Source organism: Lepeophtheirus salmonis, chromosome 4 (genome assembly GCF_016086655.4).
Source record: "Lepeophtheirus salmonis chromosome 4, UVic_Lsal_1.4, whole genome shotgun sequence".
NCBI classification, from domain to species: Eukaryota; Metazoa; Arthropoda; class Copepoda; order Siphonostomatoida; family Caligidae; genus Lepeophtheirus; species Lepeophtheirus salmonis.
The window spans coordinates 19,220,998-19,293,086 of record NC_052134.2 but is presented as its reverse complement, the minus strand read 5'-3'; the positions used below and the strand labels follow the sequence as shown (position 1 = coordinate 19,293,086).

The 72,089-nt window shown below is 29.2% G+C and overlaps 1 protein-coding gene across 4 annotated transcripts; it reads left to right on the top strand.

Moving 5' to 3' along the window:
- Positions 1-19,495: 19,495 nt before the first annotated feature.
- Positions 19,496-62,213, top strand: LOC121116966 (rhodopsin). Of its 4 annotated transcripts, none has more exons than XM_071887695.1 (7): positions 19,496-19,576; positions 19,636-19,877; positions 47,832-47,991; positions 50,258-50,450; positions 52,845-52,971; positions 60,953-61,192; positions 61,254-62,213. In XM_071887695.1, the coding sequence occupies exons 2-7, from the start codon at positions 19,653-19,655 to the stop codon at positions 61,368-61,370; spliced, it is 1,062 nt and encodes a 353-aa protein (XP_071743796.1). In that variant the 5' UTR covers positions 19,496-19,576; positions 19,636-19,652; the 3' UTR covers positions 61,371-62,213. The 4 variants fall into 4 exon arrangements, with proteins under 4 accessions (XP_071743796.1, XP_071743795.1, XP_071743794.1 ...); XM_071887694.1 differs by having other exon boundaries at positions 19,508-19,576; positions 52,845-52,983; XM_040711285.2 differs by lacking the exon at positions 19,496-19,576 and adding an exon at positions 53,807-53,821 and having other exon boundaries at positions 19,595-19,877.
- The last annotated feature ends 9,876 nt before the right edge of the window (positions 62,214-72,089 follow it).

Below are 72,089 nucleotides of genomic sequence, written 5' to 3'. Positions count from 1 at the left end.
AAAGTATTCCAACTTAATTCTAAATTCTATTACTAGTGGCGGAAGTATTAGAAAAAAATGTTATCTGGAGTGTAAAAATCAAATATACACATAGATGGACAACATATCATAGGGGGTACTGGGAAAGTAGTAATACAACAAATAATAAATAATATTCGTAGAAAAATAATTCAATATTACTGAAGGGTTATCAAACTTCCATTTAAATGCTATAATGATAATTTTCATGATATCAGTATCCAGGGCATTTAAAATTGTAATTAATGATACTCTAAGTAGTTTTTTGCATACGAAAATTAGTACTTAAAATTAATTTGTAGAGAAAAAAGCGTGCAAGGAGAGGGGAGGGGGAAAATACTTATGTTACCATTGTTTAAAATACTGATGTTATTATCAGCTGCCTGCTTTATTATGATTTTTGAGGGTATAACGAAAGTATTTGTTAGCAAAATGTTTAATGAAGAAATACTACGTATAATTGATTTATACGTTTTTTATCCGTTACAGTAGATTTGAAAACGTCACACTCCATGAAATTCATTATGAACCATATTCTCAAAATAATAACTAATGATTCGGCAAAGTAGAAAATTTCGATTTATATTTTAAGCTCCAAGTTTAAAAAGAAGGCTTAAATTAAATATAATCTACATACTAAAAAATAAACCATCATTCAATTATGTTAAATATGCAAAATTAAACAATTGTAGTCATATAACTAATAACAACAATAAATTAATATTGAAATAATAGATTGAGCCAAATAATATTTTCATGTTCTGACATGAATTCAGTTAAAAATGTCATAACTTTAAGATGCTAAACACAAACCAGACGTGGAGTTAAATCAAAAAGATCATCACCATTTTTTCCTAATACGGAAGTTGCTATATACAATTGTGCACAGGGTAGATATATCTCAACGGAGGAGATCTAAATAATTATTAATAATAAAGTCAATGTCAAAATCATAAAATTAGACAATAAATATACTAATAAAAAAAATGTTAAAATAAATCCATCTTAAAGATTTAGAGCAAAAGCTAATTATGTAGTAATGTTCAGTGATATTACTCCTTATTAAGAGCATCAAAAAAGATATTTTCCCCGTTATTTATGCTTACATAACAACATACTATTATCATGAAGGATACAAACAATTGCTAATTATAATGGTACACCCAATGCAACTACCCTTATTGTTGTGACCATTTAAGCAGTTGTTTTTGCTTTTTATGAGTTTTTTGAACACCATTTCTTGGAGCTTATCAAGCATAGCTAATCCTTAAGTAATAAAAAAGTCATATTTATTGACAATGTAATATTTGAAACCTAATTATTTGACTATCAAACTATTTGAGAACCATCCAAGGCTACTACCACCGTTGTTGTGACAATCGAAGGAATTGTTTTGCCATTTAATGAGTTGTGTTTCATAATTCTTGATATATATGAATCATACTTTATGGTTAGATTAAAAAAAAAGAAAGAAGAATACTTACTGTTAGATAGTACAAAATTCAGAGTTCCATTTCGAAATTAGTAAATATTTTATACTTTTTACTGATAACTTGATTGTAGTTTGGGGTGGATGACTCAAAACATGCTGAAAATTATCTCAACTTCACAATTTACATTGGGGATATTTCTCGTTACCCATATCCTCCATTAATTTAGTGATGGCTCCTCGGGCAGAGATAGGTTTATCCGAGTATTTCTCCATAAATTTTTTGAATGTAGATGATTTGCAATGGTTAATGGTATATACATGCTATAAACATCTTTGTGAGATTAGAGTTAAAGTCTGACTTAATGTATTCATAAATAACTTGATTAACTTAGGAGTGAGGTACTTTATAAAGGAAGATCTATAATAACTAAGTGTGTTTACTATATTTTCATATAATAAGTCTCGTAAAAGCCCGTGTAGCACAATGGCCACCCCAACCTATAATATTTAAAGAGAGGAGGAAAGTTTATTTTATGAATAAAGTCTTCAAAGACTACAAAGGTAACTGATAATTGAAGTATTAAAAAATCACTTATGATAGTTGAACTGCTGTTCATGAGTAACGTCCCTCCTATGACATAGAACGCCCGCACCTATTTATATGAAATAAAAACAAATTAGTTTTCCCAACGTGGATTAAAGAATAAATGTTTTAAAAGAATAACGTTTCGAGTGAAAATATAGAAATAAAATCGTAAATTGTGGAAAATAACGCAGTTTCTGTTAAGTTGACCCCTTTTTGGACAAAAAGCCCCAACATAATTGTAGATCATACAACTACAAGCACAATTTCATCTCGAAGGTGTGATAGCTCAAAATACCAAATTATTCCAGGTTATATCGAGATTGTCCGTGGAAGTAATTGATCACTTCGACGAATCGGAGTTCGACTGAAGCGGAGATGCACCTTATGATAATATTAAAAGTATATTATCTAAAATGTATGCTCCATTGAAGGAATCTCGAATGGATAAATATATAGAATTATTACAAGCTAAAGCAGGACCTGAAGAATCTTATGTACAAAGAAAATTGACTTTCTTATCCAACACGAATCCACGTAAAGATCGCAACAATGAGTGGAGTTCCACAAGAATACAAACCAATATCAAAATCTCGATTAGGAAAATAATATATTAATAGTTTTGATACGGTCTGCAAATCGTTAGATTCCCAGACACATGAATTACCAACAGTTCAGTTCAACTCTCAAAAGACACCTGCTACAATAAATTAATCACTTCGACATCAATCAAGAAAAAAGAAATCATGAGCTGAGTGAGAACTTTTTTCTAAGCTGGAATGTCATTTGGACTAAAAAATACAGGAGCGATGTTTCAAAGATACATTGACTCAATAATGCAAGGGAAGATCTTTCATTACTGAAGATTAACAAGTGTGTGCATTTGGAAAAGAGACTTTATAATATTTGGGATACAATATAAACAAGTTTGGAATTACCCGATCAGATTAATCTAAGAAGGCACTCGAAACATTTAAATCACCAACAACAGATAAAAATATCAGAAAGTTAATAGGATTAATTAATGAAAAAGATCGATTCGTACCAAATTGTGCAAAAATAATTGGACTTCTTTATGAAAAAATGAAATTGGATCGGGTTTTGTGGACCTCGGATGACTAATTATACTTCAATGAAATAAAACAACTTCTTTTCCAATCGGTCCGACTAACTTTCCCCGTAACAAGAGCTAAGATTATAATTACAACTGATGCATCTGAATGGGTTATTGGAGGAGTTATGTAACAAGAATTTGATAATGATATTCTTCCCTTGCATTTTATAGCAGGAAATTAAACGGAGCTGAAAAAACTACTCAACTTTTGACCGTGAGCTACTATCTATTTATCAAATAATAAAAAATTACAGTCACATGATTTAAGGTAGCGAGGTTGATGTACTAACAGATCACAAGCCGATTATGAATGCATTGAGAGCAAAAAATCGAAATTGGACAAACAGGCAAACTCCATATTTCTCTGTAATTTCAGAATTCATCTTCAACTTCAGTTACAAAAAAGGTTCTGAAAATTTTATAGCCGCCCTTTTTATCACGTCTTATAAATTCTAAAAAAGTTTGAAAGACGAGTTTTATCGGTAAATAATAAAGAAAAAGCCAAATCAATAAATAAAGCCGCCGGGCATGTTGGAGAATACGCCACAATCGCACGCATTAAAAAAACTTTATATTAGAACATGGAGCAATAAAAATGACTAAAAGGATCATCGAAGCGTGTTATCAATGTCGGAAGACAAAAAAAATAACAGGCCATCAACATGTTCCCTTTAACCCCCTAGTTACCCCATCAGCTAAACTTAAGAACATATCAGTGGATATTGTTGGGGCATTTGAAGAATCAAGTGAAAGAAACAAATACTTGCTTACCTGCATTGATTCATAAACAAAATGGGTATGTGCTGAACCAATACCTAAGCAAATTTCACAAGAAGTGGTTAAAGCTTCGATGAAGTGTTGGGTGTCAAATTTTGGAATATCTGACACTATTCATTCTGATAGAGGTCGACAATTTGTGGGTATTAGATGGTCTAATTTCATCCAACATTTTGGGATTGAACATAAAACTACTCCGTCCTACAGACCACTAGCTAATTGATTACTGGAGAGAAGGAATATAAAACTAAGGGACTTTATTAGTGCAAACAATGGTAAATGGAATGGAAATCTTCCATTATGCTTGCGACAGATGAGAAGCAATCAAATGACCGATAGTTAGTTTACCCCAGCAGAAATGGTATATGGAGAAAATATACGAAAGCCCGGAGAAGCCATTGGAGAATCTCGTATAGATTCAACATCATATTAATTTCGAGAAAATATTGAAGCTATACCGTATCCTGGAACTAATCATCATAACCACAGCAAAGTTTGGACTGCGAAGAAAATACTTAATTATATGAGTTGGGGTTAGGTATGATAGAATTGGAAAAATAGTTATTTAGGTCCATATACGATTCTGGCTAGAGATAACTTAACTTTCAAAGTGGAAATAAAAAGATTTCCAGAAATAACCCATATCAACCGACAGAAACCTGCGTAGAGTTCATCAGAATAAAAATAATTTTTATTTTCCGTGTGTCACATGGTTATGTTTAATTTATAATTTTGTGCATTTTTTGTTTTTATCGTTTATTGTTGCTTGTTTTTGTTTTTCGAAAAAGGGGGAGCGTAGTAGCTATGTTTAGACATGGTAGGTGGTACCCCTGATCGGAAGAGGGGCCAGAGGGAGTGAGGTAGTTAATTAAGGAAGATCTATAATAAATAAGTGAGTTTACTTTATTTTTATATACTAAGTCTCGTAAAGGACCGAGTACCACATGTATGTAAATTTTTTGATGTTAAACGAATGGGACATATTTTGTAGTTGCAACCTAAGCCCCTTTTTTTATTTTCCAAAAAAAAGTTATCAATATATCTTTTTTGTTTAGAAAAAAGACCATTAAGGAATATAGAGTACGTTTAGACATAAATGACGAGAGTAACACTGAGTATTCCTTCATACGTTATAAGTCCTTATTGGACTCATATAAAAATTAAAGATCGAAATCGTGCGTAATCCCTACCAATTTATTTCCAAATATACGGAGGGGCATTTGTACTGATTTCGTTCATGTCATAACTTTTTCAGCAAATCTAAGGTATCATAATGAGTCGTGATGAAAATGGTGTACATTTTGTGCATGTTAAAAAAAAAGAAACCGAAAATTAATATTAAAAATACTTTTTAAATCAAGAATACACGTTCAACAAGTAACATAAGTACAGAACTCAACCACAACTAAAAAAACAAGATTGATAGAACGCCCAGAAGGAATGTCCAGTTCAGTTCAATGTTCGGAACTCAAATCAAGATGAATTCTTAGCATGTAAGATAACATATTCTATAAATATTAAATCTATTAGATTTACAATATTACGGATTTTTTATAAGGCAAAAATTAACCATTATCTTAAACACTGTAATAATAGTTGTCTTTAACTTTTTTTAAATTTTAATCATTGAAAAGTTATGAATAGTTAAGAAAGTATATATTGGTAAAGCCATGGAATTAATAATAATAGTGTGATTAATAAAGATCATATATTCACTTATATAGTCAAAAACATTAAACATAACCCTTTATTGTAAAATTGAGTAAAAGTACAGAAAATACATGGATATTGAATATTTATATATAAAGAATGTTCATAATAACAAAACCTCAAAAGATGTTACTCATCACTACTAAACTTTTCTGGAATCTCTCTCTATATTTTTTATCTAATGATTAACCAAGAATGAAAATATCTAACCAAATTCGAGGCTAAGTCACAATCCAAAGAATTTCCACTAGAAAATGCAAGGAAAAAGCTGTATATCTTTCTTCAGATACAATAATTACCTTCCTAATTTCCCAAATCGTATTTCATTGCCAAAAGTAAGTAAACTTGCTATAAGTGCTGTAGAACTTACTAATACATTATTTGAAGCACGGATTTCAGTGCTGGAATTCCTTTACAGAGGAATCCCGAAAAAAATATGGGCTTTCATGTGGTTTAAAGGTACACCCACGAAGCCCAAAAACTCAGCATTATGCCTTAATAAATATAATAGTACCACTTCACATTCCATGAAAGCATGTAGAAATGAATTGTATATCCAGTTGGCCAGGTCTGAGTTTTCGTTTTTTCGAAAATGAAAAACCGCTCGTGTTTTTTTATCGTATTTTTTTCACGTAGATTTCAAAAAGATAGGATAATCTTAAGCTACATCAATTTCACTTTGAAAATTAGAGAATTTATGTTTTTGTTTTCTATATTTTTCGTACTGGCTTTCTTTATGAAATTTTTAGATATTCATATTAAGTGTATGTATATTTATTTTCCTTGATGTGAAGAGTTCAAATATAAAGAAATTTTAATCATTAACTTAACATTAAGTTAAATAAGTTTACCATTTGATTATATTTGATGTAGATATATAAGTCGTAATTATGGGTTAATAAATTGTAGTTTAATTTAACTTTTAAATATTTTATAAATCCATAGCCAAAACCTATTTTAACATAATTTACATAGACTTTGTATTTGTTAATACACATAATATTAGAGTCATGAATGAATATAACAATATGTTAACGTAACTTATTGACACAAATAAGATTAGAAGAATGTAGGAGAAGTTGATAAAAGAGATGAGATACGAGTTTGAGAAGAGGAGCCAATATCCGGTATCTTCTTTAACGGAAGCAATGGGCAGTGAAAAGTCATTTATGAGAAAAATCAAGCAAAATCACTATATTGTTGTTAGTGAGCCTGGGAGTTCAACTTTATATTAAAGAAAGCTAACAAGATATACTGCAAAAATTGTAAATTTTATATTTAAATTGTTAAAGGAGAGTGGTTTCGATAAAACAGGCATGACGACTGAAGGGGACTCAACAATGGTATGAATACTGGAGTTAGTTGAAAATTTGAAATACAGTTTGGGAGAAAACAGGTGTAGTAAGTGTTAAGTCTACATACTAATGAACTTCCCTTTCGCCGTCTAATTCTTGAACTTGAGATAACCATGGCAGTAGAACGAATGCTGGCGACCAACATAGAGAGTGGACCAAATGGTAAACCATGTCAGGATCAGAAAAACGCCTTCTATAAATAGTGGGGCTTCTAGATTCATAGATGTCATCAATTAGTCAGAATGAGTGCCATAGCAATCTCTTACTTGCTCCTATACAAATTCTGAGTTGAAAAGGTTTATCCAAAGTGTTGAAATGGCCATGCCACATAAAAAAAAAATTTGTGACAGGGTTGTTCAAATTATCACTGCAGTTTCTTCACTGTATTTATCACAAAAAATAGAGATGGGGGCAATTAGGTTTCAAGAAGCCAGCAGGAGACAGATGGCAAATAATTACTTCAATCAAGACCTCCATAACCTTCTATATTTAAATAAATTATAGAAAAATATACTGAAATAATCTCTGTAATTGATTCAGATATATGTAATTTAGATATTTTCATCAGGTAATCAAGCAAAATTTTTGTAAATAAACTATTTTGGATTGTGATATTTCTTTTTAGATATTTAGAATCATAATAAACAAACTAATAAGATATATCATCAACAGATATGGATTATAAGGTTAATAATTAAAAGTACATGTTTCTTAGTATTCTACAAACAAAACATTATTAAAATTATTGCTTATTTGTAATTTTTTAAATTGCACAATTAATTAGCTTAGAATAATTTAATGATTAAAATGTCTTTATATTTGAATTTTTCACATATTGAACAATATATTTGCATTCTATTAATATGAATATCTATTAATTACACATAGAAAGAAAGCTCTGGAAAAATATATAAAAAATTATTTTTTCTAATTTTCAAAGTGAAATTGATGTAGCTCAGGGGTATCCTATTTTTTTAAAAACTATATATTTAAAATCTACTTGAAAAAAGGCAATAAACAAATTCAAATTCAAAATCCGGGGGGCCCGGATTTTGAATTAGACAAAAAAATAAACAAAAATGGTACGACCCAGCCTACTATCCACTCACAATCCTTGCAAAAATATACAAAATAAAATACACGCTGTTAAAACTTGGAACTAGGCCGTAAATTAATATTCTTCTCTGGTAGTTTTTTTCTTTCTTTCTGATAGCTCGCCATATTATTCTTTGAGAAACCCCACAAGAACGCAAAAATGTACACAATGTAGGATTCGATAGATCTGTTCCAATTATGATGTAGCTATTGGAGATCAATTGATAGTCACTCCTTTTCTGGGTTCTAGGACAGATCAATATTTTTGACAATACAAGCTTAAACTGAACAACTAATTGACTTCTTGGTCTCTTGAGTGCCGTAATATATTTCCAATGGAATAAAATCCCGGAGCTGCTACTCATCCTTCTCGAATGCCCATCACGTCACTCTTGGTAGTGCAGTTGCAAGATATAATACAGCGGTAATGAAACGGGTCTGTAGACATAATTTCCTCCATTGAAGTAATCTAAACTTGATAAAAGCAAATAAATTTTCTTTATATTCGAATCTGATACTCCATTTATCTTCCATTTTATACATAGAATATAGATTTTTCACTAGATCAAGGAAGCCTCAATTTCTGAGTTTTCTACTGACACTTCTTCACTCATCAATACATAAATAAAACTAAGAATGTTGATGGTATTGCATAAAGCCTAAATTACGGCAATAATTTTGGAGTAGTTGGTAAGTAGATGAATGTACCAAAAATATAAACCAATAAATGGTTTATGTTGATACCAGGGGCCTCGCTAGCTTGTATCATTTATGTGATATAATTACTTGTATAAATAGACTTAGTCTATATATAATCTAGGAGAAAGTTCCCGCGATTCCGGTATAAATAGAGGGAGGATATAAATATATATATATATAAAAGATGAATAAAATAGACAGAGAGAGAGATGTAAAAAGAGAGGAGAGAAGAGAAGAGGGGAGAGATAGAGAGATAAAGGTAGATATAAAAGGATAAGGAGGTTGTATTTTGGTAAAAATCCGTCTCTTAATCCCCTCAAAGTTCTAAAACATTTTATGGGAATAATACTTGGATATCTTATACGTCGAACTGCTAAATTTCGAACTGATATGTTCTACTGTTTATCGACTATAGTTTGTATCTTAAGTATTGTTGTTATCCTGATTCTGAAATAACTAACAAGTTTCTACAAGTTGACTATAATTTTATGTACATAGTGGTAAGATGGAGGCTCAACAAGTTTGACCTTGCTTTTATTATGTTTATCCCATTGGCGCTCAGTTCTAAACAAAATATCGAACATTGTGGTTGTAGCAAAGTTTAGGATAATTTTACTAAAAATAGAAAAAGACAGAAGGGCAAATGCAATGATTGTGACAAAATTTTAATGCCTAAGGGATCAAATACAACTGGACTTATTGAACATGTGAAGATAAAAAATGAAATCTACTTGGGGGATGACGAAAAATCTCTTAAGAAAAAAAATATAAGAAAAAATATTTCAACCAAATAAAAAAAAAAACTAAAGAGGATCTAAATGAAAAAATCTAAAAAAATTGCTAAGATTTATACTCATAATAAAAAGTCATTGTATTAATTATCTGGAAAATTTGCAATACTGTGCAAAAAAGCCAGTTATATTCTATGAGATAGCCACTCTGAAATTTGAAAATTTTTCTATTGAAAAGACCAAATACCTTACCAATCCTGTCAAAAAAGACATTTCAGAATAAATAACATTGAGCAATTGTGATTTTTAATTTTTGATTGGCCTTGGCATTCATTTTTATGAAGCTAAGAATCACTATTATAAATGTTTATTATATATTATTTTTTTTTTTTTTGTGGGGGGTTAAAAAAACCTGTTAGTCAGGCTCAATTCCCCAAAAAAGGGTCGGTCAGCGACGCCACCACTGGTTGATGCTCCAATAATGGAACAAGCTATATTAGTGATCCTGAGAAAATAAATAATAAAACTCCTCAAAAATCAAACCTATAATTGAGATTTTCTTCAATATTATCAACATTTCGTGAAACAATTGGATTTTGTGCAAAAAACGAAGACAAATAGTACTTAAGGGTATCTTTTTGATTGTTATGGTCTAAAGAGGTTTAATATTTGCTTACTTTTTATATTCATTAGTCCTTAAAAGGGAAATTAATTTTAAATTCAAAGATTTTTTTTTATTAATTTATTCATTTAGAGAAGTTACATACAAAATATAAAAATAAATATTCTAGTTTAAAATTAATTCTCTAAACCAGAGTCAAGCATCTTGAAAAATATTCATATATGATGTTAGTAAACATTCCATTTTCAACAAAATGTTTTTCTATAAAATTAGACAAAATATAAATAAACAAAACAAAACCACAAAATAGCTAAAAAATTAATTAAAAAAAAAAGAGAGCAGTAGTACATAATATTTAATTAAAAGGATAAAATAATAATTAATAGCTTCTAAACTTCTTGTAATTGAGTATTAAACGGTGCAAGAATTTTAAGTTTGTACCTGACAATGAGTGTCAGTGGTGTAAGTAGTGTAATACATGAAGACTGATACGCCTCAGAATCCTCACGGAGAAGGTAAAATATTGGGATACGGCTGATATCAGAATAGATCTGATTTCTTGGAATATGATATGCTCCACTACTTCCGACTCTCTGCAATCATGCCTTCACAGGTTGATAAGGCAAACTCCATAGCTTTTGTATACTTGTAGCTTGATTAGGCAAACTTTTGTTTTTGTAGAAGCACAAAGGATAGATCAAATAAAATTAAAGGTCTTAAAAAGTTATCTGTTATTCCAGCTATGTTCACCGTAATAAAATCTCTCGAAATCTAGAGTACAGGGATTATTAAAACAAACAAAAACCCAAGATATTTGAAATAGGGCAGTAAATTTCTTTCCATCCCGGATTTCAGATATGGAGCTCGTGATTCCCTCCCTCCATGTCTTAGGTAAATCCATACAATTTAAATAGCCATAACAGATTTTATCAGTCTGTTCTTCAGATTTGGAGGGTAAAATTATTCTTTAATGCAGCGGAATTGGAGGGAGATGGATTATGTCATCTTTTTCAAGAGAAAGAAAAACTTTCCACCATGGAAAAAATATTTCAAAGTCGAGATCATAAACAGTAATCACATTCTTAGATAACGCTCTCCATTACAATTTTTTTTTTGATCTAAGAGGTTTTTAAAGAAAAACTTTCATTACTAGTAATGTCAATATTAGAAGAAGATAAAAGATTGGTGGCCCATTCCCAAGTATCCGCTGGACAGCTCCCCAAGAATGAGAGAATTAATTAATTTTACGACAACTTTTTTTTAAATCTATTGGCTCACTTTCCAAATCACCTAATGCAGCCTACCATCAAATAGAAGAGCTCTTATTCGGTTGAAAAACTTTATAGTAAGGAGTTTATTTATGTCACTCAAAATATGTCTATTTAAAATGGTATCTAAGGCCTTGCAGAAGTCAATTACAAATATTGTACCAAAGCTCCCCTTACTTTCTACATTATCAACTCCAGTTTGAATATTTCTTGATATATCAAAAATAATCCTACCCTTCAGGAATCATTTCTATTCAATACGAAGCTTGTAATATATAATTGGGTCAATTTTAGGCGTACGAATACCAGAAAAGACTATTTAGCTTCCATTAAGAAAAAAATGGTACCCAGTTGTTAACATCCGGAGACAAACCTTTCTTGGAAATGAAGACTACCCTGTCTTTCGTCAAAGACTTTAAAAAGTACCCATATATTTCCATGGAGTTTCTTATCTCAATCAGCTAAGGAACAACGCCATAAACACAGTGACTGAAAATTTATCAATAAACAACATCAATCCCCAAAGCTTTCCTATCTCTAAAGTTCTTTTTGATAAAAGAAGTTATCACTTATTTAGTAAATAGAGTGCTTACCTGATTTTGGTCGAGGAAAATTAACTCTTTCACCACCAACAGTCTTTTGGAAGTGCAACTGAAAAAGATTCAATATCTCCTGAGAGTCTGTAATAATATTGCCTTCCTTGATATTTTCTTTATAACAGAATTAGGAAACGTTGTTTAGAATGAAGGTTTTCAATATTTTACATCTGTAATTTTAAGTGTTAATTTTTTCTATAAATTCCAATTCAGCCATTTTTGAGAATTGAAATAAGTTTATAGTATCTGAAGTAATAGTACTTACAAATGAAGCGCCTTTCCCCAGCATTTCCTCAATATCTTTTTGAAACGATATTTCTCTCTTTCATTCTTATTAAAAAAACTCTAAAGTAATAGATTTAACTGTATAAAACAGAAGAGGAAGAAGTTTGTATTTATTTTAATGAAGGGTTCAATTGATTAATAAAACGTGTTTAAAGTTTGTTGATAAAATGTTTGTTTTCTTGTGTGGGGACTGAAAGCGTTTTTAGGTGTCTAGAATCGAAAAACAATTTTAATAAGCTTATGATCTGAATCAAGATGAGGTTGGTAAAAAGTATTTGTAATTTTGGATTACATAGATAAAGATGCAAGGGCCAGATCGATTTTGGGAAGTGACGACGATTCGTATTATATAAGTCAATTTTTAAATTTCTTAAAATCAATAGAAGATAAAAGTCAAACATTTATAACAGATTGATAAAATGTAGGATATTTAACATTATGCCCATACGCGGTAATTACATAAAACCACCACTTTTTGTTGGAATACAAATTTTATGTTAATCACCGACCCCTGATAATTTTTAAAGAGATTTAAATTCTTCGATTGATTTCGAAATTAGTGAAATTATTCCTTTATCCATACCAGAGCCAGTGAAAAAAAAAATGATAATTATGAGGAATACAAAGAGGCAGTTCAAAATGCAAGATGCTGAATTAGGAGCCATAACATCTTGAAGGCATATAATTTCGGGTATATGAGGAGAAATACATTTTTTTGTCTCCTTGTGTTTAAGGAAATAATCTTCCCCATGCCCATACTGATTTCCTTACACCTAGAGATCACTTGAATATAAAAATGTTCAATTTTGGTCTACTTTTTAAACAACATGAATATGATAAACGATTAAAATTGGTAAAATTAATTCCTTTGAAGTTTATTAGGCCCTTGATCTTTATGCAAAGATAAGCCTAAACTTGAAAAATTTCTTTTTTGAAACAGACCTTGTCCGTGCTAACAGAATAAGGCCAGGATTTGTAGGAGGTTTTGGAGGTTTACATAGTTGTATTGCAACTCCTGTATCAACTCATTACCAATAGTATTAAAAGGAATGTTGCTACCTACTGAAATTTCCACATTAATATCTTCACCTTATGTTTTTCCAGTGGAGTTTAGATTAACCTCCATCATTATTCCTACTTGGGATAATCTGAACCTCTTCAAATTCACGTGTTTCTTCTGTTATTTTATCAATAAATTCCTTAGTTTTCTCCGTATTGTCCTCACATGTGACCATTTTAAAAGTGCTTAAATCCTTTTCACGATTTATTGCACTTGGATTAACCCCATCCACCGATAATAAATCCATCGTTGCCATTTGTATTTTATGTTTTTCCTTCTTGTCATTTTTCGCTTCTGAGTTCATCTGAACTTTCCCTCCTCCAAATGAAATCTCTGTTGCCTATTCACCTGCCATATATCCACCAATAGATATATCTTCGACATCGGGGATCCATCTGGGGGCCTTGGTTCACTGATTTCATGAATTAGTTTACTTCAAAACATTTCATATTCATGAATCATAACTCTACTATTATTATAATGATGTTTCGTGTGACCTATATTTAAATAATTTTTAAATTTTAGTGTGGATCCCCTAAATTTGAGCTTAAGAAGGCATCCCTGAAAACCAATTAGCTGTAGAATTTTGGGTGGATCTGCAAAAATTTTTACAATATGAAGTCCATTTCTCTACATATTTTTGTATTCATTTTATTTATTTTCAGCTAATTCATTGATTGTTTTTTGTTTTTGGGTAATGATCAACTTGAGGAATCTTTTGTTTCTTCCTCGTCTGGTAGTCTAACGAGTGGGAGCCCAACCATCTTCAAAATTCACATTCTCCGAGTAAACACTGATATACAATTTATTTCTTTATGAAGAAATGTCTAAATAGGGTGTTAGATAACCTATTTTAACGAAAAAAATACACTTTTGTGCAGTCCTCAGAAATTCAAAATGGTTGAAATAGATTTCTCACTTTATAACAAACACACTAATTTAAAAATATACGATGTAACTGCACTTAATGCACTTAAAAATAATTAAAACCAGTCTATTTATTTTATAATAAAAAACAAACTGCATATGCTTTGATGTATTTAATAACATATATTATTAATAAAATAAAGATCTTGCTGACGAAGAAAAAATAAAACTAATACTGAAACCATTAAGGTCGACAGTTAAAAAATGGTCTTAGATAAATAAGAACGAACAGTAACAGCATAGTAGGGGAAATAAACTAAATTTTATAATTAAAAAATGAAGTGAAAATACTTTATTTGGCAAAACTGCTATCAAGTAATCAGGTTTTTATAACACCATCATTTTAGTAAAGCAAAAAAACATTTTCACTCACGTCACGAATTATATCATAATCTAAAGTGTAGCCATGTTGAAGATCTTAGAGTAGACGTATTTTTTTAATAAAATCAATTGAAATAAACGGAAGCGACATCGTGTTAAGGTTTTAGAGAGGCTGTATTTTTTATTAAATTAAATGGAAGATTTTCCAGAAAACCGTGAAAAAACTTCATTTAAGATCTTTTTTTATATGAAAAACTTAACACTTGCATTGAATAATGTTAACACCAACGACAAATAGTGTTATAGGAATTAAAACAAATACCAATGTAATACGTATATAATATCTGATGAATTGTCTAGATTAGTACAATCAATTTTGTTTTTCATCGGTTAAGAAAAGAGGAAAGTAGGATAATTGGAGACAAAAATATATGATCCTTGCAAATGTAATTAATTTAATTTATTGGTTACATTATGAAAATAAGATTATAAAATTATATACTATTGAAACTAAACGCTAAAATTTGAGTTTTAGAATTAAAATTTAATTTTTAAATAAATTTATTATTTTAAAAAAGAATATGTCGTTCATTGAACATATGTTCCATGGAAACCCGTTCAATTTTTGTCTTCCGTTCACAAGCCTGACTAATTTACATAAAATGTAACTTTAAAGGATCATAACCTTAAATGGTCTCTTGAGTGTTACATAGCCTTTGAGTCATCAAATTTGAGGAGTATTCACAAATATGTAATGGCATATGTCTCTATAATATTTTCACAAATTGAACAACAACAAAAAAGTAATAATAATAAGGGACACCATCTTTCTTATTGCATCAGCTTTTGCTTGATCCATGGAAATACCTTCTGAGTCTGCTATCAATACAGCTACATACTTTTACTAAAATTCCGAATTAAAACTTTTTTTAGATAATTTAATTCCTTTTTATCTTTCCTTTCGGAGAAAAGGTTGTGTGATACAATAAAGGTAAAAACAAGTGAGCGGAATTTTTATTTTATACTACTTAATATATGAGTGATTTCTGTACCCCATTTTTTTCAAAAAGTTACAGGAGATGATTGGGTTTTGTTCTTGTCTTGAAACTAAAAATTTATGACAACTCTTTCAAATCTGGTGAGGATTGGATAATATCTTGCGTTAGTACATTTGGATTAAGCATATTTGATTATTTTCATTTGATAGTATAACTTAATCATATATATATTGTTTAACAAATTTGAATAATTTATACTTTCTATAAATATTGACTTTAATCACATAGAGTTAGATACCATCTTTTATAATCCGATTGATTTTTAGGTGGTTTGACTAGCGACCACGACAATTATCGACAACTTGTAGGATTTTTGAAAAAATTATTTATTCTTGATGTGCCCTATTAGCCATTGCATAGCTTCACTCCCCTCTCTACGGCATCATTTAAAACAAATGGGTTTTCCAAGAGGTTTTTGTGTTTTTAAAAATCAGATATAATGTTTAATATTTCAAATAATGCCCAATTATCTGTATCAATGACCTTTGACATGTTATTTATGTAAGAGTAGAAAATTTGGTTTTCAAACCCAGTTCCAGTTACCCAGTAAGCATTTTATTGTGTTTTCTATTTCAAAAGTTTTGTTCCTTATCGTCATTTTTGCCACTACACAGATTAAATCACAAAACGATGTTATTGGAACTAATTCTGCAGTCAAATTCCACATATGCTACCCTATTGCTTTAATACCAACTCCTGACAAAATAAGTTGTACATTTTTATATTCAAGGATAATATGAATAATATTAAATGCTTTATTGGATCAGAAGGTGAACATTTGGCAATTATCCACCAAGGAATTAAACAAAATGTACACATTGTTTAATTTTTCCTAAAATACTATTTTTTGAGAAGAATAATTTGTTTGACCAGATTGTGTATCATTTTGATTGAGTATTGCATTGTTTGCCTTCCACTGAGCATTGTGAAGAGCTCTACGTCTTTGATTTTTATTTAAATTTCAGAAGTGCTTGAACTTGATGGACAAATGTGAGCTAAATTAACTTTTTATTGTTTTTAATCCTCATTATGAATAATCAAACTCCACGACTAGCATGCAGATTGAAACTATTTTATTTTCTTGTGTTTCCATTTGGGTTGATATTCAAAATATTGAAAGACCATTCGTTTTTCATATTTTAATACTTTTTTAAATATTATTTTAATTTTGTAAGTTAAGAAACTTCAAGATTTTTTGATACTTCAACTTTTAATGCATTCTAAGAATATGTAACAATCTTTCTCCAATATGACTGTCTCTCTCTTCAACAATTGTTAAACATATTTATAACCTACAGATAGTTTCCCAGTGTTCAATAATGTAGTGTCAAAAACAATTGCCTGAATATTTTCTAAATATTTACAATCACTTAATAGATTAAAAGTAATCTTTGTAATTATCTGCGCGAGTCAGTTGATTGTTTCATATTGTAGTGCAGGAGTATTAAGCGATTTTACTCCTTTAAATCCCCAAAAAGGGATGCGTATTCCTTCTTCCTAGAAATACTGATTTTCAAGAGCTTCCATGCGTTTTCCTTTGAAGCTCCAATTTAAACCCTTTAAAGTTTAATATTCAAACTGGCACAGCTCTTTTTCTTTTAATTTAAAATTCTCAGACACCTTGCTGATATTTTGTTTAAATAAAATAGTATCAAACATACGAAATGAGGCTAAACAAAGGTAAATCATCTTTTTGTCTTAATATCTTCTATAAATAATAAATACTCATGATTATTATAATTTTCTTTCTGTAAACTTTCCATTCAAACAGTTTAGTGTAATTTCCTTGCCATTGCAGGGGAAGAATTGCATGGTTTCTTTTAGTTTTCATGAAAAACGTAAAATCTTTTTTTTAAGGTAATCTTCTGTCAATAAGAATTATCAAACCATTTTTGTATCCATTACTATGGAAATGTATAATTTTTCTTGGAATTATTTTTTATGGAAATCATCAGTTTTCTTGCTTTATCATAAAAACGTATTCACTGATTTTTAACTATTTCGACTACTGAAGTGAAGTTATTAAATTTAAGACTTTTAATGTTAGATAAATAACGTACCAAACTCTGTTATAGCCTGGTAATTTTGGTCTCTTAGAATGAAAATACTCTTTACTAGGATACTCCAATAAAATTTAATGTTGCCTAGCAATTCGTGTCTCCAGTTTGATTTAACTAATTATTATGCTGATATATTTATTACTACACTGCAAAAAAAATTGAACGAGGACACTCTGTTGAAATTATAGTCGACCATCCTTCATCAAATGTCTTCATCTAACACGAACATGTAATCTGAGTCACACCTGCCTTCCCTTGTAACTTCTTCTTTTACTTACGGAAATTCAAATTCGAGGTTGAGTGACTTCTTTAAATAACACTACCTTCGTTAATCAATGCGAGGCAAAGTGTCGTATTCTCTTGAATATTTTTTCCCTTTAGGTGAAAATTACATAGACACTATTAAGTATATCAAAGACGTTCTTGACAACATTGCTCGATTATAAGAAATCTATTACGTCGTTTATGGTAGACTGTAATAAACTCTAAACATTATCTTTATAAAAATCAACAACCCAATTGATGCCGTATTGTACAACTCCTGAAAATGAAAATTCCAACTGAAATAAAACAATCTTTGAAAAAAGAATTGAAACAAAAAAGGAGCTAAATTTCTCTCAATTAAAATTAGGAAAATATTTTTCTATTCAGGTTTCTTGTCAGTAAGTTTTCGTCATCGTTATTTATCTTTTAAAAAACAAAGAAGTTAAATATATTAATATTAAACGGCGACACACAAAAAGTCGACCGACAAAACGTCGACCGGATGATTATGTATTTCAAAATACGAACAACAGTTTCCATGACATTTTACTCCAGACATTTCCCATCTGAGATATTTAACCCACCACTGCTACATACACCAATAGTTAGGAACCATCACAAACCCCCATTCATACACCAATTTTGGGCAAATTTCGGGTACCACTGCCCCTCAAAATGAGATAAAACCCACCATTGTTAATAAAGTTACTTGTAAGGCTCCTCTCAACAAACCAATTGATCCCGCGAAAATTAAAAAATTATATATTTAAGAATATATTTAATATTCTTATTTATTCTATTATTTTCTTACACGTATAAAATATACGTTCACCCCCTATATAAATAATAGTAATGGCCCCTCAACATCCCCCATTTATGCCCCGAAAGTTGTGATATTTTCATGCTTTCCCCAGTATCAAAGAGGTATTAAATCCACCAACGTCAGATAAGTTACCTTCAAAACCTTTTAAAACCTCAATTTATATCCAGGAAGTTGGGACGGCTTTTGGGTACGCCGGGTTCTTATATAAGTTGAACTCCGAAACAGTTTCAAATTTGTTGGGCCTTTTCGAAGCTCAAACGGGGGTAAATATAAGTCATGGTGGTAGGTTTCATCCCATTTTTGAGGCCAGGACGTACCCGAAAACAGCGCTAACAATCGGCGTGTGTAAGGGGGTTGGTATTTTATATAGGAGTGGTGGTGGCAGTATATTTCAGGCTAGAAATGTCTGAATGGGATAAATTGCAACACCATTTAGAGGAGCCCCTTATTTTATATTCTACGGTCGACCCTTTGTCTATTTAATGTCTTGTCCTTTTGACTTTTTGTTGGTCGACGTTCTGTCGGTCGACATTTTGATGGTTAATATTATGTCCAAGCACCTTTATTATCCGCTGTATCTCCGTTTCCATATAAAGGGAACATTGGAGGCTCACTAACTAAGAGAAACGGGCATCTCGATATATTAGTTAGTGTGTATGTATGTAGTCATCATGCAATAAATGTGAATAATGTCGCAGAGAGAAAGAGAGAGTTGGAGAGAAATAGGAGGAGAGAGTAGACGGTCGTAGAAAATAAAAAACAAATTCATTAATACGAGGTAAATGCAAAAATATATAGAACTAACTGAGTAGTAATTCGCTCAACAGTTACTTTCAGATTGTGTGTCTAATAACATGTCTCTAGCCAAAGGAGATGATGAGACAGAATTCTTTAACACATCCTCATCTATTACACTTGGACCTAATACAGTTGATGATGATATTTGGTCCAGGGCCTACGCTCCCAAAGAGGTAGATCCTATGGTATATAATATTTCGTGCTGCTATCTCGGGATCATTGGAGTTGTTGGAATACTCGGAAATGGTTATAGTATTACTCTATATATTAGTAGAAAAAAGGTTAGTGGACATTATTTCAAAAAAAGTGGCACTATTTGGTCCTTATTATAAAAAAAATTTGAACAAACAAAAATCCAGAAATTAGAAATATTCCACAATTCTAATGTATTAATTCAGAAACGATTTGTTTTTATAAATTATGAGCTCCATTCTTTTATAATTCCGGGATCGTTTGAGAAACTAAAAAAACGTTAGCTATAGTATTGGCTTCATTTGATTCATGATATTTAATTTGACTCTTGCCAAAGTAAACATTAAAATTTAGCTTATCTATTTATTTTACTGTAATGAAGAATTTTTGTAAGCTTCAGCTTTGAGGTGTAAAAGAATGATTCGTTAGAATTAAAAATAAGAGGTAATATAGGTATTTTTTCTGGGGAAAGTTTATTTTTGATAAAAATTTGATGAGATTTAAAGAAAAAAGAACGTGATAATACCTCCAGAAAAAGTATACAAAAGTTGTCCCGATCTAAATTATTCTATTTACTTGGCTTTTTTCAGTCTTATATAACATACTGCCTTACATAATCTCATAATGAGATATCATATAATAGCGGAATTTAATTAATAATAAAAAGCTCTTTAGAAAGAGCAAATCAATATTTCATTCATTGATATTATTTTTTTATCAATAAAAATATTGAATAAGAGATATATATTTAGTTTCTTATGTAATTATTTTAATTTTAATCATCGAATACAGAGTGATAAACTTAAATTCGAACTAAGTTGAAATTATTCTAGCAGCCCAACAAATTGAAACAGAAAAAAAAAAAATTGTAATACACAAATCTATACAAAAACAACATATAAAGGCTCTTTTGAAGCTTAGAGTACATATTGCTCTCTAACACTTTCTAGAAGTAAAAGTCCAAAGTATTTAAGTTAAGAGAGAGAGAGTCTGGTGTCTTGTGGTCAAAAATCTAGATTTTCCTCCATAAAGACGTTTTTTGTATTTTTAGCTGCGCGTACAGGAGCTGGTGTTTGCTGGAACAACTTTTCTCCTATTATTGAACCTCATCTAAAGTATCTAAAAAAACCGTATTGTGACTCGGCGCTGACACGCTCTTTATCTAGAAGAACAACAGTGATACAACATTTTGTTATTTTCAATATCACCCAAAGTCATAATAAAGGGTAGAAATTAGATAGTATAGACACCTAGAGAATCTCACCTTTATCATAAATCAAGAATCAATATTTCGGAGTGTTATAGATTCTATCAACAGTCCCTTTTTTATTGTTGCTAAAGAATATGATTTTGTTTTTTTATCGTTTCAAGAGGTTTCAACAGTTTCTTTGATTGCTGTAGCTGGACTAATTTCATCAAGTCAATAAGAATATGCCCCTTTAGTAAATTTATAAACCTTAACTTTCAGATCAGCCATGACAACCCTTCTCATTTCCTCCTGGCTGAAATTGTTCTTCTTGGACACTGGGGTTCCTCGTTTTAGTCTTTCTTACGTTGTTTATGAACCTAGCAGTTAGATTTCTCCATTCCTTTTTAAACAAAAGATTCCTTTTAGACTATTTTGATAACTTCTAGTAGTGGTAAATGTACTAAATGGCACTCCTAGTATAGAATATAGCCAAGTAAGTGGCCACTATAGTATAGTGAGTGTAAGCCAATTGACAAATCACATATTTTTGTTCCGTTGTTAAAAAAAATTCGTGTCATCCTTGTAAATAGTAATGAATAATGGATATATACCCATATCTACCCTACCTAATATATATAGTAGTATATGTATTTGACGTTGTGGACAAATATATACGTAAAATATCCTTTGTTTTTGTCTACAGTTACATATGAACACCGTATTAACTAAATTGCACCAAAAAAAAATGCTGTTATGTGTTAATAATTCCATTATTCGACATTCTTTTGTCGTGTTGGGAATTTCCATAATGCTTCTAAGAAAAAAAGAGGATAAATACCATATTTTAAAAACTTTAACTTTAAATCTTATTAATTTGATCATATTTAGTTACCCTAAAAAATTATTCATTATTCGAAACATTATTGTCAATTTTATAGCTAAATTATTTTTAACTACTAAGTATAGTATGTTGGGTAGATGAAGAGTACATAACATTTTATTCTGAATTTTTTTCCTTTCCGACAATTCTGTCCAAATTAAACATCTTATTTTAAAAATATAAGTTGGTCATAAATTGAGTAAACGAATTGATAGATTTTAAATATGCTGAGGGTATTAAGAAAAAACGATTTTTTCTTGTTTGATAGTACAAGAAAAAACAAGAAAGGATAGAGCATAAGAAGGAAATTTAATTTTTAAAACTCAACCTGATAATAATCTTGAATTTCATTGCAATTCAGCAGGTGAAGAGAGTGTAGATTTAAATGATAATTTAAGTCGACGTCAGCTTCAAAGTGAAGCTGAATATTTAATGAAAAATGATAAAGTTAGTGATAAAGGTGAACAAACTCTGAAAGGCACTGAAGCATCCACAGTTACTAAAAAAAACAATTTAATGCCTGAACCTCTAAAGTATTATAGAAAAAATTATGCCACTTTCAATCCACCGATGTGCCAGACAAATTAAACACCGAACATCTTGAAAGCAATATTTCAGAATTAAATCCATATGAAAAATTCAAACTTATAATCTCTGAGATTTGCAAATCATAGATAGAATAGACCAAAGAAACAATAATTATGGAATTCAAATTCGATCAAAGAAGTGGTAATGTCCAATTTTTGCATGAATGGTAGATGTTAGCATTCAAAATACATGGCATTGCCATCGAAAAAGAGAAAAAAATTTACAATTAGAGTTTGGAAAGAGTAATTCAATAGCCTTGATCATACAAGCTCCTCCCAGAGATTCCATAGGTCGACGTAAACTACTAAAGTTTTCCGACATCGAAACAAAATTTGACAATAGGGGTAATTTTGTTGAGCCACTTGGGAAACAAGGTTGGAAACATAGACGAAAAGATTGCAAATCCAAGCGTTCATATAAGTATTGCCAATTCAATGCCGCATTATATATGAAATGATTAAAAAAATACCACACTAAAAATGTATTTAAATATGTAATATGTTTACAGGATAAAAAACTTAAGAGTAATTAAAAATAAAATCAATTTTTTAAATATCTATATACCGTATCTGCCCAAGATACTAAATATTGTAGGTACTTTATCTGTAGTATAAGCATGACCTATATATAAATAAAACTATTTTTGAATATTTTACATACATATTACTTATCTAAAGTACAAAACTGAGTTTAAAATTTTTTGGGAATTAAAGGGTTAATAAAGTAAAGTCTGTTTGTTTGTCATTTGTCTGTGGATAGTTCATTTTTAGCAACAAGCGTGGCTTAAGCTTAGTACAGCATTATAAAAATAGAACACTAATAGAAAAAATAAAGAATGGGACTTAGAATGAGGTATAACAGGCGTCTGTAGTTTGCTGTATAGCTGTCAATGCCACTTTTCCAATGAATAAACAGAATTCACAGATTATGAAAGTAAAAATGATTGGTGGATTTGCTCTTTTTTTTCATTTGTTCTATCTGAAATATATCTTTATAATGTTATCATCTATCTTTAAAAACATATTTCTTGCCTATCATTTGTGTAACATAATTTGAAATATATATACTAAAATAAATCTATGTATGTATACAAGTATATTCAATATGACTATAATATTTCCTTCCTCTAATGCTATTTAAAATGTAGAAAGTTCTCTTCTTTATTGCAGTAATTCCTATCCTTCCATTTAAAATCATATAATTGGTGATTAATCATAAAAATGCTTAGTTCAGAATTCCCATATGTCTAACTTCCGCCCTTTTCCTCGTCTTCTCTTAGATACATCTACAACTCAGGGAGGGATGTTAAAAAAAGCCAAGAGGATTAAATATATTTCAGATTTTAATGCGTGAGCATGTTTTAGCTTACAAAGATTTGCTTAAGCCAAATAATACAACAGTAATTATTTTTTTGTCAAGATTTTATCATTATTCTTTCATTTTGGAGGAAAGAACATCCACATATTGAGTAACTTCGTGTTAATGTGCTTATTAAAAACGTAGAGTAACACGGAGGATTTTTTGAGTAATTATTTTCGATTTTAATTAAGTAAATTTGTATTATGAAAACAAATTTTGTCTATCATATTGTCTGTTTGTTGGAACCTAATAACTACGATTTTTAGTTTAATTTAAGTTGAAAGATAAATATATTTGACTTTCTTTGAGAAAAACAATAATAAGCTTTTCTTTCTGAAATTACTTTATTTTGTTCATTATTTTTGCTGTTGTTTTTTATTTTATTTTTTTTCAAATTTTTTAATTAGCATTTTATTTTTTAAACTACCAGTAGCCTACTTAAATTTCATATCCTTAGCCAACCTTATAGAGCCAACTAAGTTTCTGTGTTGTAATAGTAATCGTAGTGATTGCTCTTTTTGATGGGTATAAATCGAAGATTTTTGATTTTTTCAATATTTAGATTTTTGTGTTTTGTCTAAAAATTTATATTCTAATTCAAAGTAACGAAAAGACTGTTTTCCGGATTTTTAATTAAAAAAATAAATGATTTTATCCATACAGCATCTCTAAAAGTTAGACCTGTAATTGTTATTAAAAAATCACGTGGTCATAGTCTTTTTCCGATCAAGCAGTATTGAAAGCTTTTAAATAAAGAATTTACATTTTTTCATTGATTATTTTTTTTTAATTGTACACATGAAGTTTTTGAGGTAAGAAATATTCATATACAACAACGGTAAATTTTTTATTTTGTTTAGTTATATCTTTTCAATGAAAATAGTTTATTTTGTAGATTATCAGAATGACTTTTTTTTCATTCAGTACTCTTTTTTTACGTAACAAGCCAAATTATATGTTCTTCATTAAAGACACTCATCATGTGCGTTTCCTATTAGTAATAACTCATCTCTACCTTTGGATTAAATCAAAAGAAATAGTTTTTTAAAAGGTCAGATCAAAAAAAAAAAAGTTGAAAGAAAATAATTCTTAATGTGATACAACATTTAAATGAATTAGGTATTATATTCTTGCATTTTATCTAGTACAAGCTCTATGATATGAGTTAAAAAAATTTTTTTCTTTTGTCGTGGAAACAATTTTCATTAATTTCAAACTTATCAGCAAGACTTTTTCCTTAATTTTATCGAATTCTGTTAACATAACAATAACTTTCTCTAGAAAATCAAGGATCCAGTCTTTGAAAACTTGAAAGACGTATATTGTATAATAAAAATATATTCATATTCTAATAACTGCACTCATTTAAAATAACAATTTGTGTTGCTATTCATTTATCAGAGATATTCCTATCTTATATGATATATTTTTCCTACTTTTAACTCAAAATGTAGATATAAAAGAGGCTTATGATAAAGAAAAGCGTTATATTTATTAACTATGATAACATAGAAATGTTGATTTTATCAATGCCAAGTCTTACACCCTCTTAATGACACTACTATTCAAATTGAATATAATTTAATATTTCATGTGGGATATGTAAATATAATAATGTAAAAAATAAAGTGTTATCACACCATGATTTTGTATACACGAGCTATTGTCATAAAAGTTAAATATGTTCAAAATAAGAAGGAAAATATTCTAACTTGATTATTTATGGCAAGAGATATTTGGATTCCAAATTCACCAAGGAACTACGGGAGGAAAATTCATGAAGGAAAACTACCAATCCTCACAAGGGAGTAGAGTGGACTCTTTCCTTGGCTATGATATATCAGAATTGAAACAATGAAGAGACCCATTGACGATGAGTAGATTATTTTAATATTACAAATATCATTAATAATTATTTAAAAGTTTATTTGATTTGTACAAAGGGCGGTATTATATTAAGATATTTGTTATTATTATTTAGTATGCGCGGATTCCAATGAGGGCTCCGTCCCTTTTCCAAATATTGAGGACAACAAATTCGTGAATTGATTCCATTTTTTCCAACTGGTGCAAGATTGAACAGGCTGTCTACAAAAAAAAAAATCAGCTCCATAAGTGCATTTGCTCAAGAGAGTGCACCAAAGTGGTGGGATAGATAACTTGTGAACCAAATATATATAGAGAGAGTTATATACGAGTTATTTTTCATCATTGAAAAAGTTTTTGTTAAACATAGTAAATAATAAACAAAAAATCTTAATTTTTGAAAGCATTATCCTTAAATTATGCATACTCTATATATACAATGTTTTTGTGTTTGAGTGTATGTATAATATAATACTAGACTTAAGAAATAAAAAACCTCTCTTTCATTTAATATATATATATATATATGTCTAAAGGATTCGCTTTGAATATTTTTGCCTTGTTCGCATTCGCCTTGTACATTTTAGCCTTCACCTTGAAACGATTTCCCCTTGAGACGTTCTCGCCTTGAGACGTATTCGTCTTGTGATGTTGTAGTCTTGAGACGTTTTTGCCTAGTACTGTTTTACCTTACGATATTGTCGTCCTGATACTTTTTTGCCTTGGATAATAATAGAGGAAATGCTATTTTTTCTTATTTATATAGGTTTGTTAGATGAATTTTTACCGTTGTATTCACAATTCTTCAAAGCTTTATTATAATATGTAGGTTTCAAAGCATGGGAAAGGAATCACGGAATGTTACTGCTACTGTCTGTTGCAAAGAATAGTTGGCTTTCATAGGGGGAGTCCATTTCTCCATGAAAATGCCATGGAGAGATATTGAAATCTTTACTTATATCTAGAGTTATCGATCAAGATGACTTCCAAATTGCATAATATGAGTATGTAGGAAAGTGTAAAATATATAGAGCAACAGTCCAAAATCCCTTTCCATTGTATAATACGATAAATTGTTACATATTTAATCTTTACTTCTCTAATAAAAGAAACCGCATTGAACCATTATAAGTAAATCTATCCATATTAACAATCTCATAAAATATATAAGTTAGGATAAGATTCAGAATAATTTATTAGTTCCAGTTTATTTATATTAAACTGTCAATGTATAGGATAGTATAAAAACAGTAGTCAATTATATAAGAGTTTCTATCAAATGCCTTTGAAACTCTATTCCAAGAGGATTTGTCTAAATAATCATATGATACATGTATGAAATTTATTCGATTGGTATGCTCACATCAAATTTCTAAAGACATACACCCTGTATCGATGATATCCTCCTGTTAGTTAGAGAATAGCTAGAACAAGGACTTTTATATTTATGTCTGAATTAATTGAAAACTTGACTGGAACATCTAGGATATCTCTAAGATTTATCATTTTTTTTATTTTAAACATTAACTTATTGTATCAAACATTCGTTAATATCTTGTAATCTTATGGTCTGACACTTAGCAGTTATTAGGAACCTTATATTAGTATTTGTGTTTTGAGCCTATGTCTGAACCCAAATAATATGTATTTATTATTATTAGCTGTTATAAGAAAAATTGTCGTTACTACATAAATTTTAAAAAAGTGAGGGGAATTCCTACACATATTCCACCATTGTGAATATAACAGTAATAAATTAAATTAACAAACCTATATAACTAAGAAGAAATTTTTTCTCTATTATTATCCAAGGCAAAACAGAAGAAAGCAAAAGCGTCGCAAGGCGAAAACGTGTCAAGACGAGAATTTCTCAAGGCGAACGGGGCACAAGGTGAAAACGTCTCAACGCGAATACGGACAAGGCAAAAATGTATCAGGTCAATCGTCCTAGAAACATATTTATATATGTATAATTAAACGAAGTAAAATAATTTTTGGTTTGTGAAAGTAGGAATAACAAACAATTAAAAAAATGGATCAAATGGACCCTGTTGGTATTTTGAGTGTTAAATATATTGGAAAAAGAAAATGCCTTATTTTTGGAAGGATCATAGACGTCATAACATCAGATTTTGTACAAAATTAATATGGAACTATTTCGTTTATTCGTATTCGTTATAACGTTTCGAATGGTAGAGAGAAACTTGATCATTTAAAAGGAATATTCAACTTGAATGACGCTACAAGGGATCGATTTTACCTTCTTTCAGAACCAATCTGTGAGAATGGACTGGACGGCAATCTTAGATAAGGACTAACATAGCACCATTGTTTTGAGTCTCTAGGTTAGGTTCTATCAAAAGACAGGCTGTTTTTTTTTAAATCCTTATTCATATCCTACATGTAGATATTTACAAAAAATTAAATAATATAAGAAAAATTGATAGGAGGAATTGCGTTATATTAATCCAAATAAACATTTTAACTTAAAACTAGGCCCCCTAGCTAAGACCTACATCTAAAAACTGTTAACTATCCCAATGAACACGAAATTATGTAAAACAATCACACAATAAACAATTCAATACAAAATAATCCACTCATTGGTCTCCCTCGATGAAGCGTTCATAACTCCGAAATTTTTTTTATACTAGTCATATATATAGTTGAATTTGATAGTTTGTATTTGACAATGTCAATAGAATGGTAACCAGGACTCACTCCCCTTTATGGGTATTTTCAAAGAAAACACAACATATCCGACTGCAGAGGACAAAACTATTGCTTTAAGTTTTCTCTAAGAACTAGTTCATCACATTCCAATTTATTGGCAATAACAACTTTGGCTCTGGATGTTTACTGTCAACTCTCTTTCCAGTACGTTTCCATCTTCAATTATTCCCTAAACTAAAATAAAAAAGGCTGACAAGCAGTGGCAGAGTGGTGCGGGCTACAAGACTTATGTTCTTGTCTACTATCCTTTTGATAAGGTTCCCAATTAGGGAAATGATTAAAACACCAAGGCACGAAATTTCTGAAAAAAAAGCTGCAAGAATCCAAAATGTTATATTTTAAGTATTTATAATTAATCGCTTAAAAACGTCAAAAAATATTCTGAAGAGGACACCAAATCGAACAAAAATGTTAATAGTTATTAGTTTACCATTTTATTCCATCTTAATCTGAAAAAGGTTTTTATTCTTGTAAAACTTGGCTCAGTTAAGATTATACTTTATTTATTTAAGAGCAGGATACAAATTAATAATTTTGAAAATGCCAGAATATACCTTACTACAAGGAATATCAAGAGGTCTTCGCACTAAAATTACACTCATTTTCATTGCTGCAATGCATGTGTATTATACTTTATAAATTTAAGAAAGTCAAAAGTGTTTCTTTTTGTAATGAATAACTTTTGGATCAGCTCTAACATATGGACTACACTCTACATCGGTTCACCTTGATCAATACATTTTTTAAGTAAAATTTTAAATAGTCTTCGTTTTTATCGAGGTTGAGTTTGTCCAAAGATTAAAGTTACCAATTATTCCACATTTCTGATTAACTCTTCACATTTCACATCAATGTTGCGACACATCTGTAAAGAAACACTGTTTTAAATCAAATATGTGTAAACTTTCAAGTTTAGTCAAATCGAAAAATATCAAATCTGTTCGGCACGATTTGATTCCATGATTTACAACTCGATTCAAAAATGAGATAATTTTCAAATTTGTAAAAACCCGAGTTGATCTATTTTATATTTCAGTAATGTTAATTTTTGTCATTAAACCTCGTCAAATATTTTGAGGTTTGTGGTGCTATCATTGAATGATTTTCTAATCAATCACATTTTCTAATATAATTCTCCTCCTTAGAAATTAAATCAGTTAATCTTTGAGTAACAAATTTCACAATATTAGAGTTATTAAAATATAAATTAAAAAAAAGGGTACTGGGCAGTCATAGCTACTTTATTTTTGTTTTTCTGATTTGTGGACTCGAGTCTGTAATATTCGACTCAATTCCAAACAACAGATATGGGTGTTCTGCTAATTAGTGAACTAATAAAAATTGATTGAATTAGTGGTTAGAAGAATACCAAAATTGTATCGACAGAAAAACTAACTTTCATACTTTGAACTGTCAGTACTTTGAGTTAGTCAAATAAAAAAATCTAGTTTATATTAGATTGCATTTGTTATTGATAGTTGATTGATTTGATTTCTAAGAGAAAAGTTAGCTTAATAGTTCTAAGAAAAAAAAAAATAACTGCCAAAATATGCAAACATTTTTCATTTGACCATCAATACTTTGAGTCAGATAAGTAGCATTCATGTATCAAATACAAATTAACTGAATGGCGTATTGATATCACAAACTATTTATCATTATTAATACGTCAAAGCTAGTTGTTTTACTTAATTTTAGATAAAATAGTTTAGGAGACTTTGTAATTTTGTATGTATTATATCTCAGTAACTGTGCTAACTGAAGTGCAAAATATATATAGACAATTTGTTAAAACTGTTTCCTCCTCCTTTGAACCACCTTTTCAAAATTGAATATAATTGAGCTAGCATATGTTGTATAATAATCAATGTCATTCAATATCTTTCATGATAGCTGTATGTACTTTTGTATTAAAAATCATTTCCTTTTAATGTTACTTTTTTGATGATATATGAATGAAACATATAAACTTAGCATATTGTATTATGCAATAAAAAGTAAATTAGTTTTTTAAATTACATGACTCTCCTTGAAAATATTTTCGATATTTCCTGTTCAGATATGTCAGAAAATAAAAAGTAGAAATATAATTTTACTTTTTACTTCTGGTTTCAGAAAATATTTTGACTTATTTATCTCACGCAAAACCACTTCCAAAACATGAAATACCTAAGAAGATGTTCAAGCGCGTGGCAGAACTAGCTTTTTTATCTGCCGCTCTCAACTTCTTATGAATTGAAAAAAAAGACAATAACTTACAGTAGATTTTTGATGTTTTGGAATGATAAAGCCATGAATATTCTTTTCATAAAACATGCAGATGACAATTTTTACAACAAACTACAGCGTTTTTTTATTTTTTTCTATCAATAGAACAATAGTGAATATATTATTAAATGTAAGAGTACCCGGCTTTTTGTACATGCAACCTGAATATTTTTTGTTTTATTTTCCCATGTTGTAATTATACTTATATTTTTGAAGAGAGAACATATAATTCCACATGTACAAATGTTGAAATGTAACACTGAGAATATGTTGAGTATTTATAAGTGTACATCTCGAAGCTACTAGCAGATATTTAATGATAAGTAATTACAGTTATTTTGCTCTTTTCCAAATTATTCAGGGTGACCACGTTATTTTTTTATTTTTTTTGATATACTGGCAATAAATATATTTGCTACTATGGCAATAAAGAAAATTCAATTAAAACAATCAAATTTCAAGTCATCCTACTGTTAACGTATATAACCTTCCTATAAAGTTTCAACAAAATCACTTAATAATTATTTTACATTCATTATTAGATACAAACTAACGAATCAAGGCGAAAAATACCCTTCTTTCAACTTTGTTGATGAAAGTATTTGTTATTCCAAAACTTTTCTTAATTATTTCAAAACTCTATCACGTTTTATTTGCCAATTAGTAACTGGTTAACATTTACATGTGGTTATTTACATAATGGTCCAATACATCTAATAGTTGTTTACATTGATGTACTTCATATACCTAGACATATTTGTGTTATTTTTGAGCTTTTTGTAAAAACAACATAACAAACATGTTATTAAGTTGTGTTCATAATAATATCTTCATTGGAACATCAAACACAAATGTTTCTATGGATTTAAAAATTGATTTAGAATGACAATTTCTAAAATATTGCTACCAAGCTATAGTAAAAACATAAACAATAAAAAAAAACAGGTTAATATGCAATAGCTGTTTTGAGTGATTTTCCTCTGAGATGGGTAAAATTAAAAATTAACCGTAGATTAGCTGGTTTTCTTATTATTTGGCACTCTTTCAGATAAAATATTCGATATTTTTTATGATGAGAAGGAGATAGATAAACAATCGTGATTCCAACTCAAACATCAAAGAAAATGATGAATCCAGTTGGACGAAATAAAGTCATTCATTCAATGAATACCTGTAATATCTTAGTAATAGTTAAATCTGATTTATTATCTTTAGGTTTTTGTTTAATTTATTCTGTTGTACTAAATATCAACCTTTAATTTGTTTGATTTCACAATTTCAGACACTCTCTGAATAGTATAATTTTGCCGATTATTTGTTTCATATTATAAGGCAGCGATTAGTTGACAAAAACAAAAAAAAAAGAGCAAAATTCAGAAACAAAATTAAATACTTTTTTTTTTCATTACTGTACATACACATGCTATAAATAAAATAGCACCTTAACACAAACATCAAGTCCATGTAGTTTGTAATTTATTAGTTATAATTAAATCGGTACATCAATATCTATTAAAAATGGTTTATGAGCAAATCTAAAATTACTAATATTTATATAATTAAAATAGACCAATGATCTAGTTCAATTACTTCTATATTTTTATTATTCTCCCCTCCCCCCTTAATGAGGTTAATAACAAGTAAATCACCCAATAAAATTCCCAAAGATAGAAAAGCAGGTCAAGATTAAGAAATCATGCCCTTGAGTGGTTATTTGTAAACATTATCAATAAAAATTATTATATGGCCAGTGGTGTGCCTCCGCATGAGAAGAAGTCAATGGTTTTAATCAAGATGGACACGCAGCTTTGGATCCCGGATTATATCTTAGTAATGGTTTAATCTCTATTATTAGCTTAAGATATTTTGTGTAATTTTTTCTGTTGTACAAAATATCAACCTTTAATTTGTTTGATTTTACAATTTCAGACACTCTACAAATAATATAGATTTGCCAATTATTCGTTTCATATTATAAGCCAGCGATTATTTGACAAAAAAAAAAAAAAGAATACCAAAATGCAGAAAAAAAAATTAAATACTTATCTCAAAACTCCAACTTCAGTAAAAAAGGCAAAGTTGTTTTAATAAAAATAAATGAAGAACATATATATTTTGACATTGACATATACCAAAAAATTCTAAAGTACTGAATATTAACTGCATATTATTACATCCAAGAATAATAAATTTTGTATTAGAAAAAATATAAAATTTCAAAAAAATATTTAAAAATGTGTGTGAATTATAAACAATATCTTTTTATATCCCAAGTTGAAATATTAACGTTGTGACGTAATCCGAACTTGTCTCGCAATTAGGAATGTACGAGAATGTGTAACTTACCCTATATAAAGTTGTTGTTTAAAAAAAAGATTTCTCAATTTTTAGATTTTTAATATCAGATTTGAACACTTTTTGGTACTCCTTCTCAAGTCATCATTACTATAAATCGTAATTATGTTTTCTCTCTATCGTCCTCAAAATGCAAATTTTCTTGTAAAACTTATTGGCCTGCGCATTTGTAGCTTTTTTGGAGGATTAATACCTAGAAAAAACTATGACCTCACGTACAAAGTCAAATCAGTTACAAAAAAGATCTGCTCCTGATAATAGTCTTTCCCCACAGAAAAGAGAAATCCCAATAAAATATAGAGGAATTAATATTTGCAATCATGGAAACATTCAAAATACTTTCACTAAACACAAGAGGCGGAAGGAACATAAAGATCCAACATGCTTTAGTTAAAAGACTTATAAAGCTTAATCCTAATATAATTTGTTTTCAAGACTTAAGAACCAAGGTTTCTTTAACCTATGAAAGTTCTTGTGGGTTTTGTCTTTCTCATTATTTTTTTTACTGGGTCTGACTCTTCTTTATGTATTCAATAAATGGTTTCCAAGAAACTGGATTGCTCCTCTTTGTCCAAATGGTGTTCATCCAAGAGTCAATGGCACATAATTGATGTTAATAACAATGGCTTAAGGTTTTCCATAATTAATACTCATTTGCCAAATATAAGATCTCATGATTTCTACCAATCAATGTTGTAGTATGTTAAGTGTGATTTCTTTCCATGTATCCTAATAGGTGACATGAATGTGGATATAGATAAAAAATTTAAATTCGATGAAAATGTTGAAGAGATCATAGAGAAGGGCTCTGTATTTTATTGTTGTTATTGTTTTTTTCTTTTTTGTACCCTTAATACGTATAGAATATCTGAGTATTGCAAGGGAATAGATGGAGAGAAAGCGTAAGAATGGTTACAAGTTCAATATTTAATAGACGAAAATTCCAAAACTGCTGTTAAGAAGATCGTTTTGGAAGATAAGGCCTTAGACAAAACTAAATATGTTTTGGACTATTTCTAATTCCAATTTCAGAATATTCTTGGAGGCCAAATGAAGCAATTTTCCTAGAAAACGGAAATATAATGAGATGATCCCTATGTTCATATCACAAACATATTTTTTGTAATATTAAAAATATTATAAAAAGTAATAAAGCACCAGGACTTGATGGTTTTTGGAGGAAAAAAATTTAGCCTCCTCTCCATGCTTTTTTTATTTTGGAATTTTGATGGAGAACAATGGTAAAGTTACCTCTTTTTTTAAACTTGTGAAACAATTGCTCTCATGCTTAAGAAAGGAGGTAATATTCATTTTAGTCATTGCGGGGCAATAACAGTTTTGAAAAAAAAACATGGAATTCTAGCAAGATTTATTTCAAATCAAATTGTGTTATTTCAGTAATTATTTTGAAAATAAATGTTTATACTAGTTTAATCAAGTTAGTAGAGCTGTTATTGCTTCATTTCAGCAGTTTTAGTCTGTTTTAAATTTTTCCAAAATAACGTTATGATACATGTAGGTTTCAATACGAATTCTAAATGATAGTTTTTGTTGTCAGAATTTCTTCATAAATTCAGTATCTAAATCATTTTCCAAATTGACATTATCTTTTTTGTTTCCAGTATCAAAAACAGTACACATTTGGTGACTTATAAGAGCTTAATTAATTTTAAAATATATTTTATTGATTTTGTTTTCCCATCAAGTATATTTAATTTAACTAAATTTATTTTAAAATCATCAGTCCAAATGTCAATATAATCCATTTTAAAGATTGGTAAAAAAAAAACACTCATTTTACACCCAGAAGAACACAAAAGTCCCAAATAGATCAATTATGAATAATTTTTAATGTATACATTTATTACTAATCAATATTTTAAATATAGAAACTTTTAGCGCAGTCACTTTTGATTTTTCTTTCACTAATAAGTTAATGCTCGAATCAAATAAAAAAGTAGGTAAAAATTACATCTTGCACTTTGTATTTATTTATGTGCAATGGTGGTTAATCATTGAAGAGGGATAATTAACAATGACATCAATGCGTAAGATACAAAAAAAATTATTGTCTCTAATAAAAATGTTCTATAAAAAAGATCATCTAAGGAGAGGAGGAAAGTGACTATTGAGATTTTGAAATTGGACAGTGAAAATAAAAAGGCTAAGAGCACTGATATATGACAAACAGATATATAAATACCAAAGCACAATTTATTATAATTAAACATGTACAATAAGACTATATAATAAATATCAAATCAATAATGACATGTAAATGTCAAATTAAATTGTTTTTATCTATTTTGTAAAAGTATACATCCTAAATAGTAATGAAGTGGTAGGAGATAAAGGTTACATACTTTATGTATGGACCTAATAATTAAATACCTGCAATATTATGCTTGTAATGTCATTCTGTAAAATGGATTAATTTAACAATGCGTAATAAATATTTTTGCTTAATTTAGGCCCACTAACCTAAAAGCAAGCTAGGATAAATAGTTATTTATTAAATGTGTATGATAACGTTTGCATTTCTCAACTAATCAATTATCTTCCATTTTTTTATCCAACTATTGTGATTTATCCGTCGGCATTGCACATACAGAGGGCGTTCCATGATAGTTATCTTCCTACTATTTGTCACTAAATTCTGGGCCTGTCCATTGTCTTTGAAAGTGGAGAGGCCAATCCTTGTATTATTTTTTTTGCTGGCTTATGTTGGTTGACTTACGGTTCTCATTCTGCTGGCTCTCTCCTCTTTTTACATCCTATTCAGAGTGCTCGGGGGAAATTTCTTTCAATTTCCAATTTTTATGAGTTAATTCAATTTTGAGAATGATAAAGGGGAACGGAGAATCTGCTTATTTTTAGATGTAATAGAGAAGATCTTTATATTTATAAACTAAAAATGATAAGGAGTGAAATATATTTTTTTACTAAGAAGAATCTAAGATAATAAACCAGAATGAAAATTTAACCTTAATATTACTAATTTCAAAATATTTGCTCTCTTCCTATTAAACCAATACTTGTTGGGCCACATGTTCATTTTTTATAAATCCAAATATATACAGCATACTATTTTGATAATTTAAAATTTAAAATGGAAGGGGCTTAAAATGTTGCAGTCCCAGAGTAAAATTTAGTATCTACATCAGAGTAATTCCTTTGTTTCTCCTTGGTAGATACAGAGTTGGATTTGAGTTTATTTTCTTCTTTTCACCCTAGAATAAACCTTTTTCCAAAATATTCTTCAAAAGTCATGTTATTTTTCAGTTTCTTTTTTTCTTTCTGGGAGTTAATATTTTATACAAATCTACTTATGGGTGTACTCTCGATATTTTAACTCCGTTTGCACTGTTAATAAGACTATTGATTGATCTGTTATATTTTCTGTAGTTCCTCATTACTTTTACTTTATGAATGCCTATTTTTTTTATCTGTGTTTCTTACAAAATAAATACTTTTTTGAAGTCATGTTCGAGTACCACGTCATTTTTGATCCAGTTTTGGATAGACTTGATGATCAAAAATGACATTTATAATTTCAAACAAATAAATATTATTTTATTTTAAAGTTTTTGTTTATATTTCCTTTCATGTGGACGCATTGGATAATATTTTGGTTTATAAATTCGCGCAATACGTATAAAAATTAATTATACAATAATTTGGTATTATTCTCTTCAATATTTTGTAAAATCAGTGTTGAAGATACGGTTATGATTCATATTATTTTTTAAGATATAGTATTGGCTGATTATAGGAAAAAATAACAAAAAAAAAGTGGAAAAGTTATTAAATGGAAACAATTACACAATTCTTGTAACTGTATAAGTAGATTATAATGAATCATTATTTATCGATACCTTATAAATGATTATATGCATGTGTTTAAATAACTACGTATAATGTTTTATTTTATTTTTTAAACCCTAAATAAAGCCAAGTGTACAGGGAGATTTTTTAAATCTGCATCAGTTATCTTGTAACACGGGTTTGATATCTTTAAGTCTCTTTGACCCCCGAATATAGCCAATTGAAGATAATTCTGAGATAATAGAAGAAAGTAGAAAAGAGGGGGATAACATCTTTACTATTTTTTCTTCTAAATCCAGGGATACAGAAGCAAAAATAAATTCGTAGCAAATAATTATGTATCTTATTTTTTAAAGTAGTAGTAACATGAATTGGAATCATAATTACACAGATTTGCAACATGAATCATCATTAAATATATATATATATATATAACTTTTTGGGGTATAATGTCCACGTACGATTCAAAGTAATGAAATAAATAAATTTGATATTATCAATACACTTTATTTTTCTACACAAATGATTATTTGTAAAATTTACATAACGTACATAATAAAGAGAAAGCAAAATTACTATATAATTTGGGGGAAGGGATTGTTAAAATCAAATTCAATTTTAACCCAACTTTTCAGTTGCAATTTTTTTAGGCACTCTAGAAATGTAATTTTTATTTTTTTAAATTGGACGAGAAATGTAATGGCAGAGAGATTCAAGACTTAGGGCATTAGCTCTTTTTTGTGCAGGTCTGACTCAAATAGAGGTAGTTAGGACGACGTGAATGAATTTTAATACTATTGCAGATGTATTATGTTAAGAAGAGACTAGACCACAAAGAGACCATAGAGAGACAGATGGTGTCCGCAAAGAGCCCATCATTAAATTGGAAGTCCTTAAAGACGTCATCAAAAATGATCTAACCAAGTCTTTGTGCGCCCATAACAAGAATCTCAACATAAGTATCAACAACGTCAGTACAAACACGAAATACCCAGCATAAGCCACGACGCTGTGCATTCTTACCTCCAACAGCATTGCAGCGCCCCTGAGGGTTACAGGCTCACAGCAACCATGTACATCTTACGTTTTAAATGCCAACCTGGTTCCCTAGGTCGAGACTAATTTCTGCATCGGCTATTATGTCTTTCAGCTAGATGTGGTCCTTGTTCACACTGCAAAAAATACTCGGATCTTCTTAGCTAACAAGATCGCTTTCTGGTACAAAAAATGCGGCCACTGTACAGTCCAATCAATTGCCTCGAGGAGTCGACTACCATGAACCTGAAATTCCTTCACAATACTTTCAACTCTTATTGCAAGAGGCTTCTGGCCAACTGTGAGGCCAATTGATGCTGACTAAAACAAATCAATTTCACATTTGCTATGTATCAAAAAAAAATTATTATGATATTTGTTAAATGTATAATTAAAGAATGGTAGGCTGTTTTCATTTTTCTTTCGAAGTTTAAAGGTTACAACTTGCATAATTGGTTTATTTTTAGAGATATAGGTTTTTCTCGTTCCTATTGAAACTTTCTCAATACATTAAAAAAAAGCTTGTGTTAACCAAGCCTAATAAGCGTTTTTATTTAAGTTACAAATTACATCATAATTGATATTTTTATTAAATAATGAACAAATTGTTAACAAATATTAATAAAAAATAAGATGGTTTAGCTATCTATACCACTATTTTGGTGCGCTCTCTTGGGCAAACACAGCCACTTAAGCAGTTGATTTTTTAGTTCAAATCTGCACCAAGTGGAAACAATGGAATCAATTTAAAAACTCGTTGTTGCAAATATTTGGAAGAGGCACATAACCCTCCTTGAAATTTGTGCCAAGAGAGACTACATAACAATTGCTTGAACTTTGAGATTCAGTGGAACATTGGTTTGCATAGTTTGTAGGAAATTTGAGTCATTTCACGATTCTTTCCCATTGTGAATTGGTATACGGGATCCAAAAATTCCAGTTAGAAAAGAGGGAATATATACTCAAGTTTTCACATCCTCCAATGTATATGATTGATTATATTTAAAAAATCTTCAAGGTTAATAAAGCCTCAGACCCTGAGGGAGTAAGAGGTTTCTTTTTTAATCTTTTGGAGGATAAATTACTCTCTTCTTGTTGAAAGTGGGATGATCTATCGAAAAAATGGGGAATTACTGAAGTCAGGTCTAATCGTATTAATACCGAAGAAAAGGGTGTTATTAACAGGCAAATAGAGCCAATTTCCAATAAAAGAATAAGCGACCATCAGAAAGGCTTCTTGAAAAACAGAAAGATTTTGGATATATCAAGAAACTTTCAATGTTCGATAGAATAATGGGGTTCGAATAATATGTTCGGTGCTCTTATTTCAATTGATTTCAGTAAAGCTCCCCTTCTTTTTATTGCTGCAATCGAATAATTTACTGAGAATATTAGGCGCAATTACTCTGGCTTTGGAGTTAATTTAGTCAAGTACAAACATATTTTAGACATATATACCGATGATGTAACTATTCATGTGGACGAGGATTCGGAACCCCAGTTGAAGTAGAGAATTAAAATGTTACTTTCGTTCTTCAGTAAATTAAAGGAAATTAAAGGTTTGAAATCAATTAAGAAGAAAACAGCAATTACCCATTACCTAAAATATTATCCCTATTGTGTTGAAACTGCATTAACGCCGCTATTGTATCTCCAACGTATTAACATGATGATAATTTAATAATCCTGTTAAACTTTTTAGTTGTTTGCTTGGTAGAACCATTTGATTCAAAAGAGCCTACCAATCTAACTTTCATCGTCCCTCGAAACCCCTTTTGTTCAAGAATCCATCCATTTTGGCGCTTTGAAACTTTGTGTTCCTAAAAGGCTGCATAATTCAATTTAAATTTTTTATGATCTGTACTAGGTTTACGACATAACATCTTAATTCTTTACAAAAATGAGACTGAGACGAGAGCATGATCAATTATTGAACAATATAACCCCCTCCTACAGGAAACTGCTCCCTCTGAAGAACCAATGTTGCATACATAGAAATGGTCACAATATTAATCCATTATAATACTCAGTTTTTATCAAAGTTGAATGACTTAACAAATACTCAAACTTGAGTAGGAGGATCCCTTCTTGGATCATTTGTGTCCTAAAAAGGTAATGTTCTCAATAAAGACATCGGAAGAGTTGACGATATGGATCTTTGATATTATTATATTAAAATTCCATGTCCTATAAATATTGAAATCATATTAATTTCTTAATTACAACATTGTTATTAACAAGAATAGGATTCAATATTATGTAGGACGTCAAACAACTATTCCATTGATATCATAAAAACCTCAAAAAAGACCATTCAAATTATTTATGTATATAATTGTGATAGATATTACCGAAGTTTGACTTAAAAATAAATAAAAACAATGTCACTTTTAAAAATAAAAACTTATTTTAATTTTATAGCATGCCTTCCTGAATGAAAGATAAAATCGATAAAAACAAGTATATTATAGATAGTTTAATTTTTTAAAAGTGTTTTTAATTTTAAATGCATTGTACCTACTATTTCATTCTTTTCTTTTGAAGAATTCTAATATGTTTAAAAATAACATTATGAACATTAGTAAGAAAAAATAAAGATTACAATTATATTTTATTTTTTATTTATTAATTTTCATTGTATAATTATTCTATATAATTTTAATTCCTTTTTCGCCAATAAAGAACGAGAAAATTAAAGATTTATCAGCTATCACGTTCGTTTGCGGCTTTGGGATCCAAGACTTAAAAAAATTGCATTTTAACATTATAAGAAAAACTGTATTTACGAAATAATTTGAACCTTTATTCAAAGTAAATAATTAATCAAGTACTGATGCTTCTGATTATGTCAGATATGAACAACATGCATGTCCCATGCAATTTCTTACTCCATATTAATAGCCATCCAAATCTTTCCAAGTTTATGAAACTTTATACTGGCAATGCCATTCCTTCTCGCTACACCATCACAGAATAATTGGAGGTCTTATGTAAATTAGTGTCGTCAAAGATTACGAAAGTGCTTGTAGGAAATGATAATCTTATTGTCTTGGTGGAAACTATGATCAATGACTGCTAGTTCATTTATTTTCTTAATTAAGTATGCAGATACATTGGGACGAAATATAAAAAAAAGTAATGCAACTAAGTTACCAATAAGTAGAACTATAAAAAGGCGTGCAAGGAAATAAAGGTCTACTTTGCTTTTACAAGTTATTATATGCTTAGAAATTGAACAAAGTTGGACATTAGATGAGCTCAATACTTTTTATAATTGCAACACAATCCATGCTTTTTTTTACATAATAAAGCTATAATCATTATTCTTTTATTATGGAAAAGAGGAAAAATAAAATAATCACAAGTTCATAAAATACGGAGAGGAAAACAGTTGGAAAATTTCTGGGGAGTTAGTTAAAGAGGGACTCCGAATAGAATTGAAGATCGATATGGGAGTAATTAACGACTATGTCCTTGCTAGAAACGGAGTGGGATTTCTGTTTATTTTCCTTCCTCGCCTCGATAGGTTTTTGATTTATCTATATTTTATGTTAGCAGAATAATAATAAATATAAATAAAAAATAGTCAAATAATTGACTACATTTTATTTAATCTCAAACGTTTTTAAGCAACTTAACATTGCATAATCATTAAATATTCTAAAAGAAAATTATTAAATATGTTAAACTTAAAAAATCCATAAATCGATTTTTGTAGCAAAGGTATAGAAGAAAAATTAATTTACATTTTATGCTTCGAATATTATAATGTGTTTTTTTTAAAACTGTTATTTGCTTTAAGTTTAATTTACATAGTTATTTCATTTCGAAATATGGCTCTAAATTGGAACTATACATTGAAAATGTGATTTTAAAGAAAGCTTGAAAGGCCCAACCTTCTGCAATTGAAAATTTAGAAGATTGTTATTGTTTTCTATGTTTTAAATAAGAATAATAAATGTGAGCTTTAGTTGGTGGGTGTTCCAACACCTGAATTTGGCTGTGTAATATAATGTTATTCTCAACAAGCGGGGCTTTGATGGATGTACTTGGAGAATTTATTTGAATCTATTTCAATTTTTCACCTTAGAGATGAACTTTCTGACTTCTTATAATTTAGAAATTGACAATAATAAAAAAAAACACCAACTGTAAACCTCAACCTGTTAAGATCTCCTTATCCTTAGTGCTTCCTACTCAACCAATCAATCAAGATCTTGTTTTTATCAATTACTATAGAAAGTAGGAGGGCCCTTGAAACTATTTATCTTTCATCCATAATCCTCACAGTAATATGAAAATGTATAATTGTCACAACGAAAAAAGTTTGTTCACAAATATAATCACAAAATAGAGACACTTAAGATTGCAATATAATTTACTTCCGTTGCACAAGGAGAGAATTACAAGTGAAACGAGTACAGCACAATCTATGATTGTGAAAAATTAATAAAGTATGTGGATATGTCGTCATATCTACAAATTCATGTTATTGTCAATAAAGAAAAGCTCCAAAATTATCCTGTGACTTTCGAAAAAAACTTTTTTTTGAATATTCTTCGTAGATCTTACTGAAATACCTCAAGATACATTCTTTATTTTCATTTATAATTATATTTGTGGTGTTTTGTTTTATCAAAATAATAGGAGGTATTAATGCAATTTAATTATTGATTCAAACAAGTTATGCTATTTCAAATATATTTAATATTGCCTTCATTAGACTTTTTTGTTTTAGGCATTGCACATTGGGGTGATGCTGTTGCCCCAAAATTATCAGAATCAGCAGAACCTATTTTTGGTATTGCAGCTAGGTAAGTTGAATGCAGATACAAAATCTTAGGAAATTTGGTGGACATTTATCTGTAGCAAAAATGCAATTGCCAAACGTGCATTCTGCAAAACTTTTTTGTTATGGGTTTAAAAAAAAAAAACATGATCAAAAGTAACATATTTCTATAATCAAATAAAGATAATCTTGTTTTACAATTTTTTTTGTCACTTCACTTTCCTTTGTTGTATCAGGCAATAATTGATCGCCCCTAGACCATTTTTTTTGTAATAAAAGAGACATTATTAAACTTGAGTTGAGAAAAAAAACAATAAATTATTGTGTCTTGACGAAGGTGGCGAGGTACCAGTTATTTATTAAAAGGAGGCATCCATGACAAAGGGGAGAAATGAGGAGAGGGAAAGGCGTGGAGGAATAAGACAAGGATTGTTTATAGCAACATCTATATTCTTATTAATGCAAAAACCTACTCTGATATATGTATACATAGAATTCCTAACTATTTATACTTTTAAAAAGGTAAAAACAGTACTTTACAAATATATATACATACAAGAAAATACAATAAAAGAGAATCAGAGGGAAGGAGACACAAATACATTACATAAATAATAATAGTTTTTCCTTTTTAGTTATTTTCTTTTGTACTTATTATCATCCTTATATAATAATATAAATTTATAATTATAATTAAATTATTAGCTACTTTATACATATAAATACATAAATAATTCTTCTATTTTTATATACCAACTACATATTTTGCCTTCTGCTTCTTTGATTTGGAAGGGAATATCTTGAACCATCCCTATCGTTGGCGGAGTTTTTGTTTTAAAGTAATTAGTTTTGATACCCTGTATGTTTTGATTTCATTTCTAACTTGACCAAAAAATACTGCTAATGGTTAGAGTTCTTCAGTTAGGTACCACAAATGTGCCAATAATACCTTGATTGCTGCATTTGCACCATTTTTATAGATCTTCATCTAACTTATCAAGTTATATAAAGATCTATAGAACTTTCTCAGATAATAAGACCAAGTTATTGACTGGTATGATATCATTCAATGGTGCAGGTGAAAGAAGTGAAGCTGTAAACCAATAATACAAGTAACCAAAAATAAAAAGCGTACAATGCGATTTAGTTTCTGTCATTTTCCAGTCACAAACATAGTCCCCTCAGGTAATTCTTGAACTATATTTTTGAATAGCAGATCGAACTATATAGGATAAAGAAACGTAGACATCCACCTTGATTTGAGTAAGGCATCAGGTAAGATGAACTGTAGAAGCCTTTATCATTTTCCTCTTATGTTGAGAATCACCAGCATTACCAGTTCCTTGCAATCCATTCTAACAAAAGTCTCAGTGCACAAAGTTTTGCAAAGCTGAAGGATATCTTATTCTTCTCCTCTAGTCAATCTTCCAGATATGGATAATTGAGGTCCGTGATATAAAAAAAATGACTTAGGCTAACGAATAGTTTCACCAAGCACTCAAATGTTGACCAATGCTACAAATGAACAAAGCGTGCCCAATGAATGTCAATTCATCAATCAGTAATACCAACTTGAAACAAAAAAATAAATACTTACGTAATACGCAGTAAAATTTGACGCATGTACCAGTAACTGTGTTTGTGAATGTGTTCAACTGACGTTATTTCAGTACTACAAAAGGGCATTCTAATTCTGATGATGATTTATAATTTGGGAAGGGGGACTGCAACACTCTAAATGGGGTTATTTTTCTTGTTAGTTTATAAATACAACATTTACATTCTTAATTTAAATTTCTATGATATAAAAATGATAATTAATAAGAAAAAAGGAAAAAAAGATTTTCCTTTTTTTTTCTCTGTATTGAAGTTTAATAATGTCTATAATATTTAAAAAAACTGTCTAGGCGCAATCCCCGATTGCTCTCCACAGTCAAGGAAATTATAGTCAGAAAAAATAATTATAAAACATCATCATCTGTTTTTGTTGTTAGAAATATTTTGTTGTAAAACATGTTTTTAAAATAATACACAAAAAAAAAGTTTTGCGTAATACATGTTTAAAAATTGCAATTGTATTAGAGGTGAACCTTAACCCAAATTTGCTAAAACCTGGTTTTTGTGTTCTACTTACCTTATTGAAGTACAATTATTAAGTTTCACTGATTCTGACAAGGATTTATAATTTCTGGGGCAACTGCATTATCCTATTACACATGTACAACTAGTGTACAGATAAAAATGGGTGGCGATCCCACTCTACAGTGTGAGGAATAAGTTTGTGAAAATATGTTATAGTTTATAAATTCAATATTAATTTATTAATTAGAATAGTTTTAGTGAAAATGTAAGTGTTGGAAACATGGAGGCATTTAGGCAATTGCCTCAAAAATATTGGTCTATTTCTAGATCATATGTGTCCTGAAGCCAACAAATGATTTTGTCGTCCAACACGGCCTAATAGACATGTTGGTTGTTTTTTAGTGAAAATGAGGGGCATGTTCTTTCTGTTTAACATAATACAGGCGCAGATCACGAAACTGGACAGCTTCTGAAACATGGTAATGATACAGTATCTGCAGGATTATATATATTTATAAATTACTTTTTTAAGGGGAAGGGGGCTTGGTTTTTTATAATTTAATATCAAATTACCTTTTTTTATAAAATAAATTATAAAAAATAAATATTTGATGACTTTTAAAAAAAAATCCTTAGAAAAAAAAATATCCCCAAAACTTTTTACTTAATAATGTTAAATTTGATTTGGATAAGGATGACAAGGCTACAGTAATCCCACTACAGACGCCCCATCAGTTCCCATAAAGGATACTGTCAATGGGTTTGCCTTAAAACACAGTCATTTTGGTATTAGAGCAATTACGCAACTAATCTGTACTCGTATTCGTATTTTTAATTTGCAAATATATTCGATATTTATTTTCTAAATTCTTATAAAATTTTAATTATTCAGAAATAAGGGCCCTCTAACACAAAAAATACAATAAAGGAATGAAGTTGATCACACATTATCTTAAGTAGAAAATAAAAACTAGCCCCGAAAAATGGAATCTTTTGACCTATTTTGAGGGCAAAGGCAACAAAATGATGAACATAAATGAGGTTGCATAGAATCTTACAAAAAAATTATAACAGGAAGTACTTTTCAAACTTTTTAATTAGCCTCATAAATCATTTGAATTTCCTTATTCTATTCTATCCTGCTCTTAAAAGGGAATTTTAATACATTTTTTTAACAAAAGTAACGTGATAAACAACAACATTGTGAATAAAAAATCAAGATTTAACCCAATATTGCAGAATGTACACAATTATTTACATTTCATATAATATCGTATCAACCAAATGAAACGATTTTTTTTGTTCAGATTTTCTTATACTATCTACTTATTACAACTCCATTGAGGTCTTTATAGAAAGTAAATTTATTGAGAGATATGAATGTTGTCTTTATTGCAGTGATTTTTAAAAACTACAGATGTAATATTCATTTTTATTTATTATTTCATTTTATTCTTTGTTGTATATTAAACCGGTATTCATCAGTTTACAAATCATTTACAGACATAAAAATAATTTTTGTATTTTTTGACTTGATTCATAGAACTTTTTTTCAACTTTTAAACTTGCATTATATTGTCTTCATACATATAAAAATATATATTTTATAGAGAAATAAGGGCATCATTCAAAACATTTACGCATTTTGTTGGACATTATTGATTTTAAATTACGCATATAAATTTTATCAAATAATTAAATGTAGAATTTTCTGAGAAAATAAATATTTCCTTGGAATTCACAGTAGGTGTAAAGCCCTGGTTAAAAAGGGATCCAACGATCTCAGGAGATAAACTCTATACAGAACATATACAAAAACTACTGAATCAACTAAAATGGCTGATCCAAATCTCATTTTTGCAGAATAGTTTTACAGAAATCGATATTTTTGAGCTACGTCCAGCATGAAGGAAGGTAAAAGGCCCAAAGTTAGGGGTAGACTATCACAAAATAAAGACGTAGTTCATTTAGGGAGATCGGTACGGGAAGAATGTCAAACGACAATAATGGTTTTTATCAGTCCATTATTAAAAAAATAAAGACTCAGTTATACCCGATAAGGTTCATATACAATCAAACAATACCAAGATCTGGAAAAATGTAAAGTTCAACCAATGGAAAGTAATGAAGAAAAATGACTTCAAATTGAACATGGTTACAACAAAGTAATCAATGCTAGAATTATGCTTCAAGGTGAATAAATTCCTTATATCAATGATGAAAAGGGATGGTTTCATGAAACCCTTTCTCTATCGAAAAATGGAAATGAAAGATTAACATTCAACGAAATTATCTATATAAATCCAGCAATAATATGGACCCAAGTAAACTTGTTGAGCCCAGATGACCTTGATTCCATATATATTAGACGGCCTATTAGACCCCTAATTACTTTGATCAGAAGGATATTGCGTAGTGACATACATCCAAAAATCAAATTTCTATATTACAATGAATTAACGGAGAAACAAGAAGAAATTTTTTAGTACTGGTCGAGACAAGAGATTTGATGTATTAAAATAATTGTTTTTAAAAAATTATTTGTTTTTAAAAAACTTAAAGAATTATAAATATCTTAAAAGTAGAAAAAGTCAAAGGACAGCTCGAATTTCATAAATTATTTAAACAGTAAAAGTGGATGAAAACATCCATCATGAGTGTATTGAAAACGTATATATAGTGGATGAAATTAGTATTTGATCTCTTGCCGATTTTGTAAGTTAATGTTCTCATTATTGAGACATCCTTTTGTTGTGCTGGTCGTATATTTTGGGCCATTGTTGAGCTGGAGGACCAATTTTACAACCTTTTTTTAGTACCCTGGCTTAACACCCTCAATAAACAATGTAGACTGTTCTTTTCTTTGTCAGTAAGTAAACTTACAAAAACTCAATGAGATAAATTCTTTGAAATAATTGACATGTATGTTGACGCATACTAAATGTATTAAACTACCTTAAGCATATTATCACGATAAGAATTTAAAGTAGCAACTCTATTTTATATCTTTCTTTAATAAATAATATATTTTTTAGTTCCTATATAAGACTATTCTTTTTTTCTTTTTTTTATAGCTCCAAACCCCTTTTAACTTTGTGTTAATGAATTTAATATATGCTGAGTTTTTATCAGCAGCATATGGAATTCCAGTTGACTTCGCCGCGTCCTTTGCATATGGTTGGAAATTCGGAAAAGTTTTTTGTATTATTACTGGATTTATTCTAACCACGACAGGTCAGTAATCATTATTTCTATAGAGATGATACATTAAATTTTGTTGAATGACAATTAGAAGATGTTTTATTCTGTATAGAATATTCCTTGTTTGATAATAATTTATTAATTGAGAAATAATCTGTCCTTAACAGTCTACCAAATATAATATTCTCTACAAAAAAACACTATCTTACATTACGACCCAACAAATATAACTTATTATAGTAAAAATATATTATATTTGTTCATTAATATTAATTTAGTATAACAACTGCTGGGGGGGAAATAAATTATTAGTGTTAAAATTTCCATTTTAATTAGGGGTAATTAAACTCTCCAGGAAAGTACTCCTGATACGATTTCAACATTTTTTTTTTAAATACTGTGCAGTAACTTTTAGTTGACTAAAATTTATAATAATTGTTAAACAAGTAAGAATTGTCTATTAATGTTTAAATCAAATATACTATGATTTGGAAATGAATAAATTCCCTCTGAATATACTTTTTTGCTACACATAATTTTTTTCGATAAAAAAAAAGATTATTTTTTTGAATCATATGGTTTTCTACTGTAAACAATTACTAGAGTAGGTTTGCCTGGAACATTAAGACTTTACGTTCTTTATGTTTTATATCATCTGAAATAGTCTTTTGTTATTCAACAAATTCAGCTTTACAAAAATGCATTGTATGACTGCATGGCCTTGAAAGCTAAAAAAATTGTTATCAATCACATCTATTGAGCCTTAAAAACCACCATGAAAATTTTCAGCAAAATCCATTAATTGTTTTGGCCTTGATTCTCGGACAAACACCCATAACCACATACAAACACCAAGACATTCGCATTTAATATATAGAAAAACGTTTTACAAAGTTTTAATAAAAATTGGTATGTGACTTTTTCCGTAATTCTACTTATTACCTTTTCCAATTTGTTAACAAAGCAAATTTTTGCTTATTAAGAAGAAATAAATAATCTTTTTAAAGAATATAATTTTAGGTGGAGTTTTTCACTGTATAGAGTGCCCATTCTAATTGTACATTTTAATTATATTAAATAAAAAATATTGGAGGGCAGTGTAGACTGTTTAAAGTTTTGGACTCTGAGTAAAATTGATGAAGGCATCAAAGTAATTCCTACCTATATCATTGCCTGATCTGGAGGAGGGGTTTCTATTTATTTTCTTCGTTCTTAGTTTGTAGCTAATTTAATGAATCGTCATAACAGCTAAGTTATTCTTTTCCCAATGATTTATCAAATTTTCAGGGTGATAACATTAAGTTTTAATTTATTTTTTGTTTTAGCAAATCGGAAGGTCATATTTTTTTAGCTATGTCAATATAGTAGAAACATTGAATAGTATTAATTGTATTCAAACCCGTTCTTAATCCTAGAAACGCCTATATTATTGATCGGCTTAATTTATGTCGTTCATTTAAAGTTATCTCCTCAATAAAACTTCGTTTTATTCGATAAACTGTGGTCACAAATTTGATCAACTATGGTATTTGCTAGTCTCATCACTACAATCTATCGACATATTTCGTTTCATACGTCTGAAATGCTTTGAAAGAGATAAATATATATATTTTTTTTGTAAATACAGAACATTAACAAGTTAATAGTTTTTATTTTAGGAGCTTTTGAATTGCATTTAATCACACGTCTAATAAATACTTTAAAAAAGTGTTTAATAGGTAAATTTACACCTAGCATCATTATGTTTCTCTTTGCTTCCTGATTACATTATAATTGATCAATTTACGAAGAATAGCTCATAAGAACACAAATATTTTCTAAATTACGAACACACACTTTTTTATTTTTACTTACCAGAATTCCATCAATGTATTAACTAATCCTAGAAAATATTTGTTTAAAAGCTGCATTTTTTGCATCACTTCATTTTTTTTTGTTTCATGACATAAATAATACACATTAATATAATTCATAAAAGTAGTTACAATTGAAGTAGCTTATTTATGACAAAAAGTAGACATGTAAATCATATATTTTCAAAAATTTACACTTATATTTTTAGATACACGTGTCCCAACATATGAATTATTTGAGGTACGAGATGGATCAATTAAGACCAAACTGGGAAAAATTTTGATACTAAATATTAATATTTATATAAAACTTTTATAATAAATATAAGTATGATCATTGTAAAATATCATATAGTGCTGAATATTAGTAAAAATATATTTTTATGCATTGTAAGCCTAAAGGCTCAATTTATGATGGTTCTGATTCATTTTCCCCTTATTCATAGGCATGGTTTGCATTTTTACTCTCACATACCTCACCGTTCATCGTTATTTTTGTGTTTTTCATCCGTTTTTTGTCTCATATGTGGAATCAAAATACATAATAATATCATCAACTATATGGATACTGTCTTTATCAATATCAATTCCACCATTATTTGGATGGTCCACTTACGCTCCAGAATCTTCAGGAATGTCGTATGTTATTTTATCATTAGTATATAAGGGCAAAACAGGGATAATTACAAAATACGCTTTTTCTCAAACATCAAAAAACTACATCTACAAAATTTACACTATAATTGTTGTAATGCGTTATAATGCAGATTAAATGTAGAAAAATCAATAATTATTTGTCTACCTTTCTTGGAAATATTAAAAAAACTGATTTTCATAGAAAAGAGTAACTTTTTTAGAGAAACCGTATTCTTGGAATAATCCAATCCGTTTTTCATTGTTTTCGTAGTAATTTTTATCATATGAGTTGTTGATTATTTTGGTATCGGTTGATATTATTTTATCAAAATTTATAGCTCACTCATATAAGAGAAATTTGAGATTCTATAACGCTCAATACAAATGGATTATATCTTAACAAGTTCTACGAACTTTCTCTTTTTTACTAATTGTTTATACGCTTCAAAGCGAAAATATTCTATTTTTACTCAATTTTTTTTTTTTCAAAAAAAATTATTTATTTCAAATCTCGATTTTTAAACCTGTTGCAATTGTCCAAAACTAATATGACAGGTGTAAGATTTAACAGGTCGCATTTAAACGCAATTTGTGAAATAACTACTGCCTTTAGTAGTCTCAAAATATATTCAAACAATAGCAGACAGGAATCTGTATGTTTTGGTAATGTAAGAGGGTAATTCCCTCCCTTCTCTCTATAAATGATTAGAGTAGGCGTAAATGGTTCATCGGAAAGTTAGAATTATTTATGCAGTCACATGAAAAAAAAAAATCAAATTTTTTTTTCCCAAAATATATTAATGCGAAAAAAACGATATAATTCAGAAAAAATTGGAAATCGAAAAGCTAATAAATTGGACAAAAAAACTAATATCTGCATCCTGTTATGCATTTCGTTTATCAAATTAATAAATCTGTACGTTATAACTAAAATATTTTTAAATTATGCATTTACCTTCATGGGATAAAACAAAATGAAGGAACAATATGTTTTAAACTATTACAACTCCAAAATGAAATAAAAAATCATAATAAGATCTTGTAGCTGAAGAGCAACTAATAAATATTTTGTCTTATTTTTATTTTATTAATGTTATATCCTGGGGACATAAATATGTTGGCAAATGAAACAAACCAATTATGACAAAACAACAAAAATACTTTAGGAGATACGGAAAAATCTAATTATTTGCAAAAATTGGATTCTAATATTTGATTGAAGTTTTTTTAAAAGGTATTGGATCGGAAAATATTTTGATATCAACCCATTTTTTTTAACGACCATATAATTTGATGCTTTTTTTCTTATCTTTTTCTTTAAAAACGACTCTCAATTTGAGACGAGTCGACACAACTCTATTTTTAAACAAAATCATATTTTTATAGGTATATTCAATGTTATTATAACAAAAATAGCCAGCAGAAAAAAAGATTTACTAGCATCACAAATGACAATAACAACATACAAAATATAAAAGAAGGATAGATTTATAAAATAAAAATAGAAAACATAAAAAAGCTGTAATAACGTTTCATGAAACTACTAGAAAAGTAAGCATGTTTTTAATATGTACAAACACGTGAATTACTCGGGTTTATATACACAATTTTACTCCAAGTACAAAAAGGAATTGCACTTTTAGCTCCACAACAAATCATCTGTATTACTATTTTTCTTACATGGCTAATACACTAAAATGTCGATACTTTATTCTCACATGCCCTCTTATTAAGAACTTACATCAGCTTCGGGAAATAACAATCACTCTTCATGCTGCAACTTATATTGATAGTCTAAAAAATATAAAATATAGGTAAAGTAACCTTGTGTGTGGGTTTTCATGAAAGCCACTGATTATTGGCAAGGGAGTTATTAGAGTAAGGCCTTCCAAGACTGAGAGTTGAATCGAGGATACCCTATCTACCTATGTCCTTGCTATAAAATGAGTGGAATCCGTGTTTATTTTTTCCTCTCATAACTGATTGCAGCTAATTAATAAAATGTCATGACAGCTAAGCTGCTCTCTTACAAAATATTCTTTAAATTGCCATGATTACCATTTTATTTTTCGTTTTTTATTTTTTTATTATACCGAAAGTGCTTAGAATTTACAACTCTATTTGCAATCTAAAAAAGTTAATATTTGCTGATAATCATAAGTTAGCCCAATAGCTGTATTTAATATTAATACTCTTGACGTTGTTCATAACAATTTTTATGGGAACTCGCTCTAATGAAATTCAATAGGTTCTTTGTCAGATAATCAATCATTTAGTATTTGATTAAATATATTACATATAGTAAAACGTTAGGTTATTATTGTAATGTTCAATTGAAAAAACTAAAAGCAATACATTTAATATATATTATAAAAATATTTTATATTTTATTTCTAGATGCGCCCCATCATGGGAGGATGAAAAATATCTGATGTATTTGGTCTATATTCTAATTCTGGGCTTCATAATTCCTTCCTTCATTTTCATGTACACGTCTTTCAGTATCATTTGTTGTATGAAAAAGGTTAGAAGATTTGTTTCTCAACAATTTTAATTACCATATTTAAAACAAAAAAATCATTCAATGATAATAATTTATTTGAATTATTATTTAAGGCCCTATTTTTGGTAGTATTTCGATATTTCTACTCTAGGCCTGAGAAAAACGGTCCAGTTTGGTCCAGTTGAACTAAAAAAAAAAAAATGTTGTTTTCTATAAGTTTAAAAAAAATAATTAAAGAACCAAAAAAAAAAAAAAAAAAACTTCCTAGTTACAAGGGTGACAACTTTAGCTTAATATTACTCAACTCGCTTTCTTCTTAGATATTGCTATCCTACAGCTAATAGTGGTATTTGTGTACTTCACTTCTTTCGTACTATTCTTAACTTTTTTATGGTTTAGAAGACATCAACGTAACAAATAAGTGTCCCTCTAGAATTTTTATGTTGCGTGAAAATGCTCTAAATTAAATATATCTAAGTTGATAAATTGAATAATTGATCAAAATATCATTCATACTTTCTAGGCAGTAAAATTAACCCAAGTTTTAATATGCTTCTTATCCAATGTACTATATTAGTATTTATTGATTAGATGGAAGTCATATATTGACATATACTAATTATTTTTTTATATTCCTTGAATTTGGTTTTTACCAAAAAGTAAAATAATTATCCAATCTAAATAGATTCAGGGTTGATCAAAAAGTAAAGGATCAGTCTTTTTTTTACTGGACTGGACTGGACCAAAAATATTTGAAGCCGACACAGCTAACATTTTTTTCTTACTTGCACTCAATTTATTTACTATATTTTAACATAACTATCATTTTATATTTTACAAATTTATTTATCATCAGAAGAATCATGGAAGGGTAAGGCATCTGTTCCCAAATATATGTTTTTTATATTATTTTTGGACTTTAAATGTTTGTTTTGCTTTTTTTATGAATACTATGTTCGTTCATACCTCTTTAATAAATTTTTAAATTGTTGTTTCTTGTAACAAAGAACTGAAAGAGATTGTTTAAATGTATGCATTTGAAGAAATCTACAACCAAAGTTTAAATATAAGTGAAAAATAAATAAAATCCCTATGTAGGAGGTACCAACAACTATTGAAAAACATCAGTTTTTTCTAAATATCAAACAATGTAAAGCAGAGGTGAGTAAACTTTTTGGAAGTGGAAATTATGGTTTTATATGGCTGTATTCAGAGAAGCACAATACAACACAAAAAACAACAATCGTATCATTTTTTATATCATATTTACTCTACCGTTAAATATTATCTAATGTTCTAACCCTATCCAGACATCTAAATTTTGTATTTCATTAAGCATGCAAACGCAACGTCTAAAAGAAGTTTCGGAGCCATAGAATGAACTGCGAAAGAGTTTATGCTCACTCAGATGACAGTAGAATCATTTTTGCACTGACATAAACCAAATATGATAATGTCTTTTAATGAAAACAATCTTCAAATTTCTTAAAAACTACTACCCCAACCAAAAATTATGTTGAGATCCACGGGAGTGCAAATTAATTATCCTTTTTTATTTAAAATTTAGTTCAAAATAAAAAAATATCGATACTAATTTTGCAATTGAAACGAGTAAATAGCCATTTGTGTTCGTAGGAACACAAGTTTTTTTTGTTGTAGAAGTTTTATATACAAGTATATCTAAGCCGAACCATGTCCAATAACTGACGGGAAAAGTTTTTCAACTAATTACATACATTTCAAAATTTGTTAATGACTGTATAATATACTTGATCAACTAATATTTAAGCACACGTGATAATTCTAATAGCTAATTTTAAAAAATTCAGTCATGGCTCTAATAAAAAAAAAAAAAAAAATAGTGTTCCCAATCATAAGCTTGTGTATAAAATCAAAAATACTCGATATAAGTACTTTTTAGTGGTGAGATTCGGCCTGGAAATCATATACCTCTTTAAAGACTTTTAAATTTTTCTGATTTGGTCCTGATCGGTCCTTCCAAATAAATGAAGACTTTTAGACCCAAAAGTTATTAGATGTTATTTTACAAATTTTAATGAGGTTGATGCTATAGTAAATTGATACAAAAATCAAACAATAGATAATATTTAAATAAATTTAGCAAAGATTTTTCAGTTAAAAGATCTTTCTAATTTTTGACTTGAGAAAGATACGGTTATTGGTCAATTAATATTGTTGACATATTTATGATTTGTTTTGCAAAAATTTGTTGTGAGGGATTCTTCGCAGTGGTTCGGAAAAAATTGAGAAAAAAAGTTATGTATGACTTTTTTTCACAAAAAAAATCGGTCCACGGTTTCGAACAACAGTCTGGACCAAAATACGGGTCTAAAAAATCACTTAAGAACGAAACGGGAAGAAAATGGGTTCGGACAGAGTCTCAACTAGTGATATGTCGGTCCTTATTTATTCGGTTTAGTTTACTCCATTCGTATGACCAACCCTATCAGTCTTTGGGATCGATCCTTAAAACTGTGTTGTGCTAAGGACTGTCCATTCTAGAACTGATTTAAATGAGTAGTAAAGTTGAGTGACATAATTAAGTACCAAACTTGTGGGTCTGAACTGAACTGGAAAAAATTGAAGTATTCAGTCTTAAATAAGGCTGGACATAATAGTAGTCTCAACACTTGTACCTATGTATGCATAAGTAGATACTTAAATAAAAAATTCTCCCAGACTGTGTAAAATAATAATCAAATTTTAGTTGGGAATTTGCATTACACTCCCACACAAACGGTTAGAATCATTAGTAATATCGGTAGGTATTTAAAAAAAGCAAAACAATGTCATAATTTTGTGTTATAAAATTTTATCTATGGTGTCATTTCGCTTAGTCTTTTTTTTTTCTTTTTGTTTTACATAGATACTTTTTGATGAACAATAATAGCCAATAGAACGCCTTCTATTCAATCAATTTGCAATTCTTCATAGAATACCAAAAATTTAAATACAAAAATAAAGAAGAATTTATATGAAAAAGTTCAAATTACTCTGTCACTGTCGAATAAAGATAGAAAATACTTAATTCGGGAGTAGAACAACATCAAATTTAGTTCATAATTGATTTCAATTTTTGTTTTATCCAAAGTGTTGAGTAACTATGACACTGGCAAAATGTATCCGTGGACAAGTCGTATCAAAGTGTTAGACAATCGCTATAACGGCAATGCATTTTTATTGTTACTTTCAAGTATAAAAAGGTGTACTCCCGATCACTGCCTTTTCTGTCTATAAATGTATGTAGGTTTTCTTGTTGGCTTTGATTCGAGTAATGGATCACCGAAAAAGAAAAAATTAAACATATTTTTTCTCTACAATAATAAGTTCAAACTTTTTTTTACATCAAACCCCTTAAGGACAGTTAATCGTCCAACACGACTTGTTTGCAGATGTACAACGCTGGTATCACGGGGAAAATCAATATTATTTTAGAATATAATTGTGACTGAAAACATAATGAAATGAGAAAAACTTAAGCTCTAAATGACTCTACGGAGTAATTTAAATTTGACTTCGTCATCATTTATTAGTACCCTGTGGATCCTTAAGCCTACCTTATAATAAATAATTATTTGTCATTTAGATAATCTATCCGTCCCAGGGCCCTTGAAATATGTATGGAGTATATAGGCTCCAACAAAATCACTACTCTAGAATAAGGAATATGTTAACATAAATTATATATTTTTTGACACACACACCGATGTAGTTTTTACTCACGTCTCTATCCATAAACTTTGCTCAATATCACACAATTTTACACACTCTTCTAAAAGTCCATATTTTCTATTATATTAATTGCACTGCAAAAGTACAATTATATACAATATGTACATAAATAGGGATATACCTATGTATAATGTACATATTATAATATATTTGTACTTGACAATCCTTGTCCTGGTCCTCCATTTCTTCACGTCTATTCAGATCATTATTTTTGTCATGGGTTTATGTCTTCTACATTTCGTTTATTTTTTTCAAATTTCTTTTAAATTTAATTTGTCTATTCACAATTAATGTTTAGAATACTCTCATGTGTTCATTTAATATTATTAAGAAAATGAAATATAATTAGTGGTGCAGTTGTACAAAAAATAATCTTTACATTTAACATGCACTCTTTTTTTTTTTAACTGAAGTCTATTTTGTTTAGTAGATTGGTTATTTAATTAAAGAAAATATATGATTAAAGTAATCGTGTAATGGATGTTTTAAAGAATAAAATAACTGAATTTATTTATATACTACCTGGACTTAGTCAGTTTTTTCCATGTTTCAGGCAAACTTAGTATAATTAGATAAATTTAATTATGGTTATGTAAAATAGTAAAAAATACTTTCTCTAAATGTAATAACGCTTTACAAATTACATTACAAGTTTTTCTAAGTCAACTCCGACCATCTAAAGAAAATGACCTTGTATTTGGTTAATAGACTTGGTGAGGCAGAGTTTCACCGGCAATCTCAATCTTTTAAATTGTAAATGAGTATTAAAAGGAATTTTAAAAAATTCAACATTTTATATTGTTAAAAAGATATGAATAAATACTTAGTGTACAACCAAATTAACTATCTTCATTTTTTAAGACAGAAGTATGCAATTTTAAGAGTTAGAGAGCTGCATTCAGAAGTGGATTCTTTCCAAGGTTTATACAATAGTTGTATTAATCACAAGATTTATTTTTACCATTTATTCAAATAAACAAGTAATTAAAATACAAAAATTAATGAGATTTTTACATTTGTTATAATCATTAACCAACTTGTCAATATAGTGCTGAAGTTGGTGTTAAGATTTTTGAATCCGATTAAAGATTTGAGTTTGCTATCATGTTTATTTTGAGCAAATTTACATTAAAACATTTTTCTTGTTCAATTTTGAGACTTTTAATTATATTTGAGATAACTAACGATATGACGATGTTATTTTATAGTCCAAAGTTCATGAAACAATTATTCAATTATTACATTTAAAGGTGGCATCAAACCCATGACTTTTAATCATATCTAAAATTACAAATTTTTTGTTATGTGTTTCTATATTTTAACTAAGTAAATGTAATGATTCTAAGAATGAACCCCAAGAAGCTTGAGCCATTGTGATTTATTTATAACTGTAGGTACACTTTATTACTAATTCACATAACATCCTGGATTATATATACATATACAGGTTGACCAATAAGTTTGGTGATAATTTAACAGCCAATACATTCCAAAATAATTTATTTCTCGGAACATCTTTTTACTCCATTGCAATCAGCGTGAAATTTCCTTTGAAATAAGTTCAGGTCATTCCACATGGTCACTATTTGCGGCAACTATAGCTCACAGACGCTTCAAAACTGGTTTACACGCTGTACAGATGGTCTCCTCGGACAAGTTGTCCCGTGAGTACCCTATGGCGGCCTCCAAGTTGTCGATGCTGCTGTAGGCAATCACATTAATCTCCTTCTCTAGAATGAACTATATTATGGAGAATTCTATAACGTTTATGACTTGGGAAGAAGGGTTCAACATAATCTTGCTCCAAAAGTACTTGAAAGTTTTTGGCAATACTCTTGCACATACTTTACATTATTTGAATGTACACCGTCCTGATGGAAGCTGTATAACCCTGCCCAGTGATGTTCCTTGATCCAGAGAAGTATTTGGGGATGTAACATGTCCAGATAGACACATTGATTCCCCTTTACGCCCTCGGTAATAAAGATCAACGGCGTCTTCATTCCGCAGGTGGTGAGACCCCACCAAGACAATCTCTGCAGCCGATTTTTGTCCCTGAATACACTGCACTCGTTCAAGGGAATGTCTAGAAGCTCCGACCCACTACTAAGTTGCTGTGGTTATTGTAAATTTCTATGAATTTAAGTAATATGAGAGGGTGAATCTTTGGTGATGTAAGTTAACAAACACGTTCTTTATTCATCTTGTTGAATTCGTTAAATTATCGATAAATTACCTTTATCAATATCTTAAACTAAATATAATAGGCCGCCTAAATAACACTCAAAGGCTAATCCATCCTCAATTAGATGTCTGATACAGAGGAGGAGAAACCCCACTGTCTTTATCCGCGATATTTGCAACATCTCAGATCATATTATATCGAAAAATAACGATTCCCCCTGCGACCAAAAAAGTTCTTGAGGTCCTTCGATTTCATATATACCGAAATCCTCGTATAGTCCTTATTTAAACTACAAATAAATTATTTAGACAACAGTACTTCAAAGAAGAATGTTTTTCTGAATTACGATGTAGTTGAAGTAACCATCAATAACCTTGGAGTACCTGTCTATCCATATAAGTACTGAATTTGAACCCAGTCGTTTTAATTGTAGGCACAAAAACACCTGTTAATATCCTATAAAAATTATCAAATATAACTCTTCTCATGGACTACGAACCAAAGTCATCAGGATTTAAATTTAATATCGATGTAATAGGCTTAAAGTCTTCTTTTGTAAAAATGACGAGTCGCTCATTCAAAATCCAAGCTCTACTATACATTTACAAATCATCAGAGGCCAAATTAGTTTCAAAATTTAATCTCTTTACTGAAAAAGTATCCGTGATTGGACCTGTGAGATCAATGACAATGTCAAATAAAAATTTAGAAATGATCCATTTATATAAAAATCCATTTATATTTCTTTGGCAATGTATTCTTTTCTCTTTGTATTATTCCTTAATATAAAATATTAAGAGTTCATTGTTATCCTTCAACGTCAACTCTATATCTTCCTACGCTAGAGCCTGTAAGGCTCTCAATTATTTGAGGATAATTGGTTTTCCTGACGTAGTAGGTCTTGTGGACACTTGCCTAAAGGATTTCAATTAAGTTGCCTACTTTTTCCCCTTATCATATTGGTTATACTCTGTTCATTCTACTTTCAAATTATCACAACCCGCCAGAGAAGGTTCTGTTGAGATGAAGAAAAATCTATATCCCAAACTAATTTAGTCTGTCACAGAAGGCAGAGATCGAAATAAGTTTTTTGCTAGGCAAAACATGGAAATAACATCTTAGGAATCCTTTTAATCCAAGAGTCCAAAAATAAAAGTAGGGATGTTTGTCTTTTGTGATCATTAAGGGTAACATTTCGTCCATGGTTTTTGTGTTAAGGGATCAATTGACATCACAATGAAATAGGTAAAAGTAGTTTGTCATCCACCTATTGGTCTTAGTTTTAAACTTACATTTCCCTGAGTTTCATTAATTATAGGGGAGGCAAAATGATGGCAAGACTTCACCTTGAGGGGTTGAAAATAGAGAGTGAATTATTGCTGAAGGAGTGGACGCAGCTGTAGACTGAAACTTATATTTGAAACAAATGGGATTGCAAATTGTGCAAACAGAAGAAGTGACTGAAAAGGCATTAAATTTGGGGCATATTGCACTTTTTTTCCACAAGAGATGGATTTATAATACACTTAAGTCAAGTCGAAATATTCTAATAACTAATGAAGAATGATTTAGGTAGATTTTACTTAATATATAACTATTTTATAAGAAAAAAACACTTTAAAGAAAGATATGCTTAATCTTTTATAAGATTATTTACTCGTTCAAAAAAAGTAATTGTCTACTCAAAGCTCTGAGTTTACATAATTTGATTATTTTCAGGTAAAAGTGCTATTCCATCTAAAAATTATGAAATTTAGATATTTCAAGGGCTATGCGCTATCTCAAAATATGGAACATAACTCTTTTTAAAAACAAAAACACATTTGAGAACCAGTCTTATACAAAACTGTTGCTTAAAATTGTCAGGCATCCATTCTTTCATTATTTATGCAAAATAATATGAATACATTCTAATGATAATTATTTATATTTTCATAATTCTATAATATTGATCCGCACAATTACTAAGCTGAATCTCTAAACAACTCACAAATCCATTCTATAATGAAAATTATAGACATATCTGATTTAAAATAAGTTAATTAATACCATTGTCAATTTCAGACAATGTTAGAGCATCGAGTTCCAAAAAGAAAGAATACTCAAGACAGAAAATCTAGAATAAATCGAATGGTGTTACTAATGGTTCTATGTTTTCAAGTCTGTTGGTTTCCATATGCTTTCGTTTCAATGTACAGAGTATTTATAGGAGATGTTCCAGTTATTTATACAGTGTTTCCAGTCCAATTTGCAAAGTCTGGAGTATGTTGGAATCCATTTATTTATATAATAATGAACAAGGAGGTATTATATTTTTTCGTATCTCTTTTTTCAAATCTTACTTATATAAATGTAATTGTTATAGTTTAAAAAAGAAATGGTTCTTGATCAAATTGGAATACCCATGCAAAAGACGTTCCCCAATGCTAGTGATCCAACAATGAATGAAAATATGGAATCGCAACAAAGCATAGAACTGTAATGAGTGTCAACTCAAATTATGTTATTTGTTTTTGTGTTCCCTATAATTTGTATTCTAGTCTTTTGTAATTATGTCAATACTCTTAATTAAGACAAGGAATTCTAAATTAAAGGAATGAAGACAAATCTAAGCCAGCTGTTGAATATAGTTCCTCTCAGACTGCTCATTATTATTTGTGATGTCATAAAAGTGAACCAATGATGGGAACACAAAAATCAATCAAGGAAAAATAATTAAGAAATTGAATGGGAGGACTGTAATTAACAGCTGTATCGATTCTGTCTCTAGTCCTTCTCATTAGCATTCTGTGATTAAGGTGGACAACTGTCGTCTTTTAAAACTTTTTCAAGGGAGTCCAGAGTATTTTTATAACACTTTGGAAGTGTCCAGATTTAAGTGGGAGAATCAGTTGAAAATCGTCTTTAGATTAAAGCGAAATAATGAATAAAGAAAAATTTCAATTAAAATGTTGTCTTTAATTTTTGAATGTCAAAATATGATACCCCCCTCGCTCTGTTCCCTTCTTAATTACTACATATATCTGACCTTGTGTCCTCCTTTTTTTTGGAAAAAATTTATATTAATTTATTTATTGTCGTATTTAAAGGCTCATTCACAAAACTACAATATTCACAATATTACTTTTTTTATAAGAATATTATGCAGATTGATTTTTTTAATCAAACAAGGTAGTTAAAAATTTATTTATAATTTATAATATATATAACAAAATTTTAATCTGATATACAAATTGTATCGCGTCCGTAGTCACGAATTTGTAAATACAATGTCATTTTCCTAATTTTGTTTGGTTTGTCAAAAATATAAGATCATTGCCCCTCATTTTGTGCATGATTACCAAAAATTGATATCTTTTAAAGGACAGCAGGCTCTCTCAGCTCATACAGTTCTTTACAAATTATGCTAAAAACTATTTTTATTATTTGATTTTAATATTTTCAAAGGGAATAGTTAGTAATGGAAAAAACAAACACTTTTTTCGTAGGTTGAAAAAGATACGATCAAAAACCTCACATTACAAGTATAAATTAATGAGAAAAAAAAAAAATATATATTTTCCCAGTCTAACCCGAATACATTGTCTCAGCCTCATAAACAACACCAAAAATAATGACCGTATCTATTCTTTCATTAAACGTTAACTCGCTATAAAACATAGGCAAAAAATAAGACCTAGCCAGATTTCTCCAATGTATTGGAATTACCAGATATTGTGAGATTATGTTACACTATATGTACCATAGAAAATAATTATTTCGTCCCAGAATGCTATGATACTTTCTCCGCTTTCAACGACTCCAACATTAATACTAAGAGTGGTGTTATACTGTTTATCAAATTAAAACTAATTCCCGCTGTTACTCATCGATGTTCTGGTGGAAATCTCAATAAAAAATAATGTAGTTGCAAAGGAGTAAACTTTGATATAATAGGACTTGACGGTCCCAACAAAGACGATTCGTAATTTTTTAATAGAAACCTTCTTGAAATTATTTCTCACAGACTAACCATCATAGGACGAGACTTTAATTTAAAGTTGAATATGAAGAGAGAGGCCAGTAGAAAGCCCCAAATCCAAGCCCACATTTATCTAAAATACTTTCTTGATTAGATGAGTCTTTTGGCTTCATGGATGTGGGATGTGAAATGAATACCCTTGAACAAACCTTTTCCACAACTGATAAAAATAATAAATCCGTCTCAACCCGAATTGATTTGCTTATAATCAAAGGTTTCATAAGTGATGAAGTAAAAGCATACAATATAATAGACACTAAACCATCGGACCACAAAGCCAATCAAATGGTGATGGATCCTCAGTCTAAGGAAATTCGAAACAAGAAAAAGTGGGTTCTTAACTTCAATGTTATGAATGATCCAGAGGTGCACGACAGAATCAGAAGTATTATTGATGATTTTTTTACCTGAATATGGCATTGCAAAAATATTTTCCTTTTAGTGGAATAAATACTGATGAGAATCAAGGTATGTGTAGAAGAGCAAGAGCTATTTCTACTAAAAGAAAACAAAACACTTTCAAAATAATCGAATCAATTTCCAAAAACGATATTACTGAAAAGGAAAAAAAAGATGGAGCTGAACCAAATTTATAGAGCAGGTGATTTAAAGTTCAGGATAAAACTAAAAATCGACGATATGGATGATCTATCATACTCAAAGTTACAGTGTATACCCCAGGTTAAAATAAAATGCAAATCTAAAAAGATTAGTCAAAAGAAGAAGGATGGAACCACCGCTGACGACCCGAATGCATTTGTAATAAGATTAAATTGTATTTTTTCTGAACTATATAGATGATTTGATTGTGATGATCAAGTTAAATGTAGAAGTTCTGAGTCAAATTCAACCTCCTTTTGGGAAGAGTTAAGATGTGAGACAGATTATGAGTAAAGAATATCTGAAGAAGACAAGAATTGAGTTGACAAATACTTGACATGCCAAGAAGTTAAGAAAGCTGTAAACAAAAATACATAACTTAACAAAGTCCTAGGACCCAATGCTTTTACATTTGAATTCTACAAAAAAATACGTCGACCTTCAAGGACCTTTTCTCTCTTTTTATGAGAAGGTAATGCAAAGTGGATTTTTTTCGAGAATTAGCATCTGATGGATATATAGTTCTTATTCCAAAAGTAAATAAAGACCCTGGATATCTGAAAAACTACCGTCCGTTAACGATGCAAAATTTCATTTATCAGATTGTCTCGTGTGCTTATCTAACAGAATAAAGTGCCTAATTAGCCCGTTTTTCCATTCTTCTCAGTATGGCTTCCTTAGTAACAAACACATGAACAATATACCCTTCAGCTTGCATACTTTCCTGGAATCACGACAGGATATCTTCCTGATGACTATAGATTTTTCCAAAGCTTTTGATACATTATCCTATGAATACATAATCCGTACATTGTTTAGGAAAGGCTTCGGGGACTTCATTATACGAATGGTTGGGGTAACAATTTCTGCTTCTGGAACACTCATATATTATAGAAAGTATGAAGCATTCTTCCACAACAAAAGGGGGGTTAGACAAGGAAACCCATTGTCTTTGATCTTATTCATCATAGGTGTCAATCGAGTTCTTCAGATTATTCAGAAGCATGGTCAAATAATTGGTTTCTCATCTATTATGAGTCACCCAAAGTGCCTTTGTTACGCTGATGACCTAATTCTTATTTGTTGTGGAAAACCTTTAGAAACTTTAGAATACGAATAAATTGCCGTTTACACCGGGATTGAAGATCAACTTAAATAAAAAAGAAATAATGAATCCTTACAGTGGCCCTATAGGAAGGGGTTGGCATAGTTTCCGAATATCAAGTATTATTAAACTTCTTGGATTCTGAATTGGAGTTGATAGTATTTGTCTGAATCACGGCAAAATTATCACCAAAATCAAACGTGCGAGTTCTTATTTTCTCAGACTCAACTTCAATATTTGGGACAGAATCAAAGCCTGGAATTTATATGTAATCCCAACGATAATGCATCTATTAAAAGTCACGCCATATCAAAACAAAATAAGTGTGATTCAATATATCAATTACTACAATCTTTCCTTAAACTAGAATAGAAGAAAAATATTTCCTATGAGAGGATTCACGGCATACTCAAGTGGGGCAGTCTCTAGGTTATGTGTGTCTCAGAGATTAGGAAAATAATGAATTGCTATTGGGTCAGGAAAATATGGAGTAGCGATGAGTTTTAGAGTGAAACTCTAATGCTTTATTTTTTTAAATAACACTCTTTTCATGGAGAGTCCTCATGATCGTTAGCAAAAAGTTCTTGAAAAACTAAGAATATAATCTGAGCATAGGCAGGGTTTTTGTGAAGGTGCAAAAGGAGCCATCGAAAATATAGAGTTGTCTCTTGGTTGGGAATGTCCTGTTCAAGAAACAATAAGTATATCTGAAATCCAAACTGACAATGCTGATATCGTGGCGGATGTTATATCCTCAGCCTACCTGATGAACAGAATGGGAGGGCTAGCATTCAAAAACAGATTTGCAAATTCTAAATTAGTTCGGAGTCCTTCGCTTTCATTTCGAATGAGGCCATACATGCGTATGCAATTTTAAAAATTAGAGAACTGCATTCAGAAGTAGATTCTTTCCAAGGTTTATACAATAGTTGTATTAATCACAAGATTTATTTTAACCATTTATTCAAATAAACAAGTAACTAAAATACAATAATTAATGAGATTTTTACATTTGTTATAATCATAAACCAACTTGTCAATATAGTGGTGAAGTTAGTGTACAGATTTTTGAATCAAATTGAAGATTTGAGTTTGCTATCATTTTTATTTTGACTAAATGTACATTGAAACATTTTTCTTCTTAAGCTTTGAGACTTTTAATTATATTTGAGATAACTAACGATATGACGATGTTATTTTATAGTCCAAAATTCATTAAACTGTATCTTAAATTATTACATTTAAAGGTGGCATCAACCCTTTAATCCTTCAACCCATCAGACTTTTAATCATATCTAAAATTACAACTTTTTTGTTATGTGTTTCTATATGTTAACTAAGTAAATGCAATGATTCTAAGAATGAAACCCAAGAAACTTGAGCCATTGTGATTTATTTAAAGCTGTAGGTACACTTTATTATTAATTAACATAACATCCTGGATTATATATATATATATATATACTGGTTAACCAATAAGTTTTGTGATAATTTAATAGCCAATAAAGTATAAAATAATTTATTTCTTGAAACATTTTTTTACCCCATTGCAATCAGCGAGAAATTTCCTTTAAAATAAGTTGCAGTTCATTCCACATGGCCACCATTTGCAGCAACTATAACTCTCAGACACTTTGCAACTGCTTTACACGCTGTACAGATAGTCTCCTCTAACAAGTTACCCCATGAGGACCCTATGGCCGTTTTCAAGTCGTCGATGCTGCAGTAAGAAGTGACACTAATCTCCTACTCAAGAATGAACTATATGTAGAAGTACAATACTTTGAGATCTGGGAAAGAATGGGGCCACAAATCATTTTTCCAAAAGTATTTAAAGTGTTTTGGCACCCCTCTTACACAGACTTTGCAGTATATAAAGGTCCTGATGGAAGCTGTATAACCCTTCCCAGTTATGTTCCTGGATCCAAATAAGTACTTGGGCCTGTAACATATCCAGATATACACGTTGATTCACCTTTACAATATCCGGAATGAAGATTAAGTATGTATTCATCTTCATATTAAAACATGTTAACATTCTACAAAAATTCTCAATTCTAACTCTTCTCATGTATATATTTCCCTTTAACTTTTCTTCAAGATATTGATTAAAAACTGATTAGAGCAGTAAAAATTATTTTGTAAGTAAAATAATTTTTGTAATACTGCAGTCAGTTTTTCATTGTTTTTACTGTTATTTATATAATTTGAATGATTTTGCTATCAGTTCATAAAACTTTATTAACCTTCAAAACTCACTAATTTAGAAGGAATTAGAACTATAATTTAACATTATCTACAAGAAGGGTTGTTAAAAATTTTCTGCATATTTTAGTTATCCTTTATTGTTTAATGTATTTAGGCTATGCAAGGAGCATTTTTACTGGCTAGGGTATAACCCAAAAAAGACTTGAAAGAGTGAATTCTTCCGATCTATAATACTAATCAATGAGCTGTAATAATAATTCAACACTTTGAAAGGTTTAGTAATTATTCCTCAAAACATAATACTTAGTTTAATTTTCTTAATTTCTACCTGAAGTAAGATTTTTTTAACTGTTGCAATCGTCACTGGATAACGGGACAGATTATTTATACATCAATGTGGCATAAAAAATTGCTGAACACTTCAAGTCTAATCACATTTGAATGTATTAAATTTTAATACTCTAAATATAAGGGTATTTATTTTTTACATTGATAAGGCTCATTCCATGATAAATTTTTACAAATTAGGCAATAACTTGTTATGAAATATTATTAACCGTAGACCAGCTCAGAAATAAAATATTGGATCTTTAATTCAATTCAACTCTGAGTTTTAAGCCCTTAAAGGTGAAGAAGTTAGTAGTTTGATGATTATTTTTTTAAGATAAGGAGTTGAAAATGTGTTTATTTACTTCTTCTCATAGATAATCTGCTCTTCTGTTTCAAATTATTCCAATAAAATTGTCAGAGTGAGCACGTTCTTTTTCTGTTCCCTCGCCCACACATAGATCTAGGTCCGGTTTTTTACAACTCTAAGACTCATCATATTTTAACTTTAGAATAGATGAAAATAGTTTTTGTAAAAATAATTATTTATATTTATATATATTTTTGTACAACATTAATTACCATTAATTGTATTCCTTTTAAAACAATGCTTTATTAGAATGCAATAAGGGCAAATCAGAGGAAACTCATACAAGTAAAATACTTACAAATTTTGATTCTGTAAAATGTTTTGTCAATTGTTCACATATATATTTCATATATTTGTTCATGTATTTTTTTATATTCTATTAACGATGAGTTCAGTATATTAAAGTGAAAATAAAACAACTTTCAATTGATAAATTGATTTATTTTTCATTTTCTTTAAATTGTTTATTCATGATAGATAGTTTATCAAATATGTCAAAACAAATTATTGAAAAGCAAATATATGTATATCAAGAAGAAGAAATATTTTATTGTTTAATTTTATTTAGTCATTTTGTATAGAAATTTTTCGGAAAGGATATGCTCCATCCTTTATAATCTCAAGTATATCAAAGTTAATTCATAAAAAGAAGGGATTGATTTGAGTAAAATGATTATCGATAATATCCCATTTAAATAACTCATTTATAATACTTATGGTGACATTAAATCAAAGACTAACACTGACCATGATACCAAGAAGATATCTACACCAATAGATTTATTAAAAGATACATGGATTGAGACTTAATCTCTAAATGATTACTATATACAAACATATTCACAATATTCTTCTTAGAGGACCCAATAAATATAAAAAAGTATTTGAGGGAAAGTCTGCAAGTGATGGTAAATCCAGGTTTTTCGATTAATATGTAAAGACAATTACCATAAAATCAACGGCAGAGTCAAGACTCCTGACTTCAATAACCACTTGGGGAATTGAATTGTACAATATCGACAAGGAAAGTTATATCAAAACTTCTTCTGGTATAAGAAACTAAGAACGAGCCAGGATTTCTAGGCAAGAAAGATACAAAAGTACTTTTAGGAAAATACAGGATACCAAATCGAAATACTCGAAGAATAGAGCTATTGAAAGCATTATAAAAGAAAATTATTGCAAAATATAGTATAGACAAACTACTGAGATTTAATAAAACAAATGAGGTCTGTCTTATCTATCACAAAACCATCTACTAAATAACCGAACATCACAAAACCTGTCCAACAAATCCAGGGGGAAAGAGATTTAAAGAAAATCAACGAATTTAAAGAAAATCAGGCTCACAAGTTTTGTTTATTCAGGAAGAATCACATTAAATCATTTCTTAGAACAGAGAAGAGAAAAATGGAGAGAAGTAGGTATATTATATTGTGTAACTCATTATTAGGGTTGAGCATCGAGCGAGTGCGAGGAAAACGCGGGAGCAAGACATATATTAGTATTGATTAAAGTAAACGTTTTGGAGAATAGAATATCACTTGATTTTGCTATTGAAATGATAATCTTCTTTAATTTATGTACTGTTAATATAAAAAGTAGGCAAATTTTCAAATTCAGGAATACTTGATTTACTTTGTGAAACTCATAAAAATAAACTTTAATATTTCTATATAATAGATCTATTAACATTGAGATCTCCGATATTTCTTCCTTACAGCCACTTATACAATAGGTATACACTGAGTAATCATCAAATAATGTCAAACATTTTATCCGTAGCATAGATTACTTGTAAATTGATAAATTAAAGTATATAACGTATATTTGTGATATTAACTTAAAAAGTATGTTTAAAATATTAAACAACTAAAATAATGATTAACTATTACAAAAAATATTAATAAGATGATTTAGTAAACATTATAAACAGAAAATCAAATAAATTAGTAACGAAAAATATTACGATAAAAAGTTTATTAATATTAAATATGGATTCAACAAATTATTAACAACAAATGTAAATTATATAAATAAATATGATTAATAATATTATGGAAATTTTCCGTGCATGAAACCCTTTGAATTTGTAGTGACTAATTGATTTGATTTAATGTAGGTTTTTTTATTCATTAACGATGTTTCAAGGACCGAAAACTCTTTTGCCGAAGGACAATTCTCCTAACAGATATTTCGCCAAAGGACAATTTGCTAAATGTACATTTTCCTAATAGTTAATATATTAATACTTGTGATTTCATATTTTAATTCAACATAAAATGATAATTATGAATCATGAATCGTGGATAACTTAACCTCCGGATAAGCTATTCTCTTTTACAAGTACTAAACCTTTCCATGATACCTTTTACAGTTTTGATTCAATATATTCTTTTATTTTATCGTCAACTATGTTCTTTATAGAAAATGATTATTCTTCATAGACGTAAAATATGGTATCACACTTTATGTTGATACTTGTTAACCCCAAAAATTAAAATAGAAGCATTGTACAAATTTCAAATTTTTTATTTTAAACCATATGAAGAAATAAGATACTTATTAGAAATATTTGATATTAATTCTAATAATAACTGATGAGTAATTATTGTATACATTAGAAGATAAATCAGTTTATATATCTAAAAATATTATTTGATTTTTTCGTTTAAACATGAAAGTTCAGGAAGAGAGTGGATGGACAAAATAATAAGATAAAAAGACATATCTTATGAAAATATGCTATAAAATCTCTAGGATTAGATACATACCCAACAATTAAACCATATATTAATATAATGTAAATGGCTAAGGTCAGGTCTAAACGGAGTGAAAAGTTTTTTAGAAGATAGCATTTCAAATTTGTCGGAACTCACACTAATATTAGATAAAAATTGTATACCTTCAAAAATAATAGCAAATTGGATGAAAGTTTAAGTTTTGTATCTGTACATAACAAATAAATTCCAGGTATTTTACAAATCACACAAAAAATTTGAGTTTTTATTCAATTAATCATTGATCAACATTTTTAATTAATTTTAGGTTGCCAAATTATTGGATTCAGTGTAATTGTGGAAAAATATCATTAAGAGTTAAAAAAATTAAATGATTCCCTCTTTTGTTCAAAATACATGTAGCTTATTTTTTTAAATGTATTTACTTTTTATAAGACTAATTATAAGGGTGTTTCCAACTACAATGCAACTATTAAAATATATAGCTTTAGTCAAATCATTTCCAAGCTAGTTCAATTTATTTTCAAAGGAAAAATATCATTTGTTCCGACTTCTTCTGCCAACTCAACCCTCTACTCAGAGTGAATAATTCGTCTAGTTTTTTTGTAAAATGTTGAAAAATAATACTCGTGCCAACTATATCATATTTAAAACAACTATCATCCATGATGCAGGTTTCAAGTAGATATCCAAAGGAACATTCAATTATTTAAAGCAACGTATGAAAATAAACTTAAAAGGATAAATTAGTTTCAATTATTGTTGATACTTTTCTTAAAAAATAGATCATATCATAAGCAAAAATTATGTTGAGAAGGAAAATGAACCAAAAAAGACTCGTTTATGTATAATAAATAATTGTATTTTCGTAAATTCTCAAGATTTCGTAGAATGAGATAATTGTGGAAGTATCTCGAGCATTCATAAAAATTACTAGGTTATCCATGTCTTACATGCATTGTTATTATGTCTTGTTTTACATTTTGTTAATCAGGGCATGCCTTTTATTCTGTTCTATGTATAAAAATAAAAACTCAATATTGCACCGAAAAATCATTAAGTTAAAATCTACGTTCAGAAATTTAAAATATGTGTAAATTTTTATAATAAATATTATCATTAATTATTCAACACTTACGTTCAGTAAGTAATAATTAAAAAATAAATTCAAAGTGTACTTCCTAAGTTTATTCTACCATATTAATTAACAAGGGAATTACTCGAAACAAGTGATCCCTGATTCATATCATGAGATATGATTCAATGCATTCTTATATAAATGTAATATAATACTGGTCCGTCAGAAAGTCTTGAAGCATTATGAAGGCTGAAAAATTAATTACAATTAGCGATTTTAAATAAAATTCTAGAGATTATTTAAAAATTAGAACTTGTTTATTATATCAGAGGCTGGATGTTTGTTTGTGGTTGATTTTTCCAAAACATGCGACCTGGTAATTTTGCCTATTGTTGACTGTATTCTTTTCGTCCTAATAGAATAAAACTCGGTTTCGGTGATACCTCAGGTCAATTTGAAGCTTTTTGTACTGTCCAAATTGTAAGTGTTGTTGGTTTTGAGTGCGTAAAAGGCGTTCAATATTTCAGAAAGTCATCGGTCCATTTTATGGCATTGGTCACCATGGAATGGCTCACAGACCGCTTTTCTGCCATGTCCATCATCATCATCTTCGGATTTTTGGAAAAGCTTTTTTTTGCCATTTTAATCTTTAATTTGATTGACTTTCTGGTTCCATGACAGTCATTGATGTCTTGACCATTATTAACCTTAACCTCGAGCCCCCAAACGGTGATTTTGCAGACATTAAATG

Excerpts from the sequence above, each read along its gene's own strand:
- LOC121116966 (XM_040711285.2), top strand. The coding sequence starts at position 19,653 with ATGTCTCTAGCCAAAGGAGATGATGAGACAGAATTCTTTAACACATCC. Across the intron at positions 19,878-47,831 it reads TATATATTAGTAGAAAAAAG|CTCCAAACCCCTTTTAACTT; the intron begins GTTAGTGGACAT and ends TTTTTTTTATAG. Across the intron at positions 61,193-61,253 it reads ATATAATAATGAACAAGGAG|TTTAAAAAAGAAATGGTTCT; the intron begins GTATTATATTTT and ends TAATTGTTATAG.